This window comes from Macrosteles quadrilineatus, unplaced genomic scaffold, assembly GCF_028750875.1.
Source record: "Macrosteles quadrilineatus isolate MER2022 unplaced genomic scaffold, UCM_ALF_1.0 Scaffold_1__1_contigs__length_201487025, whole genome shotgun sequence".
NCBI classification, from domain to species: domain Eukaryota; kingdom Metazoa; phylum Arthropoda; class Insecta; order Hemiptera; family Cicadellidae; genus Macrosteles; species Macrosteles quadrilineatus.
Genome location: NW_026542594.1, coordinates 189732203 through 189804291, shown reverse-complemented (window position 1 = coordinate 189804291; position 72089 = coordinate 189732203). Strand labels below are relative to the sequence as shown.

Sequence of the window (72089 nt, the reverse complement as noted above, 5' to 3'; positions counted from 1 at the left end):
GCATTGGGATGTTGTCTGGCTGAAATGCGATGTAAAATTCCCTGATAACTGTTAACTTACAAGTTGAGTAATTTACTATTATTTCAGTAACAACATGTAAATTCCCTCAAAATCTAACCTAGAAAATTGTATCAGTTTTTCCATGCAAATTCACTTGAATTTCTAAAGTGGTAATCATTCACTTATTTACCAACCACTGTATTTACTAAATGAAACAATTGAACAGTGAAATAAATCACAATCATTTGAAATGTTACGAGTTTGAGAAATGACAGATTATTGTAAAGCCTTCAAACTGCAGCACATTTTTATACTTGCAATAGATGAGATTGCATTCACATATTTGAAGGAAACTGAAGTGCCACCAATAGATATGGTTCGGTAAAAAAGGAGCGAATATATTGTTGTCATTGCAATTCCCAATTTCATTTTTATTTATATATAGTTTGTATTTATTAATTTGTTTATTCATGGATGCTACAACCTTTAATGAGTATATCACATCTATAAAATATGTTGGTGTCCAATTTAATTGTAGGTCTGTGGTAAACATACGTGAGTAAAGTAATGTAATTTAGCACAGAATTAATAAAAAAAAAAAAATTAAGAATACATAAACATTATTTTTATAATAAACTATCTGTAACCCGCGGGCTTTGCCACGTTTAACTTCTTAATTTTCAAGATGATCTCGTTCGCATGGCTCAATCACGTCATGGTTGAAGTTCGTTCGCTACGCTCACTCACCTTTAGGTTGGAGCTCGTTCGCTACGCTCACTCACCTTTAGGCTGGAGCTCGTTCGCTGCGCTCACTTGCCTTCAAGTTAGCTCGTTCGCTACGCTAACTCGCCTCCAGGTTGAAGTTTGTTCGCTACGCTCACTCACCTTTTGGTTGCAAATTAGCTGTTGTCATAAATGTAAAAGAAATAATAGTGCTGCACCCTGTTGGTAATCCTTGTAACTTTAATGCTATTGAACATCATAGAACAGAACCCACTTGTTTAATTGACAGCTGTTAAGATTCATTAATTCCATTTCTCATAAGGTTAACATGGGAAACTCCAGAGCCACTGGGGCGGAGCCCGGAGGTCGGAGGGTAAAATCCTTTCTTTGTGAACGTCTACTACCCAAAAGGAAGATGCCTGCCAAGTTTCAGGTTCCTAGGTCTTATGGTTTCTGAGATTTCGTGATGAGTGAGTGAATGAATGAATGAATGAGTCAGTGGTATTTGAGCTTTATATTATATAGATTAATACACTGTGAAGGTAAACTCGACATTTACTACGGGTATTTAACACAAAGGTATTGGTAAAGGAGATTGTTTTCTCCAAACCATTAGTTAAGTCCGCACAGTCATTTTTCCTATGGTAATCTGATATTCAAATCCAGAAGAATAAATTATCCTGCAGCTTCTGAAAACAACTACCTCATTTGTATCCTTCACAAAATGAAAAAGAGCGTTTTCTGTTTGTTAGTGGTTGAGTTTTAGTATCAATCCAAACCCCTTTGTTTGTCTTATACTAGTATTATCGATTGAAGGTTCTATATTGTAGCTGTATGAATGCTGTTGAAAGGGGAAGTCTTTATTCCTTCTCTTGTCTTCCAAAATGCATGTTTAAATTACGCCTTCACCAATGATTTTACTCAAATGATGTGACCCGTGGGTTACATAACAATATAATGAAAACCAACCTAATGAAGTAAATGAGGAAAAGAAAAAAAACTTATTAATCTACCTTTGAATATTTCAGAGCAAAATTACATTGTCACATTACAATTACATAACAATTTTTGTGAACTTTTTGAAACAATATGATTTGAACGGATCATTTTTGAAAATTATTAGGTGAAACATGAAACATTAAGAGGTTCATTGACTTTAATGAAAAATTATAGTCATATTGGCAAACGTCAAAATTAATCAGTCTTAAAATAGCAGTAATAATCCTACAATATTTTTAGTGTATACTAGCTGTGTACCCGTTCTACGCACGGGGATCTTATAATATTCAGTTGAAACCTTCTTATATAACGAACAGCAGTTGGTTTGCATATTTTAAGATATGCTGGCCAAACTATTATACATAGCTTCATTTTATGTTGTTTTTTGTTGTTCCGGATCGGTATGACAATCAATAAAAGGTTAAATTACCTCTGTGTCTGCCGGTCGATCCTATAACGGTAGGCTTACTTTTATTTTTACTATCTGATCTCGTTTGCATGGCTCAATCACGTCCTGGTTGAAGTTCGTTCGCTACGCTCACTCACCTGTATGTTGGAGCTCGTTCGCTGCGCTCACTTTCCTTCAGGTTAGCTCGTTCGCTACGCTCACTTGCCTTCAGGTTAGCTCGTTCGCTACGCTCACTCGCCTCCAGGTTGCAAATTAGCTGTTGTCATAAATGTAAAAGAAATAATAGTGCTAGTGCTGCACCCTGTTGGTAATCCTTGTAACTTTAATGCTATTGAACATCACAGAACAGAACCAACTTGTTTAATTGAAACAGCTGTTAAGATTCAATAATTTCATTTCTCATAAGGTTAACATGGGCTTCCAGAAATTCCACGTCAAAAATCGACAAAAACTTGATTTTCAAGGGTTTACTGTTAAATATCTAACTGTCTCATATTCGATGAAATACGTCTAAAACCATCTCATATATGTATAGTATTTGGAAAATAAGTTTCAGGCGGGACAGTGCTATAGTTATTGAGGAGTAGTTGTAATAAAGTGCGTATTTTAGCGTTACCAAGAGAATGACAGATAGACAGACAGACAGACAGACAGACAGACAGACAGAAATTGAGATAAGGTTTGATTCGGTTTCTCTGACCTATGAAATGTAAAAATAACCAAAAAGTTCATTATTCTAAGCAATGTACAGACAAAACTCTAATTTTATTTATATAGATTTTTTTCTGTGTCATTGGCATTCTTATTTTTTAAGTCAGGCTTGTTTATTTTTATAAATAAATTCTTTTTACTAGATAAGCTACATATTTAGTATATATATGGCGAAGAGTAGCGGATGTTTATTTAATAACTCTCTCAACTAAAGAGTCATACGTCACTTGAAACTTCCTCAGCATAGCAAACCTGCAGACTCGGCAATTTTTAGTCTGATTGGATTTTTAGTAAAATAACATATTGGGTTAAACATGTCAGACTTATTACCTATTTAAATAACACAAGTTTTTATAAGTAGGCTATTAAGGTTTGTTGCTACAAGATAGGTAATGTGTTTTTTTTAGTGAAATTCAAGTGTAATAGCTTAGTGTCATGGATCAATTTACCAAATTGGGTCAAAATATATCCGTGTACAAGCAAACTACAACGGCTTACTGATTTTCCACAAGAATAACACGGACATTTTAAATTTATAGTTGTTTGGGAGATTCACCGTAACCATTAAGCGTACGACAACGCTTCAATATATTAAAAACATTACTACCGTACCTATATAACTATATGTTTGAACTTAAAACATATTTGATCAATGTCTAGTAAAGAAAGAGTAAAGGCATAAGTAATTTTACTATAAAGTAAATGAAACAAATAAAAAAACTAACAATTGAGGAAACTATGTGGAATAAAGCACGACTTTAAGGTAAAATTTCCAAAAAGACATTGTTATCCTAAGACGCGGAGGTCTTACATTATCCAGGTCCTTGAGATGATAAACTACGCCATCCCTTGTAATGGAGCCGTTTGTTATAATACTTAGCAGTTTATATCACCAGTGGTCAGAGTGTAATGGTAATGTTCTATGGATTGCTGTTATACAACAGTATCAAATTACTCAATTTATTGTGATGTCTTCATAGTTACTTGATGCTATCAATCGTTTTCAGTCATATAATGTCAGCTTTTAAACGTGTAATTTTATTTTAAGAGAAGCAATGAAATAGTTTTTCTTTAATAAGTTATATCAAATCATTGAGTAGATTTATTTTTAGTTTAATGTTCTTTAAATTCGTAAACGTCATAGGAGCATGTTATACACATATTTTATGAACCATTGCAAAATATATAATTTAGGTAACAGTGATTGGTATCGATTCACAAATAGTTCACTGAATAATTTCAAATATCTTGAAATTCAAAATTTAGAATATAGTTAATTGATTAATTATGGCAAAAGTGTTCCAAGAGATCAGACCGTATCTTAAAATTTAAGTTAGTCTTTGGTTGCTAAATTAAGTAACACTGAACATTTATTTGACATTACTCTTGAAATTACAGTAGAAAATGTTAAACTTTGTAGTGTATTTAGGGCGTGTTTGTTATTTATAATAATGCTGCTAACTTATAAAAAATCATTTCAAAAATAAAGTAAATTATTTCTATCTATCTTGGCTTAAGACTAATCCCTAAATTATCTTACCACTATATGTGCCCCCGTTGAAATGGAATCCATTTATGAATTTTTAATATTGGCATGCAAACACAAATTATTTCAATACCTGTCACTTTTGTAAGTACAGAAAACTGTATTTTTCTCGTTGAAAGTAAACTTCATCCGTCATATTGTTTGAAATACGTAACATGTTTTATTTGTAACAAATAACTGAACATTTTGCCCAGTACATTACTGCACTTATATGCAAATGTTTGTTACAAATGAATGTTAAAATTTTGTAACAGTTGGTTTTCAGCCGTGAGTTAATATGTCGCACTAGTTATACGTTTGTCCGAATCGTTATGGAAAAGCTATTCTTAACATGCATTTAAATATTGCAAATCTAAATAAATATAAATGTATTATACATACATTTCAAACTAAATTCTAGTAAGTCTTGTTTAATTTAAGAGCTTATAAAATATGAATGTTACAAAGATGTTACATAACGGAGTCACAAAGATTCTAGAAGGAAACTTTGTAACGAAAGTTTGTAACGGTATTTACGTAACAACTGTGTGCAGAACTTGTATAGTTTTATTCACGTGGAAATTGAACTACTTACAAGCTTTGTTTTATTTAAGTACTTAAGTAATGTATGTCATAGTTTCGGTTTAAGAGTCTCACATAATATTCCGTATCAGTTGGCTTCTTATAGTTTCATTACGGCAATAAAATTGTACATTTAGAGGAAACCTAATTTACATAAAGACATAATTTACATAGTTTATGTTTAAGTTATGATAATCTAAAAATTTAATTGGTTTTATAGTTCAAACACGAATCATTCAATAGACTGTATATTTAAAAAAAATCATCTAAGCCTTGTAAAATAATATTACTTTTTCTAGCTCAATAATAATAAGTGCGATTTTAATCTTCACTTTCAATTACAAATATATTTTTCCGCAGTTAATTCCTCAGAGTTGTACAAAGTAATGTTTCTTATTATTTTTCATATATAATTGAAAAAACATTTTTCCGTAGAAATGAAAAATATAAAAAAATCCCCATCAACATCAGCTGTTTCCCAAAGAGAATTATGTTTTTATTACAAAGATTAAGAAGAGCATCAAGCGCGTTCATGGGTATGAAATATTGTTGAGCTTAGCCTAAATTGTCTGATTTGTCTTAGCAGTTTGCTTCCTTTGTCTTACTATGACCCAAGGAAATGTCGGAAATAGGCAGACATTTCTTTCAGAACTTTTGTTTTATGATGAGGAATTCTTCAACAAAATATTTGAATCTTGGTCGATATTTTTACTTTATTGTTTCTAGGATTCAAGTTTTTATTTATACTTTGTTGGAGGTTCTAAAAAAGAAAATATTTTTTTCTAAATTAATCCTATGTTTTATTAAAGGTTCTTTGCCTTTTCTGTGTTGTTTTTACGTTTAAGAAATTTTAATTCCATTATTATACCCCATGGTAAGAAAAATACTTTAAATTCACCAGATTTTCTTTGCCTCCAAGATATATTCAAATACCGAATAAGGTAAACTAAATTGAAAAATGTACAGGACATTTAAAAAAAATTTTGTTTTGAATCTCTAAAATTTAATTTTTATAGCTTTTGAAAGGCTTAATGTGTATGTGTGTTATGTGTGCTTGGATTGAAGTTTCCACTTTAGTACAGTGTAACAGTTTCCCAAGGATTGTATTTCTAAAGTTTATAAGATTTTTTAAATATTTCACGTACAGTATAACCAATTTTACGTTTAAGTTGCATTATCGACTTTTGGATATTGAAAAAAACATCCCACCCCAATATACCAGGTGTCATCAATTGTTTTCTAAATTAACATAGTTAATTGGCGCTCACAGAGAGCCCATCTCAACAATATGTTTCACCATTGTATTTTTCTTCTTTTTTGTACGTATTTTTTTATATAAACGATGCTATAGTCCACAATAGCTTGTCCTATTGGTTTGGTTTGGTTGAACAGTTAGCGTGTTGAACATGAATCAGTAACTTATATTAGCACACTCTATCGATGATTATTTTCATTTTATACTGGCTAAAACTTAAGCACTAAACGGAATGTCTAGTTGTATTCACAGTCACAAAGCTGCATGAACTTATTAACCTACAGATTCATAATAAAAATCCAATTCCCATAGATTTATTAAAGGTGGTTTACCTACTTAGAAACAGACTTTTAAGTAATAGTGGCATTTATTATTTAGTCTATAGGGAATTTTAATAGAAACCAACACTAAAGGAATCTAGTAGAATTAAGTAGAAGTAGTCAACACAATTAAGTTATACTACAAAAAAGTATAAGAACACCTTGCTTTAAACCTGTGTTATGAATTGCATAGGTTAAATATTCAGATTCCTTTGTCTTTGTTTAGAATCATACAACCGTTAACCACATTCTCAAATTAAACACCAACCATGTCCAGATAGTCAAGTCCCCCTGCGGTGCTTAGAGAGATTACACAAGTGACGGTATAATTAATTAAGATAACTTGGCCCATTAGACATTGTTCACTTGTATATTTTTCATTTTTACTGCTTAAGCTTAAACAGTCCACTCTTGTTTCTTTCATGAACATAAAACGTTCGAAATAATAAATAATTTAGGTTTAGCGGATTGTGTATAATTTTGAAATATGTTTTGAGAGTATTATTTTTGAAATTCTATTATTGGTCAACAATTCAAATAGTAGGGTTTTAGTGGCACTAGATGACAAAGAAATTGAAATATATATTTTCATGATGTTACATCTTTATGCTGCATATGTTGAAAGCCACCACAAAACATCTGGGTTAGAAAAGCTTTTTCCAAAAAACCATTGTTTGAGTACACTGTACACTTTCTCTACTATAAAAATACCACTTGACAACAAGAACAAAATTTGATATTCTAAAGGGGTTTTTAAGTTCACAATTTGAAATCAACAGTCTAAATTAAAGTTCATCAACCTCTTGGTAACCGACAAGAAATCATACTTAAGCACCTTAAAATAACTTCTCAAGTGTTTTCTTATTTATTTTTTTCCATAAAAAACCAACAACATCATACACAGAATATCCGCTTGCTGGCTCACACGGCATCACTAATGATGTTTATATTGCGAAGGTTGTGTAGAAAGTCTGCTGTCAAGCTTATCGTGAGTTTCATCTCTCAGATATTTCACTTTATCTTTGAGAGTTTTTTTTAGGTAAACAAATCATTGGTCTCATAAAATTGGACTACATAAAACCATCCATAAAAACCATGATGAAACATCGAAATTACAGTAAATATATCATAATTTCGTTTTTAAGACCTTAGTCTTGCTAATGAACTTATAACTTATAACCTAACCTAACCTAACATAACCTAACCTAACCTGGAGATACTTAAAGATAATTGATATCTGTAAAGATGTTAAATAAGTATCTTTAGTTTTTCACTAAACGAATTTCGGGGGTATGATTTATGGTAGCGTTCAACTTAAATCGTCATATTTGTCTCAACATTTGTTTTTCTTTGACCTACTACAACTCAAGGAAATGCTGAGAATAGGTTTTTGTACATCAAACTTTACTGATATATTACGTTTTTATACCTAAATCACTATACTGGGACATAAAATGTAAATAGTACTTACTTAACCTGTACGCCTTTATTTCAAATTCATAAATTATTAAGCTGTACAGTTTTAAATTATCGAATTTGGAATTAACCATTAGGCAATATTAACACCGGATGCAATAATGCCACATTAGCAACAGTAAATAGCCGCTCATTAGCTTCTGCATAGGCGATGGACCGGATATAGAACTAGTCGACCGGAAGTGTAAACTTAACGAGTTAACTGACATACTGTTATGATTGAATATTGCATAACCAAACATGGCATTTTGGAGTTTGTCGTCTTTATATTATGAATTGTAAACAGTATATAGATACACCCACTGTTTAAGACAAAACAAAATTAATATTGTATTTACAATATTATAGCATTACAATAGCATAATATATTATTATGCTATTATTAGCATTATTATATTATTACAATAGCAGTATATTTATACTGCTTAAATTTACTTTCTTTAGAAAATCTTAGTTTCAATTTATTTGTTTGAATTACATTTTTTAAGACAATGAGTTTTACAAACGACTAAGGTACACCTTTGTCAATATTATCTCAGAGTAATAAAAACTCTGAGATATTACTGATTATTTATTAATAATATATACAGTAAAACTCAGCCAAAACAGTAAATTAGATAAAGCCTCAGTCTCGAATTATAAGTCGCTGATTCAATCCTAGAAGGGTGTATTCTTCATTTAGTTGTCATTTGTTGTTATAATATTAATTTTTTTCCCCCAACAGTTTGACGTTAGAAAATAAAATTTGCAAACATATTTTATATATTTGCCATTGGACACACTAAGCTAAAAACATCCAAACTAAAAAAAATACCATGAAACAAAATAGTTTGAATAAATATATTCAGAAAAAATATATTTCAAAATTGTACGACCACTAGAAAATCAAGGAGCGGAAATCGTCTATCTTTCCAAATTTAAATAGGAACCTACCTTTTATGTATCTAATATTAAAAGACAAACTGAACAATATTACCAACAAAATCCACATTTCACAAATAAACTTATACAATGAATTCCTTATACAAAATGAAATCCTAAGCCTTCGTGTAGTAATGTAGTATAAAAATAAGACTTTAAGGATCAGAGTTTCCGAAAAGACATTGTTATCCTGAGACAGGAGGTCTTACATTATCCAGGTCCTTGAGATGATAAACTACGCCATCCCTTGTAATGGAGCAGTTTGTTAAAATACTTAGCATTTTATATCACCAGTGGTCAGAGTGTAGTGGTAATGTTCTATGAATTGCTGTAATATTGCTGTAGAAATTACTGTCGTTATAGTAATGTCTTCATAGTAACTTGATGCTATCAATCGTTTTCAGTCACATAATGTCAGCTTTAAAACGTGTAATTTTATTTTAAGAGAAGCCGAGAAAGAGTTTTTCTTTAATAAGTTTCGTATCATTGTGTTGATTTATTTTAGTTTTATATTCTCTATATTTGTAAACGTCATAGGAGTATATTATACACATTCTTTATGAACCATTGCAAAATATATAATTTATTCATTGAATAATTTAAAATGTCTTGAAATTCAAAATTTAAATATAATAAATTGATTAATTATGGCAAAAGTTTTCCAAGAGATCAGACCGTATCTTAAAATTTAAGTTAGTCTTTGGTTGCTAAATTAAGTAACACTGAACATTTATTAAACATCGCTGAAATTACAGTAGAAAATGGTGTGCTTTGTTGTGTATTTATGGCGTGTTTGTTCTTCATAATAATGCTGATAACGTATAAAGAATCATTTAAAAAATAAAGTAAATTATTTCTATCTATCTTGGCTTAAGACTAATCCCTAAAACATCTTACCACAATATGTGCTCCCGTTGAAATAGAATCCATTTAAGAATTTATAAAACGAGTATGCAAACACAAATTATTTTAACACTTGTCACTTTTTTAAGTAGGTATCTAATCAGACGTCCAAAATTTGGAAAATAAATAACCAAAAACGAGATGTAAAACATTTAAAACTGTATTTTACTCTTTGAAAGTTAACTTCACCCGTCATATTGTTTGAAATACGTAACATGTTTTATTTGTAACAAATAACTGAACATTTTGTCCAGTACATTACTGCACTTATATGGAAATGTTTGTTGCAAATGAATGTTAAAATTTTGTAGCAGTTGATTTTCAGCCTTGAGTCAATATGTCGCACTAGTTATAAGTTTGTCCGAATCGTTATGTGAAAGCTATTCTTAACATGCATTTAAATATTGCAAATCTAAATAAATATAAATGTATTATACACACATTTCAAACTAAATTCTAGTAAGTCTTGTTTAATTTAAGAGCTTAAAAAATATGAATGTTACAAAGATGTTACATAACGGAGTCACAAAGATTCTAGAAGGAAACTGTGACAGAAAGTTTGTAACGGTGTTTACGTAACAACTGTGTGCAGACCTTGTATAGTTTCATTCACGTGGAAATTGAACTACTTACAAGCTTTGTTTTTTTTTTTAAGTAATGTATGTCATAGTTTCGGTTTAAGAGTCTCACATAATATTCCGTATCAGTTGGCTTCTTATAGTTTCATTACGGCAATAAAATTGTACATTTAGAGGAAACCTAATTTGCATAAAGACATAATTTAATTTATGTTTAAGTTAAGTTATCATAATCGAAAAATTTTATTGGTTTTATAGTCAAGGCATGAATCATTCAATAGACTGTATATTTTAAAATTCTCTTAGCCTTGTAAAATAATATTAATTTTTCAAGCCCAATGTGAATACGGGTGATCTTAATCCTCACTTATGTTTTTTACAATTATATTTATCCGCCGTATTTCCTCAGCAGAGTTGTACAAAGTAATGTTTCTTCTTATTGTTTCATATAAAATAAAAAAAAATAAAAATTGTCATAGATAAGAAAAATAGAAAGACATTAAAATCCCCATCAACATCAGCTGTTTCCCAAAGAGAATTATGTTTTTATTACAAAGATTAAGAAGAGCATCAAGCGCGTCCATGGGTATGAAATATTGTTGAGCTTAGCCTAAATTGTCTGATTCGTCTTGGCAGTTTGTTTTCTTTGTCTTACTATGACCCAAGATAATGTCGGAAATAGGCAGACATTTCTTTCAGAACTTTTGTTTTATGATGAGGAATTCTTCAACAAAATATTTTAATGTTGGTTGATATTTTTACTTTATTCTTCCTGTGTTTCAAGTTTTTTTTTCATACTTTGTTAGAGGTTCTAAAAGATAAAGTATTTTATTGTAACTTAATCATGTGTTTTATTACAGGTTCTTTGCCTTTTCTGTGTTGTTTTTACGTTTAAAAAATTTTAATTCCATCATTATACAACATGGTAACAAAAAATACTTTAAATTCACCATAATTTTTATAGCCTCCAAGATATATTCAAATACCGAATAAGGTAAACTAAATTGAAAAATTTACAGGAAATTGTTCAAAAACTTTGTTTCGAGTCAAAAAATTTAATTTTTATAGCTTTTGAAAGGCTTAATGTGCTCTGCTTGGATTACAGTTTCCACTTCAGTAGAGTGTAAAATTTCCCAAAGAATGTATTTCTACAATATGTCAGATTTATTTTTATATTTACCGTATAACTAATCTTAGGTTTAAGCTGCATCATTGACTGTTGTGTATTAAAAGAAAACATTCCTCCACAATGGACCAGGTGTAGTAAAATGTAATTTAATTTTACGTAGTTAAATTCCCCTCACAGAGAGCTCATCTTGAAAATATGTTTCACCATAGTTTTCTTCTTATTTGTTGTACGTATTTTGTATGTAAACGATGCTCTAGGCCAAAATAGCTTGCCTTATTGGTTTGGTTTGGTTGAACAGTTAGCGTGTTGAACATGAATCAGTAATATATATTATCACACTATATCGATGATTATTTTCATTTTATAACTGGCTAAAAAATTTGCACTAAATGGAATGTCTAGTTTTATTCATAGTCAAAAAGCTGAATGAACTTATTTACCTACAGATTTGTTATCAAAGTCAATTTCCCATAGAGTACACCATGTTATGTTTAACACCATGTTAAAGGAACAGTTAGCGTGTTGAACATGAATCAGTAATATATATTATCACACTATATCGATGATTATTTTCATTTTATAACTGGCTAAAAAATTTGCACTAAACGGAATGTGTAGTTTTATTCATAGTCAAAAAGTTGAATGAACTTATTTACCTACAGATTTGTGATCAAAGTCAATTTCCCATAGAGTACACCATGTTATGTTTAACACCATGTTAAAAGTGTTAACCCACTTAGAAACAGACTTTTTAGAAATAGTGACATTGAATATTTAATCTATAGGGAATTTTAATAGAAACCTACACTAAATGAATTTAGTACAATTAAGTAGAAGTAAACACAAGAAAGTTATAGTACAAAAAAGTATAAGAACACCTTGCTTTAAACCTGTTTTATGAATGGTTTAAATATTCAAATTCCTTTGTCTTTGTTTAGAATCATACAATTGTTAACCACTTTCCCAAATTAAACACCAACAATGTCCAGATAGTCAAGTCCCCCTGCGGTGCTTAGAGAGATTACAGAAGTGGCAGTGTAATTAATTAAGATAACTGGGCCCATTAGACATTGTTCACTTGTGTATTTTTCATTTTTACTGCTTAAGCTTAAACAGCCCACTCTTGGTTTTTTCATGAACATAATACGTTCGAAATAATAAATAATTTAGGTTTAGCGGATTGTGTTTCATTTTGAAATATGTTTTAAGAGTATTATTTTTGAAATTCTATTATTGGTCAACAATTCGAATAGTAGGGTTTTAGTGGCACTAGATGACGAAGAAATTGAAATATATATTTTCATTATGTTACAGCTTACAGCTGCATATGTTGAAAGCCACCACAAAACATCTGGGTTAAGACAGCTTTTTCCAAATATCCATTGTTTGAGTACAGTGTACACTTTATCTACTATAAAAAACCACTTGACAACAAGAAGAACAAAATTTGATATTCTAACGGGGTTTTTAAGTTCACAATTTGAAATCAACAGTCTAAATAAAACTATGAAAGTTCATCAACCTCTTGGTAACCGACAAGAAATCATACTTAAACACCTTAAAATAACTTCTCGAGTGTTTTCTTATTTATTTTGTTCCATAAATAATCAACAACTCCAGACACAGAATATCCCCTTGCTGGCTCACACGGCATCACTAATGATGTTTATATTGCGCCGGTTGTGTTGAAAGTCTGCTGTTAAGCTTATCGTGAGCTTCATCTCTCAGATATTTCACTTTATCTTTGAGAGTTTTTTAGCAAAAAATTTGACTACATAAAACCATCCATAAAAGTCACAACGAAACATCAAAATTACATCGAATATATCATATTTTGGTTTTAAAAACTTAGTCTTGCCAATAAATTTATAACTAATAATTTAACCTAACCCTAATGTAACTTGACATAGCCTAACCTAACCTAACCTTACCAAACCCAACCTAACCTAACCCAACCTAACCTAACCTAACCTAACCTGTAGATACAAACATTAAACTAATTTCGGGGTATCAGTTATGGAAGTGTTCAACTTAAATCGTCATATTTGTCTCAACATTTGTTTTTCTTTGACCTACTACAACTCAAGGAAATGCTGAGAAGCATAAAACTGTACTGATGTATTATGTTTTTATACCAAAATCACTATACTGGGACATAAAATGTAAATAGTACTTCCTTAACCTGTAAGCCTTTATTTTAAATTCATAAATTATATAGCTGTACAGTTTTTTTACGTATTAGCGTATTTGGAATTAACCATTAGGCAATATTGACACCGGATATAATAATGCCACAACAGCAACAGTAAATAGCAGCTCATTAGCTTCTGCATAGGCGATGGACCGGATACAGAACTAGTCGACCGTAAGTGTAAACTTAACGAGTTACACTGACATACTGTGATGATTGAATATTGAATAACCAAACATGGTATTTTGGAGTTTGGCACCTTTATATTGTTAATTGTAAACAGTAAAAAGATAGACCCACTGTTTAAGACAAAACAAAATTAATATCGTCAATATTAAATTGACTTTCTACAGGAAATCTTGTTTATATTTTGTTGTTCAAATGATGTTTTTTCACGACATTGGGGTTTAGAAAAGTCAATAGTACACATGTGTCGATATTACTAATTACTTTGTAGAATTGTACATACTAAAACAAGTTTTAAGACCCACCAAGCAGTAAAGTAGATGAAGTCTCAGTCTCGAATTATAAGTTCTCTGGTTCAATCCTATAAGGCTATATTATTCACTTAGTTGTCATTCGTCGTTATAATATTAATTAACTATTTATTTCCAACAGTTTAACTTTAGAAAATAAAATGCAAACATATTTTATGTATATGCCATTGGTCAAGACACACAAAGCTATCCAAACTAAAAAAATACCATGAAACAAAATAGTTTGAATAAATATATTTAGAAAAAATCTATTTCAAAATTGTACGACCACTTGAAAATCAACGAGCGGAAATCGTCTACCTTTCCAAATTCGAACACCGTTCGTATCTAATATTAAAAGACAAACTGAACAATACTACCAACAAAATCCATATTTCACAAATAAAACTCATACGATTACACAAAATGAAATCCTAAGCCTTCCTGTAGTAATGCAGTATAAAAATAAGACTTTAAGGATCAGAATTTCCGAAAAGACATTGTTATCCTGAGAAGCGGAGGTCTTACATTATCCAGGTCCTTGAGATGATAAACTACGCCATCCCTTGTAATGGAGCCGTTTGTTATAATACTTAGCAGTTTATATCACCAGTGGTCAGAGTGTAATGGTAATGTTCTATGGATTGCTGTAATAGTAAGACATTTAAACAGTGATGTTAGATTAACCTTAATTTTTATTTGGATACATATTTTTTTTGTCGTCATTCCATCATTATTTAAAAGTAAATGGTGTAGCAATTTTGTGTATTTCAGTCATTAAAATGTTTTTTTGCCCTTTACAAAATACTTGATCCTATACATTTGGAATCGGGTTATGTTTTACCCTGGGCTTCTTAATATGTATTTTGATTTTGTTTTTACTGTGGTCTGATTACCAAAGTAGTTTAATGTACGTGTTAGTTTCGGAATAGTTATTTGTGTAACTAGTGAACGAATTATCGTGTGCACAAAGTTGTTGCGAGTGCAGCAAAGGCACTTTGCACTCACGTTACACATTATATATTTTTCTAAAGCATGTAAATAATTCCAAACATTATACAACACGTTTTAGGGTAGGTTAAATCCAAGCATTAAACAAATATATAATGTTAACACGAAACGACAGAGTAATTCGTAGTATCAATACTTAAAGGATATGAAACGCTGCACCAGCTGATCGTAGTCGTAGTATCCTTACATGTTGCCAACTTAATTTTCAAGCGTACACATATTACGTGCCTTATAAAAGCTCACTGTTTTGTGGTTGGTTGGAATACTGGAGTGCGGCATAAGTAAATGCAGTAATTAGCTACTTTGCGTGCTATAATCTGTGCAAGCCTGCTTTATCAGGTAACTGTAGTAGATTTTGTATTTGAAACAGCGTAAAGTTATGTCTAGAAACGTTAATGTACAGTTTTCTATAACTTTGTTTGTAAATATATGGATAACATATTATTCAAATTATAAAATAATATAAGTACAAATATAAGAACAAAACGTATGTTACACTTGATTTTAAAAAGGTATAATACATTTATTTCATCAAAGTTATAATTAAATTGGCACAAACATAATACATTTATTTTCCCTGTGATTTCGTGTTGTTTTAAAAATTTAACCGAGACAATGGTAGGTTTCAATTAATGTGTTTTCCTCTTGCAGTTTCCCGGGAGTTTTCCCTCGTGCAGTTTCACGGGAATTTTTCCCTCTTGCAGTTTCCCGGGAGTTTACCCTCGTGTGGTTTCCCGGGAGTTTTCCCTAGTGCGGTTTCCCGGGAGTTTTCCCTATTGCGGTTTCCCGGGAGTTTTCCCTCTTGCGGTTTCCCGGGAGTTTTCCCTCTTGCAGTTTCCCGAGAGTTTTCCCTCGTGTGGTTTCCGAGGAGTTTTCCCTCGTGCGGTTTCCCGGGAGTTTTCCCCCGTGCAGTTTCCCGGGAGTTTTCCCTCGTGCGGTTTCCTGGGAGTTTTCCCTCTTGCAGTTTCAAGGGAGCTCTCCCTCGTGCGGTTTCCCGGGAGTTTTCCCTCTTGCAGTTTCCTGGGAGTTTTCCCTTGTGCGGTTTCCCGAGAGCTCTCCCTCGTGCAGTTTCTTTGGAGGTTTCCCTAGTGCGGTTTCCCGGGAGTTTTCCCTCGTGCGGTTTCCCGGGAGTTTTCCCTCGTGCAGTTTCCCGGTAATTTTCCCTCGTGCGGTTTCCTGGGAGTTTTCACTCTTGCAGTTTCCTGGGAGTTCTCCCTCGTGCAGTTTCCCAGGAGTTTTCCCTCGTGCGGTTTCCCGGGTTAGAATAGGAATGCAGCCTTCTCCGGTTGTCTAAAAGCATCCTATACATAGATGGGCGGCGACTAATGTAGTCCTAGTTCTTATTGAGTTGGATAAGTGTTTTTCTCAGGCTAGTGTCCAAAGAGCAGAGGAGGCTTTTAGTGGGTAGTATACGAGTCTTAAACCCGTATGAGTCCTACACTACAGGCTGGCCACCGCTGTCAGTAAATACATCTTCCCATCTCTTCCTGAAATAAATAATATAAGTATTAATTAATTTGCGTTTTGTAATTATTAAATGTTTGTTATAAGGCATTAACTAAACAGTAAGTAGGCCTACCTAATTATAACCTAGACTTGAACGTATATTATTGGAAATGTAAGGAAAACTACAATTTGTAACACAAAACACTTAAAATCGTTGATTAGGATTAGCGAAGCGCGATAACAATTTTAGCAGAAATCGGTTTTTACTTCCTCAACAGTTAGTGCCTGTTTTTATCCGAGAAATGTAAAGTTTTAATTGGCAAAACTACACATTTATCTTCAGTTAAAGCAAAACTTTTGTGATGGATTCGTTTACTTTTGCTAATTAAAGCAATTTTTCCTTGAAACTATTAAATGTCTCAGCATGCATTGCGATAAGGTAATTATTTAATTGGATCTCAGTCACTGTATTCAGTGTTTTTATCGTAGCATTTATTGTTTGAACGTTGAATATCGGAATTGGCTAATGACAAAAAATTGCTTTTTAATTTAAGTTTGTCGTTTGTTTGTCTTTGAATTTGCTTTATACTTTTTCAGGCGAAACTCCTAATCCTGATTATTCACATCCTAAATTTAACTATTTACTCTAACTAAATTTACTTTATATACTGTCAAAAGGGGGTATTCTAAAAGTCTATTACTTACAGAATAGGGGATTCGTAACATGAAACAAGACTAGATATTTTAGTCATGAAAAACGGGGTGATTTGTCATAGTTGTTTGTTTTGGGCATGTTATTTATTTATCAAATTCATTGTTGTAAATAGCTTGTAGCCATTTATATTTTTGTCTAGAACACAATTTTGGATCGATGGACAATGCGTTGATATTTATAAAACAATTTATTTTCCATTGATAAATTATATTTGTGAATAGTTTTATTGTGTTTTATATATTTTTTACCAAGTGATGTACTTTAATATTTACACCAAATAAAGCTATCTAATTAAGATCCAAAAACAGTCTAAGCTGAGTTTTGCTACCAGTCATGTAACTAAAAATAGTAAACAAATGCTCTACGAACCATTGGCATGTCCACCTTGGCCCACGGGTACATTCAGTGGAATATCATAATTAATTATAATAACATTATTATATGTAGGAAATAAAGATAGATAGGGTAGTTGTAGATAGGGTTAATGTAGATTATCAAATAGTTATTTATTTGAAAACGGAGTTGTCTTACCTCCTGAAACCTAGTCTATTCAAAACATCTAGGAAAAAAGTAGGGCCTACATAATATTTAAAATAGTTACCCTTAATCCTAAATCCTAAATCACGAGCTTAAGAAATTTGGTTACATCCCTCACCAAAAAATCTGAAATAATTCCAAGCAGTAATCACTACATTGAATTGAAAACTTCAGGGCTTTAGTATAGAAAATACTAATAAAAATCATAAACTCTCAGTGACATTTAGTTGTTTTTATTCTAAACATGTTGACGTCAACTTTTGTGTAGATAGGCCACAGTGTAGTACAAACCTTAAAACATTGTTTTTTTTATTTAAATTTGATATACAAAATTTTTAGTTTTCTAGACAATAAGGAGAAACTTTTATGTGATTACACCCATAGTATTGAACAGTCTGAACTGAGAGTTGTACATTTAGTCAAGCAAACGCAAGTATTAAGGGGATTCACCACTGAAAAGGGTGATTTTTTTTATTTAATGAGGAAAGTGGTGAAACTATTTTTTTTCTAGTAGGGTATAATGTAAAAAAAAATAGAAAAATTGTGGTTTACTTCTAAATTCAAATTATAGGTGGAAAAAAAAATAAAATAGAGATTTTTCGGTCAATTTGTAAGGGTTTAAAAAAATCGATATTCTGAAGAGAGCACTTTATGGATTTTGATAAATTTGGTGTTTTTTTAAAGATAATTATCTAAACTTAATATTTAGGTAGATTCATAATAATATCTCGGATACTTTTTTTGCTGTGACACATTAAATATAATTTTTCTTGAGAAAAAAGAATTATTAAACAAAAAAAAAATATTTTTCAGTAACTAATTACCTTAGATACCTAATTCTACCTAAATATTTGCCTAATATTGTCTAGAATAAGTAGTAAAAATTTCAACAATGTACCTTTAGTGGCTCTCAAGATATATCAAATTTTGTCTTGAAAAACGTGGAATTTCAATGTTGCGGAAAACCGCATTTGAATAAGAAGGTGTACTGTAATCAATGATATAAATTAAAATAAACTGATAAATAAGGAAAAAACTTATTTTATTGTTACATTATCTTATTGTTTCACAAAATAGGTAAATATCAAACAGGCCTACTTCAGAGAAACATTTAAAAATATATAAGTCTTAGGCCTAAGCCAAATTTAATCCATCGGAAAGTTTGAATCACTCGCCGTTATGGGCATTTTAAAATTCTCCTGCACCATAAGTTTGGCCCTCTTCTTGTATCTTCCTCTGTTCTTCTTCCATTTGTGCCTGTCTCAGTTTTCTTCTGTACTCACTAAATTTCATCTTCTTTCTGGTTTGAGCCAGTTTCAGCCTCTTTTTGTCAAAACTCTTCGCGATTCTTGCGGTCGATCTTCCAGGACTTATACCAACTGATCGCTGCAGATCAAGCATGCTTTGGTTGTATCCAGTGTTGTACTGGCATATGGCTTCACTAACACCGATTCCCAGTCTTGTTTTAGAAGAGAAAGAAGTCTTAGGACATTTTGTCCAAATTACTCCATGGAGTGCCTCATTCGCGTTTTGCGTTTTTCCTGAAATGCACCTCTGGAGCAATGCATCGCTTGAGAGCCGTTGGTATAAGGGGAGGATCTTAGATACAACTCTTTCTGTCAAAGGTGTTTTTATTTTTACTTGGTGTGCCTCTGGTGTTTCACCCTTAGCAATAGCCCTGTTGTAAAAACACCATGATTCTGATCCTTGTGGGCATTTACCATGCATAGGTTTTTCATCGGTTGACGAGCAATGGGATAGAGTAGCAAAAATTGCTGCTTTCATTTTTTTTACATCACCTAAATTGCCTTGAATGGCATTCCTATAGTAGGTAGTTAATTTGTCAATTGTGCTTCCCTTCAAGCTACCATACGACTTCCCACCCAGAGGCTCGCCCTTGCCGGAGTTGTCTTTTACAATGTTTCTGAGACCAGTGCCAAGGCGCTTTGCCACATGATTCAGACATTCCACCTTTTCAATTGTATGATCTTTGTAAATATTCATATTAGTCAAGTGGCTGAATGTTTTAGAGTCACCATCAGATACAATAGTGGTGTAGCGGAAGCCGTGGTTCTCCGAGCGCATCCAAATTCGCGCAGCTGCCTCTGTCTCCATTGCTGGTGAAGATCCATGGTAATTCTGTTGACAATTGGGTTTGTGATGGGCATACCAGTCCCTAAAACGGATAGAGTCATTACCAAGCTCTTTTTTCTTCTGTTCACAAAGCCTACAATATTTAGATAGGACTTCGTAGTCGATTACAAGGCCAGTTACTACATCGATACAGCAACCCACTCCGTTTTTCGAGGTAAACCCCCGCTTCTGCCAACTTCCATCGAAACTGACTGCAATGTTTATGGGCTCTGGTTCATCCAAAGATATATTATCTATTACTGAATAGGCTTTTCTTACCTCTTGTCTAGCTTTCTCCAATGATTCCTTTGCTACGCTATCGTATTTGGCATGTATCTGCTTGATGTGTTTGTTGTATGCAAAATTGTTCATTGCTTTCATATTCATTATCATACTGAAAGCTTCCATACCCCTGTGTCCTTTACCAATACTTAAAAATCCTTGAACCATTCTACGGTTTACGTCAAACGACTGTCGAGTCGAATTTTCATCACAGTTGTTGGTTGTTGTAGACGTGTTGAGAGTATCTTCGTATTCACAGTCACTGCACTTTACATTGAAAAAATTTGCATAGCCTTTAGCTGGCAACTGGTTTACCTGTAAGTTACCCACACATTGAGGACATTTGAAGTTTTGTAAAAATGATGTCAGCTTGTTTCCATCTACCAACACATATTTAGGTGCATTTTCATCTACATCCACTTTGATGTTGTAGCTTTCGTAAAGAGCGAAACCCGTTGGTTGTTCAAAAACACCAGTAGGCTTATTCCTACCTGACTCAGAAGTACTAGGCCTAGAAATATCAGTTTCTGGAAGTATAACCTCACTTTCATCACTTATGTCCATTTCAACACTTACTAATTCTATGGGCTTCACTTCATACCTTTTCAAAATGTTTCTCTTGTTTCGCACTGCAGTATTTACTTTACTTTTTTTCACTCTACCCATATTTAGTATTTTAGCTTATAAAATTATCACTAGCAAATACACAAAAACCAAAACATCAGACAAAATAAATTCAGTTCAGTTGTTTGTTGACATTGCACAACTGGACTAAGGATCAGCTGATCATCTGACTCCACAGTTGATGTCATATGGTTTTTTGTGCATTACAAAGAATATAAAAGTAAGTAAATTTATGAAGGTGTGATTTTATTTTAGGCTTTTATAGCTATGATTATTTGTAAATAAAGGCATATATTACACAAAATCATATGATATATAAAACCTAAGCTGAAACATTACGTAATACCGTAATACATTAAACTTTAAAAATTCGTGAACGTGCAATAACACAAAAAATATATATTTTTTAATGAAAATAACATTCAGACATGACTTATATCATACTTTTTGGATGTAATAGGGTCCAATGTACAAAGAAATGAAAAAAAAAAATTTTTTAATTTTTTATGATTTTTGCCTATTTTCAGTGGTGAATCCCCTTAAATAAACTAGGCTACTTTTGATTAACTTTAAATTTACATGGTGGTAGAGTTTAAAATATAACGAGAGGTCGTCCAGTGGTCGAAACTCGACCAAAAATATGTAATGTACTCACTTCTCTATTTTCACCCCACACTGTAAATAAAACATGTGATTGGAGTTTCTTCCATTTTTTTTGATTTCCTGTTTATATTTCGTTGTTATTTCGTCACCAGCATGGCAACGCATAAGATCCATGTTAATTTTTTCAAATCTTTATAAACTCATTTTTTATGCTTATCTTTGAGCCTATTTAAATTTATAAAGGGATTCTGCACACCTACAGGAAAATAGCTTTCTAACGGTATGCGTAGATTTTCCCTACGATGCACACGAGCTGAGAAAAAAAGGTTTTAAAGAAACATGCTTGCCTATGAATATATAGATAGATACCCATGATGAATATAATAACCAAGCAGTTATAATATCTGGTAACCAGAAGGCTGTACATTCGATTTTGACAAACGAAAACTATAACTAGCTATCCACGATCATATGTACTTTTAATTAATGGACCTGATTAAATACCATATTTTCTTAGTTTAACTTTCATATTTTAAAATTTTTAATCTGTTGATGATGAATAAATCCGAAACTTCATAGATAACCGAAACTGCATTTAAACTGTGAAATATATATAGTAGTCAAAGTATCTGACTTAAATTAAAACTGTTAACTCAGTGCTAACCAGTGTTGTTATTTACTCTACACCCGTGTAAATAAGGTCTCATGCATGAAAGAATCCTGGAGGAATTCCACGCCTAAGACTTAAAACAAACATTGTTAGCAATTCTGTGTGAAACCCTACTTTACACAGTCACAAACTCTGAAGTGAGATTTTGCTAAATTAAGGAAAATCTGTAGTGATATTGAATACCATAAATTATAGATAGGACCTTAAACAATATTAGTTAAAAGGTAGTGCTTAAATTCTAATTACACGTAACAATAGTACTCCATGTTAAACATTGTTTCGAATAAAGACATTTTATATTGCTGCGACATGCATAATTTCCTACACATGCTATACCCAAAAGCAAAATGTATTTGTTTTTACCGTTTTCTTCTTATTTCCGAATAATGTTTTAAACAGCCTCAGAAGGATATTTAGATTACTTTTACTTGCTATCATACTATGAATCAGTTCAACATAAGATATTAAAAAAAAAAAGGAGTTCACGAATTTTCGCACTCGAATGACGCTTTGAAACTAAAATAATTACAAAACTTAATCGTTAATAACTGTTTATAAACCTCTGTTATTTTAAATGTACGGTATTAAATGTGTTGAATGTAAAGCCACAATAAAACTGTGAACAGATAGTGTTAGAGTCAGCCAAGCATAATGTTGAGATAAACCTGTCACGAGTGAAGAAATTTTTCTTTCTCAGTTTTAAATTTATTACAAAATATTTTAATGTTTGAGTTTGAGTTTTATGTTAAATTTTTACCTTATACGTTTTACTTTTGTAACTATTCACCCATTTTATGTAAGTAAATTTACATAACATTTATTTATTCATTGATTTTAAATAAGGAAAAAAATAAACTGTTCTGTTGTATTATAATACTTTTCTCCTTTATAAATATACACGACACGTAATATTATCGGATAGCAACTCTCATAAACAAATGATTTAATTAATCACAACTACTTAATTTAAGTTTTAGTTTAATTACTTTCTTATGACTGGATTATTGCTATTTTAACAGTTAAAACAAGTTAAAAACGAAGATAGCTAAACAAGAAGATGAAGATAGGTATTTATTTTACTATTTTAGTTGTCATCTAATTATAGTTCGGCCGCTTAGAAAGCGACCTCCTCCAGCATTGGTTTAGCATTAGTGCGCAGGTCGTTTTCTAAGCGGCCGAACTATAGTTGTCATTTCTACAAGGACAAAATTATATTCCAGATCAGGTACAACGTACAATGGAAGAATCACCCTAACAAAATAAACTGCACTTTGCTGAATACTTTAGACATACATTAGTATGTATTCTAACAGAAAAGGATAAACCATCGAAGTAAAACTGTAGGTTCATCGAGAAAATCAATCGTTTCTTAACTTTATATTTTTGTATCTCGCTCGAATTTTATGTTGTATTTTTACCTTGTAGTTCCTTAAATAATTATCTTTTGTTTTGTTTTAAAAGCAATAGACTACTCCATATAATGTATTTGACGATTGAGATGTGCATTGTATCATTTGTACATAATTCACAAATAAAATATGTCTTTGTCTAACATATAAATTGTCGATTTCAGTTTTTTATTTATTTTGATTTTGATTATTTTTGTATGCAAGCAATTCACGTAACCAAAAAAGATATTATATTTTACACACGATATTATATTTGTTTTTATTATTCATTTAAATGTTAATTTATACACAAATATACCACTCGACAACACACCGTAAGATAAACTGAAGGAAAATAAACTCTAGCAACTTTACATAATCATCATTACACATTCTCTATGACTGAAATGTCAGATTCATAAGTCTCAACACGTCACGGCTTCCAGTCTTCCAACTTTGTGAATAACATGTTAATCCAGCGTGGGCTCTGGATTTGTACTTTAAATATTTACGTCTCAAGTTTTTGGATGAAATATAAATTACTTGAATGTAGGGTTTAGATGTTAGTATTGTATAGTATTGCATGCATAGTATTGTATTAGGTGGCTTTCAGGGTTCTGGCATGTCAACTGAAACATAACAGTACATTATCGGTCTTAGTAACTGGATTACAAGATCACGCCCCTCATCCTACACTAATCTCCATTCATACATGGCTTTAAAAACCTTAATTGGCATGGCTGCCATTTGAATTAAAAGTATTTAAGTATTAATGAACTGTACTGATCATTAAAATACTAAAAAACACCGGAACTCGAACCAAAAACACCACAGCTTTTGTCTCACATTTCGGTTACCAACTCTCAGAATCCTTGTATTTTACAATTATTTTGATATTATTTACTTACTTACTCCTGTGGCCACTCAAATCCAAGAAGATTTTAATATTAAATTTAATTTTAATTTAATTATAATTTAACTAAAACACATTCACTGTTATAGCTGTAATATTTTTTGGAAGATTTTTTTTCATAGCCTATGAATTTGAAGGTATAATTGGTTTCACAATATTACTAAACATATGACACTACCCATATTACATTCACTAATAATTGTTTAAGTAGTGTTTACCATCAATATAATGCCATTATTCTTTACTACTGTACTAAAGGACGACAACAATCACTTTCTGAGGATATAATTTAATAAATTTCTGATTTGAGGGAGAAATAATTCAAATATACCACATTTTGAGATCAAACAATAAATGTACGAAGAGCTGCCTCCCTTCCCAGAGGCCATCAAATGTAAACTTATCAAGGTATACAGGGTGAGTTTCTACTGACCGTGTTAACTTCGCCAGTGGGTTCTACTCACTAAAAGGAACAAAAAAGTTCCTATAAACCCATGTCCGATTTTCGACCGTTTGGCTGTTTTGGGGGATTTTGTGTTTTTCTTATGTTATTAGACTTTGCTCCACAATTTATTTAATAAAAACTTAACCAATTACTTTAGAGAGTTATAGTTAAAATCATTGGAAAGAACATTTAATTTGCTATAAATCAAAGGTTTCATTCAACAATTATACCATTACATAGTCCACGTTATAACCAAAATAAAGTAAAAATGTCATTAAATTAATTAATTATGATAATTTTCATGGGCCTCCTTTGATACATAAACCTGCATTTATGCAATGTTGAAATGCATAAAAAACTTGGCATTTTAATAATCTTTCAAATGATATGCTATTCAATACTATTATTGATATAAACCAGTGAGAAATTACTACAATAAAACTACAATAAACTACAATAAAACACGGTTTACAGATTTTGTTTTTGCACAGTTTTACTGTTAATAATAATCACTGTATTCATCATGTTGGCATAATCTTGATTGGTAAAAGGCTCCATATTTTAATAAATGTTGAAAAACTCTTAATTGACTTGGAAATATAAAGTTAAAACAGCAAATTACTCAACAAGGTATGTTCAAGCAGCTGAGTTATCTAGCTATAGATGACAAATCAATAAAAGCTGACTTAATCAAGCACAAGGTAAAACTAATTACACAGCATTTAAGAATCAAACACACTACATCTTTGAAAATGTGAAAAACCTTGAGTTTATACATTTTATTAATTCAAATAATTTTAATAAATATTTAAAAGTTAAAATAATGTACAAATTTTATCAGATAGTTCAATAAAATACATCATGGAGTATACAGTAATTATTATTAACAGTAAAACTGTGCAAAAACAAAATCTGTAAACCGTGTTTTATTGTAGTTGATTAGTAATTTCTCACTGGTTTATATCAATAATAGTATTGAATAGCATATCATTTGAAAGATTATTAAAATGCCAAGTTTTTTATGCATTTCAACATTGCATAAATGCAGGTTTATGTATCAAAGGAGGCCCATGAAAATTATCATAATTAATTAATTTAATGACATTTTTACTTTATTTTGGTTATAACGTGGACTATGTAATGGTATAATTGTTGAATGAAACCTTTGATTTATAGCAAATTAAATGTTGTTTCCAATGATTTTAACTATAACTCTCTAAAGTAATTGGTTAAGTTTTTATTACATAAATTGTGGAGCAAAGTCTAAGAAAATAAGAAAAACACAAAATCCCCCAAAACAGCCTAACGGTCGAAAATCGGACATGGGTTTATAGGAACTTTTTTGTTCCTTTTAGTGAGTAGAACCCACTGGCGAAGTTAACACGGTCAGTAGAAACTCACCCTGTATAATATTTAACAGATTCCGTACTAACTTCCTTATCACGTAATAAAAAATGTAAGCTCAATCTGGCTGAATTTACAATTCTTACCTCCAAGTGATATTACAATGAAATGTCGTATTCGAGGCTTGGGCTCGATTGATGCCAACAAAATGAAATTTTATAATAATTTTACCAATTAGTTTATACTCTCCAGAAATAATTAACAATATTAATTTTTATGTAATTCGTGAACAAGAAAAATTTATTGTATTTTTTAACCAAGCCTCCCCACCACCAGGTAAAATCCTTATGCGTTTTTATTTCAAACTTAAAACAATTAAGTTAACTGTCATAACTATGTTTTGGTGAGTAAACATATGTTTTAATAAACGTATGCTAAGATAGATTTACTCACTTTGAAAAATGAAATATTATTTAAGTAATATATCATTTACCTTGCAATTGATGTTAATAATTTCGAAATTTCAATTACTAAGGATTAAAACTTAAATGACATTGAGATTAGCGTCTTAATAAGGAGAAAGCATTATGAAAAGCTTCCAAAAATCTATTAAATTTCGAGAATTATTTGAAACTCTAATCAATCAAAGGTTATTAGGTTTACTCTCGTCGTCGAGACCAAAGTTAATATTCATCATCCGTTTATTTGAAACTTAAGAATTGTCTTTGGAGATTGAAAAACTTCATTTACCCTCTACCACTGGTGTTGTATGAATTCGCAGTAGATTTTAGAAAGTTTTAATATGTATAGCGTAAATTAAATATAAATTCGAACTAACTTATGTTTAAAAAATGTAATCTAGTATTCTAAATGTTATTACTGCATTCCTACATCTGACGAAAGAAGTTATCAGAGTATTATTTTTAAGTTATTAGAGTATTACTTTTTAAATATGATACAATACTTACAATCCTTAACTTTAAAAGAATACGTTTTTCTTTCCTTCAGAACAAACTTAGTGTCTGTTTCAGTCGTGCTTGATAAGAATTTTAACACAAACTCAAGTTTTCTAGAACCATTAACCGTTGTTTTCGACTGTAAGATATCAAGTTTTAATTGGGTAACTTAAAACTTTGATTACGTCGCAAACTTTTAAGGGTAAATATTGTCTAAATTGGATATTTTTTACAGGAAAATCTCATTACTGTTATTGAATATATTTTTCAGTAAAACTGCAATTAAATTTAATCTACAAAATGTAGGTATTCCATCAAAGTAATATGTATTTTTTACGGTGGATCATTCAGAAAACAGGAAGGAAAACGTGTTCTATATTGGAGGAACCCACCTTCAAAAATGTATATTTTAATTTAGTATGAAATGAGATTTCGTATGATAACCATCATAGTTCAAATTGACAATTTTTAGATACCAATGGATTCGATTAAGCTTATTTTTACTGTTATTATTTATTTTCAACCCCCACGGCTCTTTGCTAATGAGTAGCAACAAACAAATCTGAGTCCTATAAACAAATTGAAACCAATCAAATTCAAATATGTAAACGGTTAAGCGTATTACATACGTTCTGTGTGTAATGGTATGATATTTTATTTTCCACAACGTGATCTATAGTGGAATGTAACAAATTGTAAGATTAGTAGCTTATTATTACAATCAACAATCTTATTTTATAATCTTGAAAATATAGTGGTTTCAGATGGATATATCTGAATGGCAGGTACAGAAAATGAAATATTTACCGATTTAAAAGCCACGTTAAAGGGTCACTACTATTCTATTTAATTTATCACCAATTATGAATGAGATTACATGCCATTTTCAAGAGACAGACGTTATCTTTCCTTTCTTTTATTAGTTAAAAATATATAAGCTATAAATACTGCGTCACAAAACTAGCACATATCTCTAAGGTATTGGTGATTTATGAGATTATAACGTGGGCCTTGGGGACATGATTACTGCGATTCAACTATAACTAGTGCATAATCGAACAGAATAAAAATATGTACACCCAACTGCTGTCGAATATTTAATCCGTCCTAGTTAGTTCCAATATTGTCATACAATACTTTTTCTGTATTACTCTACGTATTTAATAAATTATAGCTATTTTATAGCTGTCACTGCATTTGTGGGTGTCTTGAATGAGCACCAAACACTGCTAGGCTAAAGCGACTGGACTAAATTTCACTGGAAGATAAATGATTTATCTGGCTAGTGATAAAATGTTGTAAATACACCCTTGAAGGCAAACGTTGAAATAACGTTTCGCAACATGTTTCCGCTACGAGTCATATTCAGGTTGTATGTGAACGCCCTAGTCATCTTCTGCGGAAGACCGTTAAGTTAAAAGATAACACAGTGCATTTGCTTTCACACACACGCACGAACGCACACACACGCACCTACACATAAGACACGGAAACACGTAACGTTACTGGAAACAGCTGACTTGACAAGACGTGACCGCTGAGGAATTTGAGTGTAGGATGCAGTCAATTTTTTGCCCACATCAAATGATGAGTTTCTATGATGTTAACAATTTTACAGTGGCACTAGCTGACTTATATTGAAGATAACTAACTGCATTAATCTAAGCTGTTAACAATTCGATTAAATTATTCTAAGTTACAAGCTTTGTTCCCTATTAGCTCTGTGTTTATGAAACTATTTGTTACAGAGAATGAAATTACCCCATTAAAACTGTGTCCTCATTATGCAAGCAAATACATTAAACTAATTCACCTAGACAAATCTAGTTGCACAAAATGAAAGCGTAAAATGTTATTTCGTTGCAAAAAAATCCAATTTGTTTGTTGAAAATATACACAGAATGGTCTGGTGGAATGATATAACAGATTTAACTCGATGCTCTAAAGATTAAATTACACCCATGACGAGTTCATGAACAAAAAGCTTCTGTTGAACTTGGTGGGAGTTGTTCAGAAATGAAACTAGCAAAGCGTTTTTATGAGCTAATGAATTTTAATTCGCACCGTTGGTTTTGTTTAGAACAAATAGAATTTTAAACGGATATAACTGGGAATGTTTCTGATTTCAAGTATTCATTTAATCAAACAAATGCGTCTGTTTGTTTAGTAGCTTCAGGTTTAAAATGTATATTTGTGTGACTAAAGTGAAAAACTAAAAACTTAACTTTTGACCTGGGAAAAAAGGTCAACAGTTCAGCGAAGTTACGGGGTTGGAGTGGGTTGCTGCTTACTTTACAATTAAAAGGTCACCGGTTCGGCACTGAGAAAAGTAAGGAAATTTTCAATTGTTCCAAAACTGGGCCCAGATGTGCTTAATCATTGGCCTTAAAATATAGTTTCGTCACAAAAACAGCTGATCAGTAACGATGCTTCTTCATTATACACTTTTCTGTACAGTATATTCAGTTTATAGCATAGATTAAACAGTAGTATCCTACTCCTTTGACCTTTAGTTCAAGTACTTTTGCGAAGTATATAAGTGAAGTTTAATTTAATTTATTAATCAACCTGAAAACATCTTTCAAATGTTTCATCCTAATTGGTACAAAAACTAGTTATTACAAGAACTGGGTTGAAAATTCGCTGGGAACCAATTTTCTAAAAATAAATTAATCTTTATCGTTAAATAAATACGTTCAATAAATAATCCATCAAGCAGTAAACATGTAAAAACTGCGTAGGTAGTGGTTTAACCTGCAATGTCGTCAGATGTTTAGTTCTTGTAATAATTTATCTCCACTTTCTGCTTGGCTACTTTGATAGGATCTTGGTTTGACGCTGTTTGACGTTGCTTGGGAAATATCACGGGTTTTTAGTAAAATTGTGATGTTGGATCATAAATAAAATGATTATAAAACATTTTAAGTTAAAGTGGTGGCAAATTTATAGTTTTATTCAACGTACTGATTCAAATACAAATGTGTAAGTCATATTAAATTATCAGGTAACACGAGTAAAAAATTGATTGGACAATATTTATAAGCGTATACGAGCTGTTGACCCGTCCTACGTACGGGAATTGAGTCAACCAAAACTGAAGTTATATCAATATTTCCATTTCTAATCCAAGCAAAGTTCAAGCGGTTGAACATTTCCTGTAAACAAAAAGCTGCCAAGATGAATTAAAACCTGTGAACATTGTTATTTTCCTACTCTTTCCACAAAAAGTCGAACAGAAAGAAAAATAATTTGCATAAGCTTTCCTTTGAAGATTTGGAGGCAGACCCTCGATTCATATTCATCAGTGGTTATAGACTCTGACTTATTTCCTATAATCAATGGCAAAATCACAGAATAATAAACTAACCTGATAGTTCTAAAGAATATTTTTTATATTCAACCAGCTGTTAGTTAAAACAAATTATATTCTATTTAAACAAACTTAAAATTTTAAGACTGCTAAAAAAATAAATTAGAATATCTATTATTTTACAATGTATATTTAAATAATCTGTCATCCTCTTACCCAATAAATGAACGTATCATAAGTATAGCATTACACATAGTATAAATAAGTCAACCCTATGCAAGCCATTATTATGCAAATGCTGAATTTGTGTCACACACGGGTTTACAGCTGTTACGTTAAGCAAATGGTTTTATACCAAAATCTAGTGTAAAATCTTAGTGTCGGCTGCTAGACTTTTTAAAATTTTAAACTTATTTTCTAAAAAACTGAAACCCTAAACTAAAATTATGGTTTCGAGATTCCCTAGTTCTCAAAATTATATTTTTCAACACAAAAATCATGAAAATCCGTCAAGTGGTTGATTCAGAATCGTGAAATAAAAAACCCTGTCACGTTTTAATATTGTAGATAATAGAAGTGTTTTCATGTTGTAAGTTAAATTGATTTGTATAAGTGTAACCTGGAAAACTCACGTTGCAGAAGTTAATAAAAAGTGGAACAAAGCATATTTTTCAATTCTTATTCTATCTAGATAGTAGATGTCTCCACTATTATGATGGTGTATGGATATCTTTATCCTATTCTTAATTATGGAATCATTTTTAGGAGCAATTCTGACAAAAGGAAAAAGGCTTATAAATTGCAAAAACGAATCATTAGAAAAATTTATTCTCTCAAAGCTAGAGATCCATGTTAAGTTATAATAAATTAAAATCAAAAACAATCTTGATTTTTCTAGCCTGTACATCTATAATTTACTAATTTTTACTAAACAAAACATCTCTACATTTTCGGTAAGTTCAAACAACCACAATTATGACACCCGACACAAAGACTGCCTTACATATCCCAAACCCAAATCTTCTACCTTTGTACTTTCGTCCCACTACTCTGGTATACAATTTTATGATAACCTGCCTGATTCCATTAAGTCTGGACCTTCCCTCAGGTCTTAAAAAAATATTTAAGTTGTTATGTAACAAATGTTGCTATAAGGTCATTGACTTTTTACGCTTACTTTTGTACGGTTTATATATTATTTTTATGTTAAAATTCTTAAAACTATTGACACTATCAATGTATATTTTGTACAAAACGAATAAAGGATGATTTCATTTTATTTGCAGTCTAAATAACTTCTTGATCAGCATTGTACGTGTTATTAAATTTTATTTACTCTCTTTTAAAGTTGATTTACTTTCCGTAAATATAAGTTAAAATAAACAAGGTATCGAAAGCTCGTATACAAATTTCAGTTGACTTTATAATTTTGCTATCAAATTAAGTGCAATGTAGAATTGAATTAAATTTTCAAATACATGATGATATTTAGTAGTGTAAAATATACAATATTATAACCTAAATTGAATGCAAATCATGCAGAAAGTCTGTGTTTATTGTATGCCTGCAGGGAGCGTTCAAATCAAATAAACATGTTTAGATAAACCAACTACTGTAAACAATAAAACATTGCCCCGTTGTATATTTATAATATAATTTCCTTTCATGTATCTTTTTTGTATCTTATCATCACATTAATGCAATTGTTTTCACTTAACTATTTCTCAATCAACCTAGACTATTAGGATAATAAAAAATACTGATTATAATGTTTCTAATCATATAAAATTGCTTCATTGGTAATAGTAGTAAGTTGTGTTGGAGACGATTCATAATAGCATTGCAGTATACATATATTGAGTATATAATTGTTGCTTAAATTTATCGAAAAATATAAACGTTTGTAACTTTTATAAAAATTATGTTCTTATTCGTTGTCAGAAACAGATGAACCGAGAAATTCAAAAGGGTTTTACTCTCGTTTAATTTATAGAAGAATTACTGCATCATTTTTATAAGTATATCCACGTTGTATTGCTATTTTGAAACGTATTATGTGCACTTATAGGCCTAACTTAGTTGATATAAAGTTGTATTTTTTTTTTTATTTGAGAATTTAAATATTATTTTATTAAAAGAATATTAAATACCACCAAGCTTTTTGTGCATTGCACATTCTTTCGTGCAAAATTTAAATTTTTAATTATTTAAAATTAATATTTATTAAAATTAAATTTTAAAAATAAATCTTTTTAAATTTTGTTTCCAAAGACGCCTTGTGAAAGAGAAAAGGAGTTATTAGGTGATAAATTGCAGTCGAAGCTTTCGAAGCAATTGAAATTAAAATACAATCGTTTCTAAAGACCTGCTTTTGCTTCCAGATATTTTTAGTTGTAATAACACTCCTTCAACTTCAAATTACCATTTAATTTCTTTTGATCACTATTTATATATTTTTAAGAGGGATCACTGATATTGTTTTAAAACACAATTACTGATACAGGGTTGATACGGTATACTTATTATAAATACTGTTTTCCCAGGTGTTATACATTTAGCTTATTTTATACACAACATGTTTTTTGAATGTTCATTTATATTAAATTTAACAGTTTAGAAATAAACTTACTTATATTTGGTTAAATTATGCAAAAATCTTGAATATTTACAAAAAGATTATATGTTTAGAAGAAGATTCCCTAGGAAAACTACGATATATTTCAACTGTAAAATGACAGAACGCACTAAGTTTTGGTATATTTTTAATTTTAAATCACTTAAAGATATTAATAAAAGATAATCTTACATAATTCTTACATATAGACAAGACAGAAAATAACATAGAGGGTCCACAGTGAAAAGCTTATGATCTGATTTAATATCCACTCCTTAACATTATCTTTCTATTTAAAAAAATCTAGAAAGTTATTTAAAATTTTTTCCTTCTAAATTTTTAAAGTAGGATGCAAATTCAACCAAATAGATGAGCAAGTCAACTTTACACATTCCTAAACTTTCTTATAAATTTGCGGCTTCTTGACGCGTACTTACGTGGAATTTATTTACTTCGGTTGGCAAGTTTACTTTTAATTAGCTTTCAAACAGAGACGTGTTTATACCGTTCTATTTTATCAACTCAGATTAATGTTTGCTGACTTAATTCAGTCTGTGTATGTAAACAATGTAAAATCCGATTTTATTTTCTTACATCATGGGTTTTCCCATTGGAATTGAAAAATATTTACAAACTGAACTTTAATTGAATGTATTTATTTCAACAATATAGAGTTGTACTTAAAAAAATTGTGATATGTTTTTTTTTTACTTCACAGTTTTTTCTTTTAGTTTTTGTTAATTTGTGTTTTAATCGTTAAAAGGTTTACAAACAAACAAAAACCCAAAACGTTTGCTAAAACTTTCAACAGTTGTTTATTACAGTCCAATAATCTTAGGTTTACATTTACAATTCTACTATAATTCTTTAAGTTAACTATGATTCTAGTTAATTTCTAAACAGCTTTATGTTTTTCATATTTTAAACAAAGAACGTCATTATGTATAAACAAAATAAAGAAATAAAAAAACCCTGAATGATTAATTTACATCCTACGTCTGATAAATAAAGAGATCGTTTTATAAATCCATGTGAGATTTACACATGTGCAACTAACAAAGCAGTTTTATGAGATAATGAATTTTACTGCATCGCTGGTTTTATTTCGTACAATCAGAATTTTTAACGAATGGAATAACTGGGCGTGTTACTGTACACATTTAACTTGAATTGTGTAGTAAAACTGTACCGGCATTTTTTGTGGTGTAATTTTTTATATTCTTTTTTCACTTTATGATAACTGGTACAAACTAACAATTGTAGTTTTAGATTGTAACTTTCGTTTTGTTAATTGTGTTTTAATAGCTTTATATTTTTCAGATGACTATGTAGATTGCAGTTTAGTAAATCATCGATGAGACTGTCGTAGTTCTTTAGAACCTTGATTGATATTACGTAGGATAATTGGGATTTAGCTTCTATTGCTTTGACTATGTTTGTAACTGATTTATCGGCAACATATCAACTGTTGTCGAATATATCTGCCATTTATTATTTCTATTTTACGTAATATAGAAGTAATCGTGAACGACGAGGCGTTATTTTCACTAAATCTACATGTTTCCAATATTCCTCGCAAATAATACCAAAAGAGCCAAATTAATGTATTCATGATGAACAAAATTTCTCTAATTGACCTTAGTATTGAGGACATGGCTGAAAGAAAGTAGCAGAAGTTTCAATTTAACGTTTGACAATTAATTGTAAAACATTTTAGTAAAAAGACTGTTTAAATTGGTAGACAAGAAATGTAGAATTATCGATGAAAAATGTTTTAAGATAGGTTTAAATGGGTTATTTTAATAATTGCATACTCTTTGTACATGCTAATAATGAATTTTTGCGTAGCTTTTCTTGGAATTCAAATTAAAACACTATCAATTGACAATATACGTTATTAGAAATCGCAAGACTTTGCGCCCTTTGAAGTTTAAATTGTGATTTTAATCTATTCTTTATCGTAACATTGATGAAATATTTCATTATTTCCCTTTCTCCCTTGTCAAATAAAATACAATTTACAATTTAAAAATAATTTATAATGTATATACTTAAGTATATTACATTTAACATCAATTTATTTATTTCCACAATTTATCAATTTATTTAATACCATCTGATTTGTGTGGAATTTTTACTATTTGCAAAATTAGGAGTATAACAATCCAAGTTTCTATGTTTGATGGTAATCCTACAGTTATATATAAAAATTCTATGAAAACAAAGTATATACAAATTTTTATTCTGGTAAATGATATTGTTTTTTACTCCTTAAGTATTCTACTGAAATCTGTCAATGCAAACCTATACAGGGTGTGTTGTGTTGCATATAAACAGTGCTTTTATTAAAGCATGCTGACAAACCAATAAATTTCACTTATTTTTTTAAGATTTCTTTTTAGGACACGGATGAAATTAACATAATATATAAGAGACGAATCATTGGTTTTCGTACACGTTTCTTTATGATTACCAATCCAATCTATTCATAATATAGAAGTATGCAATTATTACACATTTAATTCACAATAATAATGCACTTCATATCAATTATTAATGATTTCGTACGTTAAAACAGTTTGCAAAATCAAAAGTTTAACTCGTATTCAACTTGAAGTATGTGAGATGTTAAATAAACATAACCTTCTTGGTAGAAAATTAAAGTACTTAAAGCACATAACATAGTGAGTCGAAACTTAATTAAAAGCTCTCGCAAAGTTTCTGATCTAATTTAACGCGGTTTACGTGGAGACGTGTGAAGGAGTGTTAGATTAAACCACAACATTTTATAACTACACTTTTGGTTGTAATACGATTATATTCGTAGCCTTCTCAGTTGTACTAAATTTTCTGCAAGGAATTAAATTAGACCCTCTAAATTCTCTTAGCAGTACAGCTTAAACAATTCGTCTTCTTAACTGCAAAGAAAAAAAAACATTTGAAGTGGAAATCATTACAACCAATTGATATGTTCTTTGGAAAAAATGTAAGGGCAACACATATTTAGAATATATTTTATTTATACAACTCCGTCATACCACAGTTAAAGATGAGTTGAATGAATGACATGACAACATACTGACTAAGATTAGCTGGTTTTTGAACCAGGATGATTCGATCAAGAAAAAAGTATCTCCACGTCCCCGTTATTGTTAGTTATTAAATTATCGCAACGATTTGGAAATTTTTGTTTTCACGTGTACCTACGATATTGTCATTGGGAATGTTATAAACTTGGTATAAATACTTTGGTTAACATCACAGAAATACACGACCTTCTGCATTCTTCTGGACACTGCTGGAACTACGTTCTGTAAGGTGCTGCCTCCTGACGACTATGTTGGGTGTTAAAACATAATCTGCCTTACCACGTAATATGTGATCTACCTTACCACGGTAATAAAATATGATCTGTCTTACAAAGGTAATAAAATGCGATCTGCCTGACCGTTACCTGCCTACTGCACCGGAACATTTCGGGAAATTTATGAAGGGGAACCTACCTTTCCAGTCAAAGACCAAGTATTATGGGGAAGTAAATTTTACTTGGAATAAATGATCTGTATGATTATTAAAACCCTTCTGCCCATGCAAGAAGATCCATAACTATAATTATTGTTGTTTCCCTGATAACAAATTCTATGTTGAAAGAGCAGATGCCTATTGGAAATTCTTTTATTCCCAATAATTTTGTGGTATATTCAACAAGCAATACTAATAATACTTAGTGGATTTTACATCTCTTAAAAGACCTCTAATCATCAAAACATTATATTTTTTTGTGTAAGTGTAGGTGTAAAATAAAGTTATATTAAACTTATTTACTCGAATATAATAAGGCTATTGTAAGAACTGTTTACTCTTTTTTTGTAGCATTGACATTTTTTACTCTTTTGTAATATGACTGTATAAAACCCTTACAACTACACGTCATCAATGTAACATCGACAACTTCTTAAATAGCATAAATAATAATTAGCCCAATGGAAAATGGTACGAGGATCCAGAATCAAAAGTTTATGAATTATATTTTAGATGTTTGCCAAATCTTATTGATTCACATTCCCGTTAAATTTGCTCCATTTCAGAAAATAAGGGATTTGTCCTATTAGCCACCTTGTGTGTGCTTTAACTTTCCATTTTTACAAATTATTCTTTCGATCAATTTTTTTTTCGTTTTTCTTGTCTTGGGTAACATTTAGTTTTATGTGTGATTTTCTTTAGTGGTTATACAGTTTGACTTTGTGTACTGATGATCTTGTTATGTCTTATATAATTTCTCACCTGATAATGGAATGATATTTGAAATATTAAAACGAGAATCCCTTTATCCACTCGAATCTCTTGCATAGTTTGTTTTTATTCAATAGTTTGTCGAAGATCTAGGAAAATTTTAAACATAACACAATCAACAAATCTATTCAAAGATTAATTGTTTCAGACAATCTTCATTATCGTAATTAGCAAGTGTATGAGAGACATCTGTCGAAGTTATGTACAACTACATATCTGCACCACAACCATCTACACTACCGACACACTAAAGGACATTAGTGTAAATCATGTGTAGACAGTCAAAGAAATTCAAATATAAGAAATCTCAAAATTTGACGTCTTAAAAGTTTGTGTTTGTCAATAGAATTGTAAAATAATTTACTTTTACAAACAGGAAAAACAGCTTTGTAGACTTGGGAAGAAAACGTTCTCGCTAAGTTACTCGTTTCTGTTTCCTTTATATAGTTTGAAACACCCGCTTGCAATCAATGTGCTGGTAATTGGTTTGAAAGTTTCTGTATTACGTCAGAATAACGTAGTGCAGAATTTTTGGAGCCTCTTTTCTCTTAGGAGACAAAGGGGCCATAATTCTATGAAATTTTCGCCCTATCAAAGAATGGGAAGTTACAAATTTGTAGACAAACTTGGTTAATCGTTAAACAATGTTTAGCCTAATCGTTAAAAATTAACATAAACATAAACTTCAATTAAACATGTTCAATATTGTATTGATAGGTTTCCATGGAAACAATAAGAAATTCGAATTTTTCTCCTTGCTTCCCTTACATTGATTTGTTTACCATTTTCAACACAGATTATTGTAAAAAGCGACCGAAGAATATTTTTATGGTTCGTTGATTGTTGATTATATGAAATAAGCAAGATTTTATAACCGTTGCTGTATCAACCTAGCTTCTAACCCTAATATGGTGTTTACATTTTAGCTAATTTGAATGAATATTGAAGGTTTTTTTGTGGAAATTATAGTTAACAAAATCTTCCTCACTATGGTATTATAATGTGATCTTCCTTGCCATGGCAATATACAGTGTATTGCCATGGCAAGGAAGATCTGTATATTGAAATAAAATATGTAATAAAATGTGATCTGTCTAACCCTCTGAAGCTAACCCCTATTGTTGGAATTAGACACCCGTATACTCATTGAAACCCCCTGCACTTACAAACAAGCATCCAGGTACTAACTTTTTTTCCCAGATAGTGAATTCAATGTTGAAAGATCCAAATGATAAAAGGAAATACTTCTTCTTCCGATAATTCCATCTTATATTCAACTTGCCGTCATATTAATACTATTTAGAGATCTCTTACAAGACAAAATATACAAGGCTGTGAATATCTTATATTGGATATTTAGAAAACCTATTCCCAATGAAACTGCACCATTTCAGTCCTAAAATAATTGCATCGTCTAAACAAATGTCTTGAGCAAATTTATTAGATTTGTGCTCCTCCTTTACATTTCTACTAATTATTTCTCTTTCGATATTTTTAGTGTATGGTTTGGACTAGTTTTTTATGATTTTTCAGCTTTGACTAGGTTTGTGTGCCGATATTATGTAAATTCTCAACTGATCGCGAAATCAGATTACAAATTCCATGACGAGGAAACCCATCTCTTAAGTAATTTTGATAAAAACTGTCCACAAGAATCTCTTAAACAACTTTTTTTGTTTTATTATGTAACTCATCCAAAATCCATCAAAAATTTAACTTAAATAAAAAAGAATCGATCTAAAGATTTATTGTTAAGGACGATCTTCATTATCATAATTAGCGAGTATAATGCGAGACATCTAGCGAATGTACATACAACTACATACATTTACCAGTACCACCATTACCATCTACATTACCGACACCACTACGGGTGTTAACTTAAATTATGCTCTCATGGCCACAAAGATACAAAAATTAAAATATTTTCCGTATTATGACTCTGGAAATTGATGTGTGTTAATATAATGGTAAAAGAATATAATTTAACAAACAGGAAAAACAATTTTATGGATTTGTGAAGACAACGTTCTCGCAAGGTTATTCGTTTCTGTTTCCTTTATATAGTGTGAAACCCAACCACTTGAGTCATGGTTAGGTAGGATTTAAGCTTCGGAATATAAGTTTACCCACCCTCTACAGCTCATTTACAGCTCTGTATTACGGTAGAATAACGTAGTGCAGAATTTTTGGAGCCTCTTTTCTCTAAGGAGACAAAGGGGCCACAAATCAATAAAATTTTCACCCTGTCGAAGTATGGGACGTTAAAAATCCATCGTGAAATATAATAAATCCATCTTCCAATCAATAAGAATCATTTACCGAAATTTCACGCATTCGACTCAATAATGTAAAGTGTGTGATATGCAGAGTATGAATGAGCTCTTTCCCGTTCTATACGGTAGGGACTGTTTACTTATTGCCGCATAAAAATGTCAATCATAATTTATCTTGCTTGGTGTACCGTATGGAGAAACTCTGTCCATGCAAAGCAGGTAAACATAGCCATCAACGAAACTGCAAGGGCCGTGTCAGGATGCTTAAAACCAACCCCAGTGGACAGTATATACCCTCTCATTGGGGTAGCTCCACCATATATAAGAAGAAACGTGGCAGCCGCAGTAGAACGACAGAAGCAAGTGACCGACCACCGTCATCCACTATATGGGCATCAACAGCAGCCCTCTAGACTCCGGTCAAGAAAGAGTTTCCTCAAAACCACTGAGATACATTCAGTAACACCGGAAGTATTAAGGCTTCAGCTATGGAGGCAGGAGGCTCAACAGCCACCAGTAGAACTCAGAGAGGAACTCCCTGCAGGCTGTCACCTGCCTTACCCCACATGGAGGACCCTAAATAGATTGCGAAGTGGGGTCTCGAGGTGCAAAGTAAACCTCATGAGGTGGGGGTACTATGAAGGAGAACCAAACTGCACATGTGGGGCCCCTCAGGACCATGAACATCTACTAGTTTGTCCAGATTTGTACAGAACATGCTCCTGGCTCGATCTTAAGGAGGCAAATGACGAAGCCATATATGTGGCAGATTATTGGAAAAATAATATCCAACTGAGCTGGTGTTTTTTTCCGGACACGGAAAGTAAGTAAGTATAATTCTTCTTGCATTTAATACTATTTGAGATTCGATGGTTGGAAAGTTGTATGTAATACCATTGACTATTGGATACAGAAGTTGTTGTATTAATAGTCAAAGGTAATACTAAGATTGACAAGCAGATTGATTTGTGTCAAAAATTTGAGATATTACAAATCATCCCAATTATTAGATATAAAAAATATTAAAGGGGTCAAGGCTGATCAATTTAAAATTAAGAATTGAAGAGTTGACATAGATGTTCCACTTAAGCATTAGATGTGCCATAAATAAAAAGTTTTTTTGAAGAACTTCCATCAGTGCCATCAACACATTTTCGTTATGTCTCAGTAGCCTTTCCTTCTGGGAAAAAGTTTCCATTTATAAAAAAGCTGCACACAAGAGGCAAAATAGTCTTTTTGTACCTCATAAAGCCTTATTTTACGACTGCTAATCGCGATGTATCAGCTATTCCTTTAGTCAATCTCTTTGAGCTTGGTATTGTGTTATAGAAATATTGAATGCTAAATAAAAGTTTGAAATTTTGCATGTAATTAGACATGTTTCAGTAATTTAAGCTATAAAAATTCATATGGACGCCATTTTGAAACCAACAAAAGTGTATACAGTCCAACCTCAGTATAACGAATCTGAAGGGACCGAACTGAGTATTCGTTATACCAAGGATTTCGTTAAAATGAGGTTCGTTATATAGAGGTTAGGTTTGCAGGAATTTCTCTAAGTCGAGGTTCAGAACCAGCACCAGTCTATATAGGTCGGGGTTGGACCTCATTAAAACACAATTAAAGTAGCATAGGCTACAATACTTGACAGTGTTTCAGTGTTTACATTGTAAAGTAGAACCTCGTTTATCCGGGATACTAAAGGGAAGGGGTCTTTAATATTGCGCAATCATGACATTTTTTACATTTATAGTCATTGACCTTGGTACAGGTTACAAAGTGTAAGTTTAAAATCACAGCTTACTGGTAGAGGGTTTTGTAAGCTAATGCTCGTGATAGGCCGGTAGGCTACAGTACTGCTTTAAATCACAATAGGGGAATGTACTGTAATAATCATGAACTTAGTACAAATCATATTTAAAATAATAAAAATATTAGATAGGCTAAGTCGTTAATAACAAATAACAATAAACAAATTGTAAACAAAACCCGACCTCTAGTACACCGGCCAGAACTAACAATAAAATTGGCTACGGTTGTTCTATGAGGATAAGAAATCAATGGTACAATCTTTGACCATAGTAAAAAAAAACTAAATTTATACAGTCAGCCATGCTGTGGTTACCATAGGTTCTGCCGCACACCGCTGGGAGCGCCGTGTAGTTACGTAGCGCGTACGCCGTAACTACGCTCCCAGTGGTGTGCGACAGAACCTATGGTAACCGCAGCATGGCTGACAGTTCTATATTCAATTTTTTTTCTCTATCCATTGATTATTTATATCTATGCTCATTATGGATATTTAACCAGACATTCAATTCTCTCTTGAAGTTTTTAATAGAAATGTACGCAGAATTGAATGTGCTGGCATAAAATTCTGATTTATTTTGGACACACAAAATGTTTAACCAAGCCAATGTAAAGGTCATGTAATCAACTGTATTAAACCATCTTTTGCGTTATCTAACCTATTATATCCACGAAGTTTTAAGGACATATCGAATCCACTCTATGAACGGCTCAATTGACTTAGTTTTTAATAACAAAATTTAGCTACAGCTGGTCCATACAGATGGGATGTCTACTTCAGTAGGCTACCCAAACAGTGGCAGAGTGTCTGTAGTAAAATTCGTTTATACATTGTTAATAGCTTTAATTAAATACCATCTTATTTGATGTTTTTTTGGTCCGTTGGGAAGCACAGAAAGAGCTACATTTTGTTAGTTAATACAGTACTATTTTATTCAAGTTTTTTTTTAAATATATGTTTTTTGCTGAAAAATCACCGCATTTTTTTATACGTGGAAAAAGAAATGTCGAAAAAGAAGGTATACGTAATAATTGGGGAGAAATTTCCTCGATTGAATACCATTGGAGACTTATTAGTTTTTAAATTAAAAAAGTCCCAATATTTCCAGCAGCAAGTTATGGCAACCATGGTAACGAAATGGCAACAATGTGTAGAATGTTTCTTATCAGAAACTCCAGATGGTCGTTGGTATGTAGCCTCCTCTGTATATCACTCGCAGGGCGCCAGCCAGCTTCATGTTTTATCAGACAGGAAATGCCTACTAGTGCTGCATTGACAGTACATCCATGAAGACTCATTCTAGACATCATTTGACAGTTTACAGCAACTTATTGCAATAACTATCGTATTCGATGATAAAATGCAGAATAGTTTCGCATTTGCTTAAAACTTGTTCATAAAAAACAATACTGGCATTCTGACATATAGTTTCTCCCATTATCTTGACAACAATACTTATCATGGAAAAGCGGTAGGAGTATTTATGATTCTTTATGTGGGATTGAACAAAAATTGCAATATTTTTACCTTTTCTTGCAGCATTGAGGTTGTACTATTTCGTTACAGTTAAAATGGCCATAATGTACTAAATGTTGATCAAAATAGTTGAATCCGTTTTTGTGAAAATCCTGTGAATCCGTATTCATCGATTTTAATGAGATATAGGTACTGATAAAATCAAAATTTTATAAAGTTAGAAAAACACTTTGAAGAGAAAGAACCCCAAAGTACCTAAGTAAAGAGTGCATCGCATTGTGTAGTCTGTAGCCTTGTTCACACTACTATTTTGGGTTCAGAGAGACCCAAAACGGTTACTTCTGCCCTAAACTTAAACTTAAAAATGTGGACAAAACCACTACTTTCTTTATATACAGTGTAGTAAACTGGCTACGTCGTCTTTGGATGGTTTGTAATCAGGTATTTACATTTTTTTCTTAGATTACTCAATAATCCGAAGGCGTCTACAGCTCTTTATAAGCAGTAATTGAGACATAGCTGGCTATTAAAGGTTTTAAAACTATGTTAGGTGACGAAGAAAAGTTGTTTTATTCAGTTAATATTTTATTTAGTTTAACTTTTCAAACATAGTGATCCATTAAATGTGGCCGTCAACCTCTTAAAAACAATGATCAACAGTTATTTTAAGATATAAACGTAGCATGTTTTATCTACCAAAACATGTTTGCATTATTTCAACTTTGTATACTTCTGGAGGACAGTCTTAAGTACTTGACCCCAGCGTAACGTCTCCTTCCATTGTCCCGCCACCTGGCGCCGTTGACATCTGTACCATGGATATTGACTTGGTATCAATCTTCCGTCTTCTGTCCTGAAGGATCTGAAGAGGATAATGCAATCGCTGGAGTGTTAACTCGCCGCAACCCGCCTCATTGTCAAACCGGCGACAAAGGTACAAAGGGCAGATGCTCGAACCCAAACTTTCCTTTTGTTGCTTTTTGCACCCCTCGTCCTTTGGCTTCCAGAGTTTCTTTAGCCTGTAAAAACCGTCCACGTCCTTGAGGAGGCGTATCGTTTTCAAGTGTGCTTCAGATTTTTTATCAACATTTTTGTTGTTGTACAATTACGTGAAGCCATTGAGGATTTTGAAAAATGACATAATGTTGCATTCACAAACATTTAGTATTATTTGCGTTACTTTTTAAACAGTAACGTCACCTAGGTGGGTATTTGAAGCTAAATGTGAACGCTAAATGAGTGTAGAACGTAAATTAGTCTGTGTAACCATAGACTAACCAACAAAAGGGAGTATGTTTTATCTATGGTGTAACTAAGTTACTAATATCAGCTGTTCAGCTGTGTTTTTTTTTTCTAGTAAAATTTTGATTCCACGTGCCAGGGGAAAGAAGATAGTGAACGACGTTGAAAGAAAGGATGGACAGAAGAGTTTTTGACTAAAATCAGCTATTTCTTATCGTCATCAATTTATTAAAAGTCCATTGTTGATGGATAGCTAGGATTTTGGAACCCTTAAAAATAATTACTATGCTCAATATAACCACTTTAGATACCCAGCTGGTTATATTACAAACATTCCTTTCACAGAACATATTTCAGACGGTCATTGTATTTGCACAATACAATGTTGGGGAGCGAGCTGGTCTAAGGGTTAGAGCGCGGGACTTCGGTCCTCGAGATCACGGATTCAAATCCGCCAAATCACCAATGGATTTTATCAATGTGATAATTCCGCAACCCCTAGGTCTAGCCTGAAGTAATGTGATAAACAATCCCAGGCTCGTGCCTAGCATTCTAGGACAAAAAAAAATGTATTTGCACAATACATCGGGCAAGATCAATGTTCGTACTGTATTTGTTTTTCGTTGTAGCTTTATTATTTGGAAGCTCCGACATATATGATGTGGCATTCATAAAATATTTTTAATTCCGGATATTATGTCGTACCCATTGAAGTAAATATTACAACTTCGGACAGAGTATAAGGGAGTATACGTAATTATCTCTTTGTTTGTGATTAATTGAAATCTTCAGCGATCTTTGTAGGAAGCATAGACAATTATAATGTAGGCATAGTATTAAAAAATTGTATTTCCAACCGAGCTATTGTACCGTGTATAGTAATATAAACTAATAGCTGAGAACATATTTGGTATCTTTGTACAAGGATAAATTGGAATCTCATTGAAACTGCTAGGAAATCGTAGACAAAAACACTGCGAGACTCACAAAAAATCATACGATGAAGATCTACTTAACTACTACGGCGTTATTCAAATTCCAAACTGAATGCATACTGCGTATTTGTGATCTAAGCGATTTTTTCCATTTTAGAAATTTGCCAACTTAAAAATTGTATAGTTTTTTGTTGTTTATTCGTACCAAATTTGAACCTGTAGTAGCTTTTTCAATGTAGGACCTGCACTTCACGATATTTTTCATATACGAAGCAATGTGTTGTCGTTCAAGTTCAAAAATTTGCCATGTTCAATTTATTAAGCTAATGTTACATCCTAAAGTTTCATAAATGTTAAATTTGGTTAGCCTATGTAAAATGTATTAACAAAAGGTTTATTTTATGTATAGAGCAAACGTGTAATTACCAAATGGTCGAAGATGTGTTTTGAACAGAAAAAGACTGAAGTTGACTTGTCGAGAGGATAGAGGGGAATCTATAGTCAATTCGTTGACGAGGCCAAAAAATAATTTGATTTTTACTTTACATCTACCAAAAACATCGGGAAGTCAGAAAGTGCGGCTTCCCATATTTTTTACTCCAGTTCTGACGAAAGTTAACTATTCAGGGCGCAGTCACCCTGACGAAAAAAACTAGAAAAAACAAACACCCTAAAACCTTGTCCCAACGTTCCTGAATAAAGTTTACTGCTCACTAAATATTCAGACTTTCGCTAGAAACCAATTCAAGGTTGCTAGGGGAGTTTTTGACAACAATGGACATTTTTGGAGGGGAAGGAGCGGTAGGGGAAGTAACACCCCCTCCACTGAACACGTGACTTTTTGTATTGTTGCTTCAGTTTCAGTTTGTATAGAACCGTCAGGAGTTTCACTTGGGTTGTGTATGACTTACTCTGTGCTATGTTCCTGCATTTTATGAAATGAGTGATGGTTTAGTTGTTACTATATAAAGTGTTATTTTAATGTGCAATAGATATTTAATTTAGTTTTCTGGACAAAAGTGAAGGTACAATGTATACGCTCGTGATCTTGGTTCAATTTGGATTTGCATTTGGTAAGTTTTTCCAAGAGTTTCTAGTTTATATGTTTATGCCTTGTTTACACAAATTGATACAATGATAAAATACAATAAGGCTATATATTTCCGCCTGAGATAAATATTTAATTTCAATTATACAGCTTCTTTTGGCAATTCATAATTTTAGATGAATTAAGATTCATTATTTGTTTGTATTTTAGTTATCAAATAATTTTCTTCTATCACAGGATATGTTTTTGTCATGTGCTTCCATTGAGTTATCCAAAAGAGTGCCATACATGTATTTTTTTATATACATCAATTAAGTGTTAAATCATATTAAACTGAAATGTATACTATAGCAGCATATGTGTCTCCACCAACTACTATGAAATGAAAAAAAAAATTAAATGTTACTTAAAACTTGTCACACTCCGTAAGTGGAAAGTTCCTTTAACTATCTTGGTTAAACAATATGCAACATGGGCCTATGAATTTGATGTATACATTAATAGAGGAATCAATGGTTGTAGTCAGTTTCAGAGGTGTCCATAGATTTGAGGATATTATTTCTACTATAGTTCAAATTCTAGTATTTTTGTGAACAATACTACTTTTATTGACAAGCCCCAGTTAACTAAACTGTCAGGCAATCATCAACCACTTCCGGAAAACATTCAATCCATTGTTGTAAAGGTGTTAAATCGGATGCAATTCACATGACCAGTTGGATTAAACGGTTCAATGGGTTTTAGGACAATTGCAGCATTGTTGTCTGTTATTACAGTGTAACGAGTGTTAGATTGAAGGTCTAAACGATTGACAGTCCGGAAAATGACGTGTTTACTTCTAGTTTTGTTGTGCTTTTTTTTAGAAAAAATTATGAGCAAATAAATTGTGATTTAGGAAAATAATTGAGGTGAATATAAAACCAATTCTATGAATATAACAATTCTAGCCTGAAAAAATTACAAACAAATAATCAAGTGTGTATATCCCCTTATACCCTTAATTGAGTTAAGGGGATTCCTGGAACTTCCTACGTTTTTAACCAATTTTAACATTTTCTGTTGTTGGATTGAGGTCAATTGATACTGTACTTAGTTTCAAAAGGTGTTTTTGAATGAGAAAACCTGATGTCCTAAAAGTCGTAGAGGTAATCTTATATAAGGCTAGGAATACAACTCAATCTATAAGACTGCTGTTCGTAGAGGAATCCATTTATCAGTCATACTGAATATGTGTTTTTTATTGACGCGTGTATTTCCATTATTCATAATTATTACAGGATAAAAATACTTGCATTGGCAATGAACTAAGCTTATGTTTGATTTTGAAACTGTTTTTCAAATTCAAAAGCAACACGGAATTATTATTACTTTTTGGAATGCATGAAACCCGTATTTGAATATTTATATTACTTTTAGATTTAACAAGATCAGAGTATACTAATTAAGTTCCCCGATCAAAGCTCGGTCCTCAGGTACAATATTTTTTTAATTTATTATACTATAGTAATCAAAAGCTAAAATATAATTAAGAATAAGTTTGCAACTAACGCAATTATTTTAACCACTAATCTGTTTTATTATAATGACCTATTTTCAATGTTATTTGAAGTTGACACTAGAGTTCGTTAACCACAAACACTAGCAACATTTGAACCGCCTTATTTTAGGCCCTACCTTTAGCAGTTTTCTTGTGCAGAAATCTGATTTGAGAAATGTTTAATATTTGATCAATTTAAGAAGTTTAAGAATTTTAAAATATTTATCGGAAAATGTGATTAACTTTGAAAAATTAGGAAAATTCATAAGATCCTGAAATATATGCCCAACTTTAAGATATCCAAGCATTTTTTTCATACTTTTGCTTTGATACACCTATGTTACATGTTTTGAGAATACACGTGCTCAAGATAGATTAGTAATAAACTTTTTCATAATAACGTTGCCTTTACAATACCTTGACCATCCAATTGAACCCTCAGAATAAAAGCCCCTAGGTGTCACCGGCAACCCCCCCCCCCCCAAATTGGGTTTTGGGGCAGCGACAGCCCGACAGCCGTGAATTGTGTAAATGATCTGTGGGAATGGTCCTGCCTTTTACATCACCTGCTCGAAATCCACCTCGGTGGGAATCTATCCCTGGGGCCTTGGATGGGTTTTGAAACTAAGTTTCATAAAATCGCGTGAAATGTTTTGAGTAAAAAAATGAGCTCTTATGTCAATTAACTCAAACTCAACCTTAAGTACCTACAACCTTGCAAATGAAAGAATCTGTAAATAATTTAATATTAGTATAAATAACTCGATCACAAAATTGAAGGTAAATTAAATAGGTTCGTCCACCGCTCTTTACTTGTGACCGACTCCGGGAAATTGTACCAAGATTCCCTAGTCCGAAATTGTACAAATCTACTGGTATTCTCACATAATTAATGGAAAGTTTGAGATCTTAATATACGGGTACACATTTGTAAACAACATCGTAAAAACGTGACTACTAAAATCTTCTTTAACAAATTGCTGCTTCCATCCCTTTTACGTTCCAACCCCGATGAAGACACAAAAAAACTTATTTTAGCTTTTCAAACCAAATAAAATTTAACTCTTCTATTGAGTTGATTACTATAGGAATTCGATTGTGAAGGGTATGGGTCTGAAAGATGATTAATAGCTTATGTATCAATTACTGGACAAAACACCCGTGGTGGGTGGTCTATAGTTGGGTGAGGTCGGGAAAGGGGTGAATACAATAACACTCTTCACACAATTTTGGAGAATATATATTTAGGGCGTTCCATACGGGCGAGCTCAACCCAAAAGTCACAATGGGGGCGTAATTAAGGGGTTCGTCGTGGGACGTTTTATGATTTTGGGTGTTTATTAGCCTCTTTGTGGATTTTACGAACCTATTTTTTGTGACTGGTGGGTTTTGGGTGTGGTTTATGAATTTCGATTTCTTGGGCATGGAGTATTTTTCTTGTGACATAATAGTTTTCCTACAGTTATCTGATAAAATGGGCTTCCTTGCACTGATTATAGCACGCAAAGTAGCTAGCTGCTGCTTTTACTTACTTTTGCCACACTCACGCTCAATTGTATTATAGAGATCGATGATTATAGCACGCAAAGTAGCTAGCTGCTGATTTTACTTACTTTCGCCACACTCACGCTCAATTGTATTATAGAGATCGATGATTATAGCACGCAAAGTAGCTAGCTGCTGCTTTTACTTACTTTTGCCACACTCACACTCAATTTGTATTATAGAGATCGATGATTATAGCACGAAAAGTAGCTAGCTGCTGCTTTTACTTACTTTTTTCTCACTCAATTGTTTGATATGCACTCAAGTCCTTTCTGTTATGCAAAATCAGATAGACACATAACCTTGATAATAACCTAAAAGACAAATAAAAGACAATTTTGTAGACGCTCGACACTGATAACAACAACAGCTGATATAAAGTTAATCTGTCCCTGGAAGTAGTCTTATCCCTATACCAGACAATATGTCTAGTCTAGTACCCCCTACCCCCTAGTAAAACTAAAACACCTCCCCTACATGTTCACCCTAGCAATAAAGATGCTGAGCCAAGTAACTTACAAAGATGCAATTAACGAACCCTGATACAATATAAATCTCATGTGACACCCTTAAATCCTACCTATAGAGTCAGAAACATAGAACTCCTATCATAAAATCATTGCCGTTTAAGTTTTCAGCATATGTTTGAGTCTAGTGTTAAGTTAGGGTGGAGTTTACAACTCCGGACAAAAAGTGCTGTCCTAACTTTGGTAATAATTCATAAACACCTTAAGTCCCACAGGCGCGTAGGCACGTTTGAGTGTAGTTTGAATTTGCCGCGCTAAAAGTAGTTATTGAAGAAGAAGAAAGAGTAACTTTAACTCTAGTTTGAAAACTTAAAAATACCGTAACATATTAACATACAGGTAGCAACCACATTTAGTGTACCTTGGGACTGCATGGATTTAAAAAAGCATAGCCTGGCCATAGGCTTAAAAAAGAAAAAAATATGTATTTTTCTATTAGTATTGCGTTCGGGGAAGCGTACTCTTTCAAGTGGTACATTTCGTTTTCCAATATTCCCAACGACATCTCTGCAGCGATCGATCATCGTTCATCAAGTCAGCTGTTGAAAAGCATAATTTTTTTTTGTTGACGAGACGACTCGGAAAAAGGTTGTAGTGGGAGTCAGCACTCAGCAGTCAGGTGTTTTTGTTTTGTTTTGTTTTGGTTTTTACTGTTTGTTTACAAACAACCTGTTGCTTGTTTCACACTCCGCTCAACCACTGTAAGTGTAAGTAAACATTAAACAATGCCGAATCGTGAAAGTATTTATCCTAGGGATGAAGAAATATTTAGGCGACGATAGCTTAAGTGATATATTTGATATTTCCGGACAAGATTTTGGCAACGAAGTGGATTTGTGTAGTGATGTCGGCCCACCAATGCAGTCGGGTTTCGGGTTTTTTCTTTTTGATCCACCACCATCAAACGCTCCAGGAGTTAGGGTGTCCGACCTATTGTTAAGTTAATAACTTATGCCTAGTGTCAGCCCTGAGAGTTTACCAGATTTAGATATTGGTTTTGAAATGAATTTATTCCCAGTACTAGGCCTACTACGAGCACTGTTAATTAGCTATAGCCCTAGACGTTTTTGTGTTGTCCCATATAGGCTTAAAAGGCCTACCTAATCTGAGGAGCTGGCCATAGTTGACAGGCCACAATTTTTGTACAAAGGAAAGTTGGCCTTCTGGCAATACTTAACCTATATTCCCAATAAAAGAAAGGTTTGGGATACAAGTATTTTTGTCTGAATGTGAAAAGTAACTTCATAGACAAAAAGAATTAAATATAGACTGTCAGCCGTGCTGCGGTTACCATGGTTACCATAGGTTCCGGCGCACACCGCTGTAGTTTACGTAGCGTGTACGCCGTAAATACATGGCGCTCCAAGCGGTGTGCGCCAGAAGCTATGGTAACTGCAGCACAGCTGACGGTCTATATTTAATTCTTTTTGTCAATGGTAACTTACAGGTAGGCCTACTAAATTATTAAGCCTATGGCCATTCACATTTTGCCATATTAGAGCTTGAACACTTTTTAACTATCCTGGCATAGGTAGGTAAGTATAGGAGATAACAGGGCAAGTAGTGCTTACATACCCTTTTGGAACCTTTTTTGTCCTTGGTTAACTTATGTTCAAGTTTAATGAGATAATTGGTATGGAAGCCCTAACTTAGCGAAAGGGGCTAGGCTATCCATACTTTTGAGCTAGTAAAACTATTGTCAATCTGACAGGATTTTAACAGAATAGGCTAATAAGTTATCCCTAGTACAGTCCCAGACTCTTTGCTCTGTTGCAGCCTCAGTCTACCAGGTGACCCGGCTTCATCCTCTGATCATGTTTTGTAAAATATATCTATTTCTTCCAGGTACCCAACTGCCACGTTTCACAGAACACCCTGTAGACCTCAACTTGTACCGTAATGAGCCGGCAACCCTGGGTTGTGCCGCGGACGACGGTAACATACAGTGGTACAAGGATGGACTCTTAGTGAGCCCCTCGGCCAGTCGTGTGCTGCTGCCGACGGGAGCTCTGCTGTTCCTCAGGGTTGCACCTCGGGATTCAGGAGTCTATTGGTGTAGCGCATCCAACCAGGCTGGGGTCGTGTACAGCAGGAATGCTACTCTTCAAGTTGGAGGTTCGTGTTATGTATTGCTACTGGTATTGTATGGTTAGGGAGCCTATTACTAAATGCTTAAAGTCATCAGGTAAACTTTAAATTTTGACTTTTTTTTAACAGAGGGCCAGGCTTACAATTCACCATGTGATTGCATCGTAGCTAGAACAGCTTATTGTGCACCCTCGTTCACAGGTCCTCATTCTCCGTCAAATCCCAGGTCCTTGGTGAACCGTGAGAGCCTTTTGACTATGGTAACCTGTTCTTCCCTTTGATCTCCCATCAATAGGCCAAGGGATCTCATACGCAGACCTTGTAGGGCTGGGCACATAAATATACATTCACAGTTTTCACAAGGTCTCTGGCAGGGGCAGGCCGAAGCGAGATTTCCCTGAAAGGACTCAGCTCCTGAACTTGCTTGACCAGCCAATCCTTTGTGGCTGCGTTAGCACAGCCTCCACCTTCCTTCCTGGAGGCTTCATTAGAGTCAGCTTTGGAGGTACTACCTTTGCCCTGATTTTTCCCCAGCATCCTGGTTCCCGGAGGAACTGGCTTTGCAGGGAGCAGAGTTAGGGTGCTTGGCAGCCTATACCAGCCTCCTCTCACTTCTGGATAGCACCTTTTCGCCTTTGGCTAAAGCATCCGCTATCCTCCGTCTTTGCAACTCGCCCCTGGAAAGTCGTTTTTCGTTCCTTTCCGGTTTCTGCGAGCTTGTCGTCATCGTCAGATTTCAGTAGACCTTCCTCCTCCATTTGGGTCAGATCGTCTACATTGTTCTCACGAATAAAGTCCACCTCCCCAGTGACCCGATTAGAGAGGTAAGGGGTGCATACGACTGGGTTCCCCCTGGTTCCCAGAAGGCTCCGTTAAGACACTGAATATTAGGCCCCCAGCTATAATATAGCTCTTAGACCGCCAAAAAATTGTCAGATAGTATTTTGGATAGGTTTCCGATTTTCTATTTCGTATATGTAGGCTATCTGTAAATAAGTGGTTGCTATTTCTATAGAATTATTATGATGGTCTACTAATGTCTATGTGAACAATTTTATTTAGGATGCTTACATGGTCATCATAGTGATTTAGCCTACTTTCTCCTTACAGTTTCTTAATGTCTCTTTAAATACTTTTTTGCATTTTTTTTTAAACAACGTGCTCATGTTTGTTGTTAGTGTGTGATTTGTTATATTAGTATGCAATTACAGTAATATCTTGTCTATGTCTTGTCCAGTGCTGCAGGATGAGTTCCGCATGGAGCCGTCTACTCAGAGAGCCGCCCAGGGAGACACAGTGTTACTGGAGTGCGCTCCTCCTAGAGGCAGTCCAGAACCTCTGGTCTACTGGACCAAGGACGGAAATTCATTGGACATAGCTACTGACAGGTAAACTCTCTCTAAAAGTCCTCACCTGATGGATTGGTTAGTACAGTCGTGGACATAGGCCTGACAGTTGGACCAGTGTCCTTATCTGTAGTGGCTGGTCCTTTTACTGTTACTTGAGTTGAGTTGTTCATGAATTTTTATTTGCCACCAAAAGTAAGGGAAGATGCCATGCCTACTAACGCGACTTTGGTCACCTGCTTCCGCAGCTTGGGAGAACCTTGAGTTACCTTCGGCAACAGCCGTCGCCACACCCTGTGACTTTGGCCGCTAGGTTTGGTGACAAATATTTGGATTTCATTTGTCAGTAAGATGTTGATTAATGGACAAACAGTTATCAATTATTCTTCTCAAGCAGTTTAGAAACAATATAATAGTTGAAGTGTGTATGTGTGTCTGTTTATTCTTAAAGGCATTTGAAAGATACTTTACTTAAATCAGTTTGAGAGCTCTAACAGAGTGTGATTGGGTGTTTTGGTCCTGGAATTATATTTCCTATATTGTAGGACCTCAATTCGCTTACAAATAGTTTAAAACACAATTTTGCTTTTTAGGATACAAATTGTGGACGGCGGAAATCTTGTGATACGAAATGTCCGGAAAAATGATGAAGGCAGTTATCAATGTGTGGCTAAGAATGCTGCGGGAATCAGAGAATCTGCTGTTGCTCAACTACAAGTACATGGTAAACTTGCAATAGGCTACTTATTCTGATTAGTTCAACATTATTAATTAAACTGTGTGAAATACAAACAACATATTTGTCATTGTGTTATTAATTGTAGACTAAGGACAACATAAATCCCCATCAGGTAAATCCCAAAAAAAGTGTTGATTGTTACAACCTTTTTAACCAAACCTTACATCAATGTAAAATAAGTTGCTCCAGACATTAAGCTTCTAATGAACAATTAATGAAAGAATATACTTAACAAACCCTGAAAAACAATTTGGTTTCAGTACGTCCATTTCTCATCAAGGGCCCAGTGGATACAGTGGCTGTCGCTGGATCAACCGTTGTCTTCCATTGCCAGGCGGGGGGAGACCCAGCCCCCGCAGTGGTGTGGGTCAAGACACGCGGAGGCTACATGGCGCAAGACAGAGCCCAGGTGCTGGAGGACTGCAGACTACAGCTGGAGCATGTGACAGCAGCAGACGACGGAGCGTACACTTGCGAGATAGACAATGATGTCGGTGGACTCAGCACAACGGCTACTTTGACAGTGCATTGTGAGTGTTCATTACTTAGAAGGCGTTCTTGTTACTTACAAGTTTTGTGGGGGTTTCTGTTCCATACAATCTTTGACAACTAATAGAACTAGATATTCCATCCTCATGTTAAAGCTGTTGAATGAAATTGGATTAGCTGAATTTTAATAAAAAATTGATGATATCTGGTCCATGAAGATTGCATTCAATTCAATTCAATCTTTATTTGTGTTTATGTACATTGTACAATAAATAGTGTCAAAATAATTACAATAAAAATAGTGTCAAAATAGTTAGGTCATTACTACTTCAATATCCCAAATTCAATGATAAAGCGTGTCAAAAGACATTCATTTAGATCCACTAATTCACTTGACACCTAGTAATTTGGAATTGCCTCTGCCTGTAAATATTTAAGTTGTTACTGTGTGAATCTTGATAATTTTTCCTGCCTGTTAGCCAGTTAGCCTACTTATTTTCAAAGTAACAGTCTTTAAACCCTGATTTTTTACATAAACTGAAAGTCTTTGAGGTTAAATAATTTTAAAATCCACCCAATTCTTAGTATTTCAATCCTATTCAGAAAGGCAATTTCATAATTCCCTAGACCAAAATATTAAAAAAAAAACATTTTTACCATTTTCATGGTTAAAATAAATAACATACAGTTGACTCCCTCTTATCCGGACACCTTTTAACCGGATATCGGTTTAACCAGACTACACTTGACGGAAATGACATCTCTTTAACCGGAAAATTTTTATCAGCACATTGGTTTAACCGGACTAGATCGGCAGGAAGTGGGTGGTACTGTAGTGACTGTTCTCGTGGGAAAGATTTGAGACCAGTGATCACATGTCTAAATACAATGCTCTCCTAAATTTAATTCGATTATCACTGTAAACGGTCCATTTTAATGAGTTTTTGGGGACGTCATCTTAACCGGTAAAACCGTTATCCGGACTGGCCTTGGTCCTGAGGAGTCTGGATAAGAGGGAGTTTACTGTATTAATCAAAACAATACACGTGCAGATTTTAGAAAAATTATCATGTTTTTAGGTTTTCAAAGAAACTATACAGTTGACTATGATTTCCTCAATTTATTGTATAGGTTAGTGAACCTTATATAACAGTCAGCATTTTACATGATAACTTGGACTGTTTTGTAATATTTTTAGAAGGGTTAACTAATAAAGGAGCATAGGCCATACCAAACATATTGATGAGAAAACCGACAAATTCCTAGACACTTTGTATGTGTGGCCTACTTATAAAACTGTGTTGAAATTTGAACTCTTACATGTACAAAAATTATGTTTAGCTTCTTAATATTACCTACTATACTATAGGCCTAATATTTAATGGTTTTTTTTTCAGCTTCCCCGCTGATTAGCGTCCGCCCTGTAGAACTGACAGTAGAGGAAGGACAGGATGCAGTGTTTTCCTGTGGGGTTGTAGGAAGACCATCCCCTACAATATTCTGGCTGGTGGAGGTTAACCACACTCTGATATTGCCGGGTAGTGAGAACGGGAGATTCGCCGTGTCTTCGGAGGAGGAGGGCCATGTTACCTTGACTGTAAAAGTAAGTTTTACAATTTCAGAATTTTTAACTGTCTAAAAATTTTAACATTTAGAGTCTTTCAAATGAATTCCCGATAAAATTGCATACAGTCCACTCTTGGTAATTCAAACACTTGATAATTCAAAACTTTCGATAATTCAAAATGAAGGCTCAGTCCCTAGAGAATCTCTCAATATTTCAAATTTTTACCATGCATTTTGATACACTCGGTATTTCAAAGTCCAAATAGAGGGCAGGTCAATTTTTAACACGCAGTAATTCGAAGTTTCGTCGGAAAAACACTCTATAATTCGAAGTAACTCAGTAATTCGAAGTTTCGTCGGTTAACACTCTATAATTCGAAGTCATGCTGTAATTCGAAGTTTCGTCGAAAAAACACTCTATAAATCAAAGTCACGCAGTAATTCGAAGTTTAGTCGGCAAAACACTCTATAATTCGAAGTGATCTCTTCCTGTTATAACAGGAAACTATATAGTACAGTACATCCTGTTCCCATGGTAGGCTAGTATTGGACGTTTTGATGTTTGTTTAGTTTGAGCAGTAGTCTGAGTTAGTTCGCTGACTTGTTTTCTAAGTTGGCAATCCGGTCTCTAGATTGCGCGGCGCGACATCTCCTTGAGCACACACGTTGTTGTCGACAGCTGATAGTTCAGCTATTGGCGAAATATATAGCGCTAAATAACAGATTTCTTTGCAACTACAGTAACTGAAAAATATGCCGTTGATTGTTTAAAAGTGTACTAAAATACGGTATGATGTTTTATTGAAACGTGCTGTACCTTTGTAAGTATTAAACAAATGAACTCTCTGTAATTCGAATGGTTTATTTTTCTCCCGATAAATCGAACTCTTGATAATTCAAAACTCTTGATAGCCTAATTCAAATTTATATGCTTGGCCCACCAATTTCGAATTATCAAGAGTCTACTGTACCAAATTTATGATTTCATGATAAATTTTCACTTGTCGTTTTTTTTTTTTTTTTTTTTTTTTAGAAAAAAGTTATAATAACCACTTGCGGATGGTTAGAAAGTAGTATGTACTCATGAAGCACTTGCCCGTTGCTTACTTACGTTGCTTTGGTGATTGCTGTTTCTGTGATGTTTATAAACCATTCTGCCAAAAACAGAGTTGTTTCTATTAAATATGCATTTATACTTTTACAACATTTAAATAATAGTAAGCATTTTTTTTCCTCGATTAACCAGTAGGATTGCCTCATCTTATTATTTTTGTACCTTTGCAATAGACATTACACCTTTTTAATCTAGGCCTGCTCTCTGAAGAGGTTATATTTTCAAATGAAATAATAGAGCTTTTGCAGATTATTTTAACCCCTCAACTAAAATATTTACTTAGATAAGCAGGCTGAACTCTATTTGCTTATAAAAGATTCTAAGATTTTTGCAAGAATGTCTTTTACCACGCTTTAGGCTGAAGCTAGCACAATCATCACTTAAATAGCCTACCAATAAACTTTAATTCCTTCCTCATGAAAAATAATTCAAATAGAATCATGGTCTTCTGGTGACAAACGTGTTAAAATCTAGGAATCACTATCACTCACCGACGTTTTCGGCCTTATGGAAACTTGACTCCCCACAGATTACTTGATTTGTCATCAGTCCAAAGTCAAGTCACCCTGAGGATGGCACACCATCGAGTCAAAAACGTCCGTGAGTGATAGTGATTAGTCGATTTTGACATATTCGTCACCAGAAGACCACGATTCTTCAATAAGTAACAGTGGAAGAATAATTAAAATAGTTTAATCTAACTCTAAATAAAAAACAAGATCTAATTTTTAATTGTTCTACCTTCAGCAGGTGAAGAGAGAAGACGATGGACTTGTAGTGATGTGTGGCGCCGTCAATTCCGTCGGATCAGACTCATGGTTTTCTCGTCTAACTGTGTCCACCCCCGCAGATCATCCCCCGCCTATCATCCAGCTGGGCCCCGCCAACCAGACACTGCCCCTGCATACCCCCGCCACACTGTTGTGTAAAGCTTCTGGCCAGCCAACCCCCGTAGTGTCCTGGTACAAGGATGGTGTACCAGTCAAAACTGATCCTCCGATGATAAGCATTTCGGACGACGGCACACTTACGATCAAAGGTCAGTTGTAAAACTGATTGACAGCTTACTATGTTTGAAATTATTATACCTATTGTTCATAAACAGGTAGAAACAACTTATATTACAATAGCTGAGAAGTCAATGCTCACCTTGTAGTAAAAAGTCGCTGGTTTGATCCCGTCGAAACAGTGCCCTACAGCCCTTGATAATTGGGCCACTCCAGCCTCCGCCAAGAGCCCCGCACTAAGTTAGATGTTATCTTGCAGATCTTGTAAAGAGTGATGAAGGTCTCTACACCTGTGTGGCGTCCTCACCTGCAGGCAAAGCAACATGGAGTGCAAGCCTCCGCCTAGAGCCCCGCACTAACCCAAATGCTGCGTTCTTCCGTAGTCCAGAACCTGCTACTTTACCAGGTCCTCCCAGCACCCCTGTCCTGGTAGACTCTACTGACTCTAGCATCACGATATCTTGGACTAGAAACAACAAGATCGGCGCATCCTCACTTCTCGGATACCAAGTGAGTACCGGTGTTTACGTTTTTAGTTTTGCCTCGTAAACAAGTTTAAACCCCTATAAAAATATGCAATTTTTGCACGTTCCTCCTCCTGCTCCCATGAATTGATTCACCTCAGTAAGTATTGTGAAACGTTTCAGGTAGAAATGTTCAGCAGGTCACTGACAGGGGGTTGGCTCGTAGTCGCAAGGAGAGTCGCTGGTCCTACCTACACCCAGAACTACCTCCAGTCCAACGCCTCGTACAAGTTTGTAGTGAGAGCGGAGAACTCCCACGGCCTGTCGTCTGCTTCCCCTCCCTCCGCTACCCTATCACTGATGACTTCTCATACCGAAGACGCTGGGGTCCAAGAGGCTAGGGCGAGTCTGTCCACGGGACATGTGGTTAACTTGAAGTCTGTGCAGCCTGTGTCTTCAACCTCTGTCAAAGTGACTTGGGAGGTTGGTTTACTAGAAGAAAGTCGTACAAATAATTTTAATCATTCAAACTAAAAGCGTCCAAAATAGTTATTCTTTGTTGTGTACCGGTACGGGTTAAATCAAAAGATTGATATTAATCTACTTTGGATTTTTTTTTCAAAAAGGAATAGAGATCAGCTAGCTTACTTGAGAAAATTAGAGTTCAGAGGAGACAGAGTACTTTGGTGATGTGAAATAAAAAGCATGAAAAATCAAGCTTGACAATAAGGATAAAATGGCCAAACATACTGACAATAGTAGAACAGTTTGATAAGCAATTCGTTAAATAGAGAGCTAAACGTTTGTTGAAGATATTGTCAGTTCCATTTTGAGAATATGTCAATCGAAAGGTGTCTTAGCAACTTAAATGGCTTTTATTAGTGGACGGCTAGATTGTCTAGTATAAAACTAAATTTTGTGAATCGTAACATGTCAATTGAATTCATATGAATGCAGAGAGAGAATAAGGTGATCTGTGTAGCTTTTAGCTGAAAACAGTCGTTCCTTTCCTAGGATCATTACCATTGGCCCATTGATTAGAGACAGCTGGGTCCAGTTTGAACCATCAAAATGCTTCAGACTTTTCAGGATCACATTGACAATCTTCTGATTACTAAGCCAGGGAAATTAGCCACTCCTTGCAATTTCCTATACCTCCATTCTAAAAAAAAAATGCTGATGAAACCTTAACACCAAAAATAAATGTTAAATCCATCCAACCTCGATGAAAGAAAAGTACTAATAAATCAATTAAAACCCTACTTGTAATACAAATCATACCAAACCAATTGCAGATTCTGAGTGGAGATCACGTCGAAGGAGTGTTGATCTATTCTCAAGACAAAAACACAACTTCGTCAGTGTCGGTGCTTCACTCGAGAGATTCTTCGAGCTACTTGGTCACTGGATTGCAGCCATACACTCAGTACCAGTTCTTCCTCATACCATTCTATAAGACAGTGGCAGGCCGACCGTCCAACTCTGCGACCGCCGTGACTTTGGGAGACGGTTAGTGTGATTTCTTACTTGTAAATACCCTGAAGAAATTAAGGGGCGGTTGAAAAGGCTCTGCTCAGAGGTACAAGATTGTGAGGAGAAATTTGGTAATTTTGTTTTTTAAGTTGCTTTTGAAACTCAAAATTATTTGAAGCTTTGCGCTTTGAGAATCATATAGACATACGTTCTACAATTGAGATTATTAAGGTAGGTTATTGCTGTAAGTTTTTTAACTGTTTTACTACTACCATTGACTTTTGGATGCTGAAATATACATCGATATGCCAAATTTGTATTAAAAAAGAATATAGTTTAATGAGCCATTCACATAGTGCGCTAGTGTCTATCATTCTACTTTCTACTACCTACCTATTTTTGTTGTTTACCACCGGTTCTAAAATAGTTGACACGACATATGATGCTCTAGCTTAGCACTGCAATAAGTCGTTCGATCAGTTTGACTTGGTTAAAAAGTCTGTGTATTCGACAGAAGTCCGTAATTTACATTAGCACAAACTGTCTGTTGCTCAATTGAATTACCTCGATTTTATTTTAAAACTGGAGACAACTTTAACAAGATGGAATGTCTAGTTAATTTTTTCTCTCTTTTTAGTTCCTTCAGAACCTCCTGGTCATCTACAGGCTGTGTTGGTCAGCAAGAGCAGTGTTCAGCTAAAGTGGAAACCTCCAACGTATGGTCAAAACGGGATCATTACATCTTATCAGGTAAATACCTCAAACTTTGAGTCACTGAAAAATATGGCAACAAAAAAAAGTATGAGAGCTATTTGTAACTCGTTATGTAGGGATGGACGAGATTGGATTTTTAGTTCGAGACGAGACGAGACGAGATTTTTTATTTCTCATAAAATTTCGAGACGAGATCGAGACGAGATTTCTCTTCTCATACACAACGGGAAATGCACGTTCGAAATTTTTACCTGATTTTGTAACATTGTTAGATGACTGTTTAAATACTAAAATAATGATAATAGGCAAGAATATTTACAATCTTTCATTAAATAACATCAGCATAACATTTTTTTATTAATCACGCCTAACTTATTAAAAATGCCTACGATTAGGAAACATGGTGATATCAGTTAGGATAGAGTTCAACTTATCCTAAAATAAAATAAATCATAAAATAAAAGCAATATTAATTTTTATAAAATAGTTACTTCTTTTGACTTTTTTTATAGTAATAAAACATTCCTCACACTGCTTACACTTAACAAAACTTCTCAAATGTTATTAAAGTAATATTATTAAAATAATGAAAGTAATATTTACATTAAAAGAATTAAAGTAATATTTACATTAAAAGAATTAATTAAATAAGAACGCCTTCGAAAAGGAAACGCAACTACAACACGCCCCTGTATTGCGGGTATTGCATTGACTTTCTGCAGGCGTTTTTAATTTTTTTTTTTTTTTTTTTTTTTTAATTCTCGTCTCGATAAAAATCTCGGCCAAAAAGTAATCTCGTCTCGTGTAACAAGATTGAAAATTTCCCGAAAATTTCCCGAAATTTCGAGACTTGACCATCCCTATCGTTATGGCATATTGAACTAGTTCAAATGATCAAATCTGGCACTGCAGGGTGTACTTAAATTTTTGCAAATTCGCTAACATTTTTGTCAGAACCACAAACAAAACCTATGTTTTGTTTAAAGTTAATTTTTGGTGATAGTGACTCTATGGTGTTTGATGGATCATTGGTGACATTCTCCATTGCAATTAGTAAAAAGGTTTTTACAACAAGACTGGTCTTGCTTGAGCTTTTAAAAACGTGCCCATTTTGTTTGTACCCACCTTTGTTCCAACCCATTTTATTGCTTCAAGTTTCATTTTGTTGATTGCACGTTTTGACTACAACACAGTTTTCTGCGGGGTTATTCCATGTGACTTTCTAGATCCTGAAATGTCGTGAAAACTTTTTTTTACTAATCGTGGTGGAAAATGTCTACGATATATCCTCAAACACGTCATCGCAAATATTGTTAAATTTTTAGGACCATCTTCAAGATCCCTCTACTCCTTACAGACGTACAGACTATCCCTACTTTACAGACATGCTCTTTCCAAACGCGTTTCTCCATTCACGTTTGTCAACTGGGGATCATTACAAAACCAAATCAAAGAACATAATTTACTCTTGGCGAGGTGTGCTTATTTTCCCTTACATTGTAATAGCTACTTCAATGAAGTAAATCATCGCATAGGAATGACCAGCTAAAATACTAATGAAGGAAGTTATATATACATAAACTGGTTTCAGGTTTGAACTAGCACTCTTGGCCGCGACTTGAGCTATTTGTAAACCTTATTTATACATAAGAATAGATCAAATTAAAGTTTAGTGTACAAGTGGATATATTATCTTATTCAAACTTGGCTCAATGGAGGGAATGTTAAAATTTATGTGTTTAGAACAAAATTAATCCTCCTCACAAGCATATATATGGAGATATTTGGCCATTCCAACAACGCCCCCCCATCTTTTTTCTATCTTCTGCGTCTTCCTCAGCTGCTCCTAATCCTGAACTTAACTGTAACTTTAACGATTTTCAATTTCTATTACTTTCCCAACATTTGTTTGTTACCATCTTTTTGTCAACAGTATTTTGTTCTTCCGGGTTTAGGCGTGCTTCTTTTAACAGCGCTCTACACAACACTTCTCTTCAGAACAAAACTCAACCGAAATTTTACCAACTTGGTTCAATCCTCCAGAACTGTTGCAAGGAAACTCTAAAGTGTATTTTCATAAATTAAATACGTAAACAATAAAATGATTCACAGGTGATGGTCAGAGTTGGGAACAGTGTGAGCAACGTCACAGTTTCTGCAGCAAACCCTTCCCTCCTTCTGACCAATCTGACCGTGGGGATTGTCTATACAGTCCAGGCAGCAGCGGCTACTATAGTAGGGGTTGGACCCTACAGTAACCCAAGGTCTCTAAGGCTGGACCCAACATCTGCACTGTCCGGACACTTTGGGTATGCTACATGATTTGTTCCGTATTGCAATGTTTAGTGTCATACGTGATAGTTTGAATAGGGCTGACTAGAATGGGGAGGATATTGAGGCGCTTTTACGCCACTGGTATTTTTTGGGGGTTTTACTAACAAGAAGGTCACAGTTTTTTTTTTTTTTTTTTTTTTTTTTTGATGGATTGTTAAACACTGGAGGTGGAAACTTGCGTTTATTTTTCTTGTTAAAAAATATATTTAATATTTTCCCAGCTAGCATTTACATGCGATCAACGTACTAAGTGAGGGAGTGAATCAATCAAAGTGTCTCTAATACTCTATTCAATTAATTTTCTAAATTTCTTACTAAATTAAATTCTTAAGGATGTAATATAGGGCATAGGTTTTAAGGATTTTTGTGAGGATATCAGGCTTACCTGAATTGGAAAAAGTCCAAACTGGTACAGGATACACAAAACTTAACAAAACATTAGAATATTTCACTGTCACTGACAGCATTTTCAAATGAGGAAGTTTCTTTCATGATTTTCTCCTCAGTTTTCTTAGTTCTCTCTTCCATAGTTGAACATGCTTTCAGTCACAAGTTGTTTTGTGTTTATAGTGTAAAGTTTTGTGTTTCTTGTGCCAGTTTGGACTCTTTCCCATTCAGGTAAGCCTGATATTCTCAAAAAATCCTTTAAACCAAATGTTTAATTTACCTATATTATAAATTCAGTCATAATACCAAAAACATCATTACTAACCTCTTTTTTCATTAATTAATATTCCCTTTTTCTATGTTTTAACTTTTAACTACATTGACTTTTGAATAGGGATGGACGGGTCCCGAAATTTCGGGAATTTTTCGGGAAAAAAATATTCCCGATTATCGGGACGGGATTACATTTGATTCGGGAATTTTTCGGGACGGGATTTGGTCCAATCGTCGGCGATTTTGCCGCTACGCGAGTGCCGATGACGCCGCTATTGCGAGCGATAGGTCCGCGAACGCAGGAGACGAAGTCGTTTCGACGATTGCGCCGTGACCACGGAGTCATAACGACGATCGTGCCGTGACCACGGAGTCATGCCGACGATCACGCCGTGACCGCGGAGACATACCGGCGATCGCGCCGTGACCGCGGAGTCATACCGACGATCACGCCGTGACCGCGGAGTCATACCGACGATCATGCCGTGACCGCGGAGTCATACCGACGATCACGCCGTGACCACGGAGTCATACCGACGATCACGCCGTGACCGCGGAGTCATACCGACGATCACGCCGTGACCGCGGAGTCATACCGACGATCACGCCGTGACCGCGGAGTCATACCGACGATCACGCCGTGACCGCGGAGTCATACCGACGATTGCGCCGTGACCGTGAGTCATACCGACGATCATGCCGTGACCGCGAGTCATACCGACGATCGCGCCGTGACCGCGGAGTCATACCGACGATCGCGCCGTGACCGTGAGTCATACCGACGATCATGCCGTGACCGCGAGTCATACCGAAGATCACGCCGTGACCGCGGAGTCATACCGACAATCACGCCGTGACCGCGGAGTCATGTCGACGATCGCGCTGTGACCGCGAGTCATACCGACGATCACCCCGTGACCGCGGAGTCATACTGACGATCACCCCGTGACCGCGGAGTCATACCAACGATCGCGCCGTGACCGTGAGTCATACCGACGATCATGCCGTGACCGCGAGTCATACCGACGATCACGCCGTGACCGCGGAGTCATACCGACGATCACGCCGTGACCGCGAGTCATACCGACGATCACGCCGTGACCGCGAGTCATACCGACGATCACGCCGTGACCGTGAGTCATACCGACGATCATGCCGTGACCGCGAGTCATACCGACGATCACGCCGTGACCGCGGAGTCATACCGACGATCGCGCCGTGACCGTGAGTCATACCGACGATCATGCCTTGACCGCGAGTCATACCGACGATCACCCCGTTACTGCGGTCATTTTGACGATCGCACCGTGACCGCGAGTCCTTTCGACCGCGAGTCACAAGTTTCTATAGGTACCTGAAAAATGTTTACCCATTTTTTGGTTTTTATAGATCAGTGCCACAAACGGTAAAGATTGATTTCGTATGCCTTTTTTGGTAACTGCAATACTCAAGACTTTCTTTTCATGCACAGAAAAAAATCCCGTCCCGTCCCGTCCCGAAAATTGGGCAGGAAATAAAAATCCCGTCCCGTCCCGTCCCGAACTAAAAATTCAATCCCGTCCATCCCTACTTTTGAACGAAGGTATTGAAGGAATATTTGAATTTTCAGCCAGCCAATCAACATGCAGCCTAGCCTGGATATGACAGAACCAGATGTTTTGTCCGAGTCGTGGTTTACAGCACTTCTAGGCTCCATGGTTACAGTAATGTTCTTGTTCTTCTCTGCGATGTTCTATGTGTGGCGGAAACAGATTTTAAACAACAAAGGATATCAACAAGGTGAGAAACTAACTTAAACTCATAAACAAACTCATTTCAAATTTTCAAAATCACCATTAATAAATTAAAATTGGTAATTATGTGTTTTTTTTTTTTTACATTGATTGAGGGTTTTTAACTGATTCAAGATTCTATTCACTTTGGTAGAAGTATTATATCTTTTAGGATTTTTTACTTCTTATTTTCATTATTCATTTTATACTGTACCCTAATAGTTTTCCAGTTTTCACTTGGACTGTGGTGTTGTTTTTTATAAAGCATCTTGACTGTGGCAACATTTACTGAACACAACTAAATATATTTTTAAAAGTCTAAAATGGCAGATACCTGGGTTGTTGTCAACAATGTTAACTACAAGGCACTTCCACAGGTTTCTCTATTTTATGTAACTTAGGCTACCTAATAATATACAAAATACAAAAAAGTGTTCATTCACTCTCACTGTGCATCAATGCAATTTAAAATATTGTAATAAACCAAAATTGTATAACTTAATAAAACTTATTTTAATTTCCAGATGCCCAGAGGAATAGTGAAGTTCTCGGTTTTCGTGTGATTCCACCTCCTCTCTCGGATCTGTGGATAGACCAACATAAATCTGAAGCCAAAGATTGCGCTGAGATCAATGGACAAAGCTACGATGATACGTCAGCTGCCTATGCATATACAACTCTTGTTCCACCGTCTGCGAATAGGGTAAATTAAAGTTTACAATTTCTATTTGTAAATCGTATGATTTACATAACCACATGTGCAAGCCTTTGATGGAAATTTTCAGCCCATAGCTACCCCGTCTGCTTAGTGCTTACCCATTTTAATTGTTTTGTTTTTTCCTTCAATTTTATTGTCAACCAAATGGAAGAAAGTATGTGTCAGTTTGCTGATACTGTATATTTCTGTTGTTATAATCATGTACCTTTATATGTTATTATGAAATCCTTTAACTTTTAATTTTATGAATTTCCAGAGCATTGACTGCAATAAAGGCACAAACTATGGCCCATCTTACACTTCCTTCGGTTACTACGGGAGGAAAATATATTGTGACAACTACAATTACAACTGCCTCAGCAATAAGGAATATTCCAAACTAATAGGTATGCATTGTTTATTATAAACAATTCCCATAATATTTTGTCAATAGTTTATTTTTCGATGCAGTGAAGGGTACAATATGTATATTTGATGTGAGGTATATAATTTAATCTCAATATCCCCATCTGCCATGAAAAATACCGAACCAATACAGCTAATTAATCAAACAATACAAGTTTGACTGAATTCGCTGTTGAGTTTTGTGTTGCTACAGATTACTCCTGTCTCCTGTTATGTGTTTTACGTTTTGTACTATTGCTTGTTGCTTGTAATGTACATGTCATCCTGTTGATTGTAAAAATCATTGTACAGTGGAGTCCCGATAATCTGAACTTTGATAATCAGAAAGTCCACTTAACTTGAAACCAGAAAAGGAGTTTTTTAGAGTTTTTTTTAGTCGTAATGGTACGACAATTAGGTGTACCTCGTCGAATTCTGTAACATCCGAGCAGCCGGGCGAGGTAGACTTGTAGTAGGCCAATGGGCCAACTTTAATGTTGTGTTTTCATCATTATGTGTATTTTAGTAAACATTTCACTTAATCCGAAATATTCGTTAATCCGAAATGGGTCAGGTCCCGACCATTTCGGACTATCGGGACTCTACTGTACTTAATTATATTAAATCATATTGTAAACTGGTTTACGCCATAGTTAACTGAATTGATATGAATCATGTACATCTTCCAAATATATCTTTGTACTCCCCGACGAATTTTGAATGCCTGAGTTTTCTGTTGCAAATTTGACAAAAAGTATTATCAAAGCACTGCTTCCACACTTGACTAAATGTGTTGTGTCTTCTCAGGTAATTCAAGTCCTACGGTCACTCATGTTACTGAACAAGGAGGGACTGAGATGGAAACAGAGGGGGAAGATATGAAGAGCATTCAGCCAAGCAAACCATCTCTCTTGCCTAGATTTTATCCAACTGTAAACAACGCTTTATTGACCTCAATCCCTGTAAGTTACGGTGATGATAATTCCATAATTTTGACTAAACTGAAATAGTAATAGCATCCATAAAAGCCTTCCGAGGTCTATGTGTTAAATTTGTTATCTTCTTTCAGGGCAGAAGCAGACAGCAGGACAAGATCTATACAGAGATTGGTATTGAGAGAAACTCAATATATTATCCCCAAACGAGAAAACTGTCTACGTTTAGCTGTCAGACCCAAATCCATTGCAACCAAAATCATAATACAAACATATATCACTCAACTACAGGTGAACCTCAAAGATTAACCTAATTTTTGATCACGCAGCATTCAACGAAAGTAGGGTGTTGATTTGCAAAAGTGGGTGAAGCAGTCATTGTTGGAAGCCATGGACTTGCTAAATCTTTGTTTCTAAAAATATTGGAAGTTAAAGTTGATAACTGAACTATCTGGTTGATGTGAAGTTGAGTAAGCAATGGAACGGAAAGTCGACAAGTTCTGTTCTACTGCTTTTCTGGAGAATCTAAGGTCTGTGAAGAGAGATCAATCATATTGATTGTCTCTATTTATTTTACCCATTTATTTATCTTTTTTTTCTTGTTGCTACTCCTGTGCCTTGTTACTACACACCTTTTATACACAAAGTTCCTTTTGGTAATATGACATATATGAATAAGAAATCGTTTTTCTTTGAGTTTCATATATTTTTCCCTGGTGAGACTACCTTACCCTTCTTTCTGTGCATTACTACGGTTCTTGCTTTAAAGTGAATTTTACTATGGTAATATGGATATTTTACTATGGTAGTGTATAAAGAGTTTTTACTTGTGGTTTCTCCTTTTAATTATTTTAACCAAGAGTTCCTATTAAATGCTAATGCATTTGTAATAAGACTGATGGTTTGTGTACTGTACATAAAAATGTTATCCCTTTAGAATTGTAAGATATTTATTTATTGTACATAACTACTTTTACACTATGAGAGTTTATTAGCTTAGACAAACAATTGTTCTCAAATATAGCACATCTTAGTGTTGTAACTAAGTACCGATGTTATGTATTAAATTAAAAGTGTACATGTTATTCATCTATTTATTTGTGCAGACTAATTCTTGCACTGTTCCTTGGACCCAAATAAATTAGTTACAAAAACACCCTTTATGAAATTATAATTTGTAATTCTTTACTAAGGATGTAAACTTAATTTTGGATGTAGCCTCCGGATTGCCAAATAATATTAAAAAGGTTTAAATACCTGCTATTAAGCAATCCATTTAATTGCAGTTGCAACTAGTTTCGACTCCTATGTGGAGTCATCATCAGGCGGTACAAGGACTTCTTCTTTCTTCATATGAAGAGCGTCATATTTAACAAGTAAAAATAAATAAACATTTACACACGACACAAAACACGTTACGGACACGAAACATTTACTGATCAGTTACGACAACAGACGACGCTAACCCGACGGAGTTTAAGTCCAGACTGCGGGTGGTCATTGCAGTGGTGTACGTCCGTTATCTTATCATCTCAGGTTAGGTCCTAGTCCTGTCTAACTCACTTCCACTCTCCAGTATCCTTATGGCAGTGTCATATATAAAATTTGACGAAAACGTTTGTTGGTCGTCAGAAGAAGTCCTTGTACCGCCTGATGATGACTCCACATAGGAGTCGAAACTAGTTGCAACTGCAATTAAATGGATTGCTTAATAGCAGGTATTTAAACCTTTTTAATAAGGATGTAAACTTACAAACTATCCGTCACCTATGAGACTGAGACCATGACCGGTACAGTTAAAAGGTTGTATCATGTTAAGGATTTTCAGCGATTACAGAAGACAATATTCCCATGCCCGTGGGAGAAATTCAGTTTTTATCACGATCGAGGTATTTGATGATAATGTTTCCGTTACCACAGGAGATGTCCTAGATTTATCAGGAGGATGATGAGGACTTATCCAAGATCGCATAAGACGATGACAATTTTTCTGTGATTGCGGAGGAAAACTAACATTTTTACTTTGATTGTTGGAGTCGATTATGATGTCTTCATGACCATGGGCAATGGTCATGAGACTATTGGGATATTTACATTGTGATTGATAGTTCATGGCATGGTTCTAATGTATTTACAATTTTCTTATATGTTATATAGCCATGGCATTATTTGCGAGATGATAAAAAGGTAAACAAGAGTCGCAACATATGTTAGTCAACGAATTATCTAAATAGTACATTACAAATGCCGTACAGAGAAGAAGGGAAGAACAATAGGATTAATATCATTGAGCATAATTTACCACAAAATGAATGAGCAATAATTAAGGCCAGAATAAGGCAGATGCACCATTGACTTAAATCACAGGCAATAGACCATTTTGTTTAAATCCTAATAGCCATTCCATTTACGTGAACCAAAGGCATACAACCTACAACTGAGTTAGGATACTGCAAGTAGATTTTCCATTTATGTGAACAAGAACTACGTACCATACAGGCTATGAATTCCATTAATGTAAACCAAAAATACCATTGAGTTTGGATATAGCAATATTAGGCACTCCATTTATGTGAATCAAATGAACCATTGCTTTGGATCCTGCAAGTAGACAATTAATTTATGTGAACCAAATGTACCATTGAGTTTGGATACTGCAAATGAACATTTTATTTATGTGAATCAAATGCATCATTGACATTGAATACTGCAAATATACATTCCATTAAAGTGAACCAGAAGTAAGCCTGTCATTGGCTTTGGATAGTAGACATGTATACTGCAAAATAGCCATTCCATTTATGTGGACCAAATATACCCTTGACATTGGATACTGCAAGTATTTAATCTAATTTACGAGGAACAGGTGTACCATTGACTTTAGAAAAGTATTGGATTAGTATACTAGCTCCACTCAATATTGCAAGCAGACAACTGCATTGTACACCTAGTAATTACAAAATTGCTTATTGGCTCTGTAATTTGTGAGCCATTATAAATTTATCAAAGGGAAGAATATGACAGATAAGTAACAGGTAGCTTCGTCATCCTACACATTGCATGGCTAGTTTAGCAAATTTTCTTATAGGGAAGTAAGTAGCAATTACCATTGGTGGCACAGTAAGACCTGGGCCTGAAAATGATTATTTTTTTTTTTCATTTTTGTTCCCAGACGCTAAAAACACTATTCATTAAAATTTTTGTATTTATATACTGTCCGATTTTGATGAAATGTGACTTGAAGGTGTAGGGCGGGACAAGTTTGAATGAGTTTGCGAACCAGCTAGATCGGGTAATAGGAATTGTGTATTCTGGGGCTTAAAACTGTCCGAAATTGGGTTTTCAAAATGTTAACCCTTAGAAAATGAAAAGGCCCAATTTTCATTTCAGGTACATTTTTTAGTTTAGAAAAACAAATAATTTTGTATATTTAATGTACTGTTGTTAAATTAAAGGTTACGTAAAAAACTCCAAAACACTGTAGCCTAATTTTCATGAAAAAAAAGAAAACTGCTAACCTTTTTCCGCTTGTGTACTGAAAATAGTCCGCTTGTTTATTGATCTATTTTGATGAAATTTGGACATTTTTTATTTCATCCTACACTATCAACATTTCAAAAACACCTTTTTTTACCTTCCCCATCGCAGCAAATCTAAGTAGGTACCTACTCGTTAAATCTAATGTTATTTCAATGAGGATAGCATGATGAGGAAATATGTCTTGTTTATGGAAATGTTTTAATAACAATCCAATCCGACAAATTGGTATTCCCTTAGTCTGCAGGTTTGTTGTGGCGGGGGTATCTCAGACACAGAGTAGGGTCAACCACAAAATAGAGGAAAACTTCCAGATTTCCTTAGTACAGCAAGCAAACATTTGTTTATTTTCAACAATCAAAAGTTAAATACATATTAGGATCAACTACGGTAATTTATGTACATTTTATTTACTAAACCAAGCAATAATCTTTGCTCTCAAAATAAGTAGTTTGTTCAATGTTGATATAGTTAGTCAAGAGATTGTAAGAAACTGATGTATGAATATAGGGCCGTAACCACCTGAAAAATACATATGTTTAGTAGGCTATATTAAAATACAGAGGACCCATGCACCTCCGCAGTGTTAAAATAAATATCATATCCGAGAAATAATCAAATATTTGATTGAGTAATACAGTATCTTGAGCTTAACTGATTCAAACGATCAACAACTCAAATTAAAGCCTGTAATTTACTGATTATTTTGAGTGTAAAACATTTAAAAAATATGAATAATACTGGAGCTATTGATTTTTAATAATAGAAATACCTTATGAATAATAATGTTATGTTGGTTGTTCACCTTGTGTTTGCTTGAAACTCGTCCGATTTGAATCACTAATAGCTCAAATGAAAGCCGGGATTTCAC

General features: G+C 33.8%; 1 protein-coding gene across 1 annotated transcript; it reads left to right on the top strand.

Moving 5' to 3' along the window:
* The first annotated feature begins 39914 nt into the window (after window positions 1-39914).
* On the top strand, window positions 39915-68319 carry LOC129003469 (protein sax-3-like). Its single transcript, XM_054431767.1, has 17 exons — window positions 39915-40581; window positions 51724-51993; window positions 53204-53354; window positions 53906-54036; window positions 54312-54581; window positions 55938-56143; window positions 57968-58259; window positions 58487-58737; window positions 58875-59174; window positions 59987-60200; window positions 60802-60914; window positions 62991-63187; window positions 65482-65651; window positions 66169-66347; window positions 66619-66748; window positions 67554-67708; window positions 67816-68319. Exons 1-17 carry the CDS (start codon window positions 39915-39917, stop codon window positions 67993-67995), a joined length of 3876 nt encoding a protein of 1291 aa, XP_054287742.1. The 3' UTR covers window positions 67996-68319.
* The last annotated feature ends 3770 nt before the right edge of the window (window positions 68320-72089 follow it).

What these genes read in the sequence shown, in the direction of transcription:
- LOC129003469 (XM_054431767.1), top strand. Translation starts at nt 39,915, where the DNA reads ATGTCAATCATAATTTATCTTGCTTGGTGTACCGTATGGAGAAACTCT. An exon ending in ATGTTACCTTGACTGTAAAA is followed by an intron (nt 56,144 to 57,967) that starts GTAAGTTTTACA and finishes TTCTACCTTCAG; the next exon opens with CAGGTGAAGAGAGAAGACGA. An exon ending in CCTCACTTCTCGGATACCAA is followed by an intron (nt 58,738 to 58,874) that starts GTGAGTACCGGT and finishes GAAACGTTTCAG; the next exon opens with GTAGAAATGTTCAGCAGGTC.